Source organism: Culex pipiens, chromosome 3, assembly GCF_016801865.2.
Source record: "Culex pipiens pallens isolate TS chromosome 3, TS_CPP_V2, whole genome shotgun sequence".
Lineage (NCBI taxonomy): Eukaryota > Metazoa > Arthropoda > Insecta > Diptera > Culicidae > Culex > Culex pipiens.
Window position 1 is genome coordinate 34,328,543 of NC_068939.1, and position 72,089 is coordinate 34,400,631.

Below are 72,089 nucleotides of genomic sequence, written 5' to 3' on the forward strand. Positions count from 1 at the left end.
TTAATCAACTTATTCTATCAACCAAATATCAGTAGGAATTATTTTTCCATGACCAAGTTGTTTTGATTTTCAACCAATATCAAAACATAACCAATTGTGCTTTGATAACATAAACTGCTTTTAAACTGTTATTCAAAAATGAATTTCCATAACATTTTCTGTTATTTTGACAGTATTTGTTATTGAAATGGCATGAATTTTTAAATTAAAGTCTGTCCGGGAAGGGCACAGTTTGGGCTATTTATTTAACCCTGATCAGGCTGGTATCAAATATAATATTTTTTAACACTGGATAAACAAATTTTCACTTAAACAAATTTGGACAATAAAAATTTAGGTTGATAAATAGTTCTTTATCATTTTGCACGCAGAAAATTAAGGCATATTTGAGCAATTCTCTACGAAATCGGTCTTTTTTCTTCAATTTTAATTTTTGTATTTTTTAATCCGGCTGAAACTTTTTTGGTGCCTTCGGTATGCCCAAAGAAGCCATTTTGCATCATTAGTTTGTCCATATAATTTTCCATACAAATTCGGCAGCTGTCCATACAAAAATGATGTATGAAAATTCAAAAATCTGTATCTTTTGAAGGAATTTTTTGATCGATTTGGTGTCTTCGGCAAAGTTGTAGGTATGGATACGGACTACACTGGAAAAAATAATACACGGTAAAAAAAATTTGGTGATTTTTTTATTTAACTTTTTATCACTAAAACTTGATTTACAAAAAAACACTATTTTTAATTTTTTTTATTTTTTGATATGTTTTAGAAGACATAAAATGCCAACTTTTCAGAAATTTCCAGTTTGTGCAAAAAATCACTGACCGAGTTATGAATTTTTTAATCAATACTGATTTTTTCAAAAAATCGAAATTTTGGTCGTAAAAATTTTTCAACTTCATTTTTCGATGTAAAATCAAATTTGCAATCAAAAAGTACTTTACTAAAATTTTGATAAAGTGCACCGTTTTCAAGTTATAGCCATATTTAAGTGACTTTTTTGAAAATAGTCGCAGTTTTTCATTTTTTTAAATTAGTGCACATGTTTGCCCAGTTTTGAAAAAAATATTTTTGAAAAGCTGAGAAAATTCTCTATATTTTGCTTATTCGGACTATGTTGATACGACCTTTAGTTGCTGAGATATTGCAATGCAAAGGTTTAAAAACAGGAAAATTGATGTTTTCTAAGTTTCACCCAAACAACCCACCATTTTCTATCGTCAATATCTCAGCAACTAATGGTCCGATTTTCAATGTTAATATATGAAACAATTGTGAAATTTTCCGATCTTTTCGAAAAAAATATTTTTGGAATTTTCAAATCAAGACAAACATTTTAAAAGGGCGTAATATTGAATGTTTGGCCTTTGTGAAATGTTAGTCTTGATTTGAAAATTCCAAAAATATTTTTTTCGAAGAGATCGGAAAATTTCACAAATGTTTCATATATTAACATTGAAAATCGGACCATTAGTTGCTGAGATATTGACGATAGAAAATGGTGGGTTGTTTGGGTGAAACTTAGAAAACATCAATTTTCCTGTTTTTAAACCTTTGCATTGCAATATCTCAGCAACTAAAGGTCGTATCAACAAAGTCCAAATAAGCAAAATATAGAGAATTTTCTCAGCTTTTCAAAAATATTTTTTTCAAAACTGGGCAAACATGTGCACTAATTTAAAAAAATGAAAAACTGCGACTATTTTCAAAAAAGTCACTTAAATATGGCTATAACTTGAAAACGGTGCACTTTATCAAAATTTCAGTAAAGTACTTTTTGATTGCAAATTTGATTTTACATCGAAAAATGAAGTTGAAAAATTTTTACGACCTAAATTTCGATTTTTTGAAAAAATCAGTATTGATTAAAAAATTCATAACTCGGTCAGTGATTTTTTGCACAACCTGGAAATTTCTGAAAAGTTGGCATTTTATGCCTTCTAAAACATATCAAAAAATAAAAAAAATTAAAAATAGTGTTTTTTTGTAAATCAAGTTTTAGTGATAAAAAGTTAAATAAAAAAATCACCAAATTTTTTTTACCGTGTATTATTTTTTTCCAGTGTAGTCCGTATCCATACCTACAACTTTGCCGAAGACACCAAATCGATCAAAAAATTCCTTCAAAAGATACAGATTTTTGAATTTTCATACATCATTTTTGTATGGACAGCTGCCGAATTTGTATGGAAAATTATATGGACAAACTAATGATGCAAAATGGCTTCTTTGGGCATACCGAAGGCACCAAAAAAGTTTCAGTCGGATTAAAAAATACAAAAAAAATCGAATGACCGAAATCCTAGAGAACTGCTCATTTGAATCAACAAAACGTTTTGTTGATTTGAAAATCATGATTTTTGTTGAATCAAAACAACAAAAGACTTTTGTGGAATTGAGAAAATCAAGGTTTGTTTCAACGCAAAATCGGCATTGATTATATTCAACAAAATTTTGTTGATTCAAACCTCGTACAGGCTGATTCTACAAAACATTTTTCTGCGTGTGGTCATGTGGAACAAACCCACCTGCGGCTGTTTCTCGAAGTTCTTGTTCGGGCTGCATACCACGGACTATGCAAAGAAGTAAACAAAAATGTCGACGGCCAACGTGGGCCAGTTGAACACCTACAATGTTAAGGACACGTTGATAATGCATGGCCCAATACAAATTAATTTTTTTAACAAGTTTTTTATTTTTGAGACAGGACAATTACAATTACACATAAACTTAGATAAAAACGGATAGACCAAAGTTTTTTTTTGTAAATGAGCAATTCAATGAGATTTTAATCATTCGATTTTTTTTATGGGATTTTAAATCCGGCTGAAACTTTTATAATGCCTTCGGTATGCTCAAAAAAGCCATTTTGCATATTTAGTTTGTCCATATGACTTTCCATACAAATTTGGCAGCTGTCCATACAAAAATGACACATGAAAACTTGAAAAGCTGTATCTATTGAAGGAATTTTTTGATCGATTTGGTGTCTTCGGCAAAGTTGTAAGTATGGATAAGGACTACATCGAAAAATATGAGAAACGGTTAAACATTTTTTGGTTATTTTTTATTTCACATTTTGTCGCTTTAACATAATTTGCAAAAAAAAATATTAATTTTTTAATGTTTAAGGGGATAACAAATGCCAACTTTTCAGAAATTTCCAGGTTGTGCAAAAAATCTTTGACCGAGTGATGACTTTTTAAATCAATCGTTTTTTTTCACAAAAAATTGAAATATTGGTTGCAAAAATATTTTTGACCTCATTTTTCGATGAAAATCGATTTTCAATCAAAAAGTACTTGAATGAAATGTTGATAAAATACACCGTTTTTAAGTTAAAGCCATTTTAACTTTTTTTATGTTAGTACTCATGTCAAAATATCAAAAGGGTGTTTTATTGAATGTTTAGCCCTTTTGAAAGGTTAGTCTTTATTAAAAAAAAAATTGTTTTCGAAAAGATCGGAAAATGTCACAACCCGAGCAGACGGAAATAACTTGGGAATAACATTTTTTGATATTTGAAAATACTAGTCCAATAACATTTTATGTTATTCATAACAAGATTTGTTATTCGTCGTTTTCATTTTTTTGTTATTAAATTGTTATTGTTATAACAGAATATAAACATTAAAAGTTATTCTTCGAACAAATCTTTATTGTTATTTTTTGTTATTCTAATCCGATCATCCCAATAACAGTTCAAGGTATTCTTCCATAACAAAAAATTTTATTCCAAAGTTGTTTTTGCTATCTACCAATATCAGACAAATAACAAATTTTGTTATAATAACATAAAATGTATTTAAACCCTTATGCAAAAATGGATTTTTCAAGAAGATTCCATAACACTTTTTTTTATTTGTCCCGGGAAATGTTTCATATTTTAACATTGAAAATCGAACCATTAGTTGCTGAGATTATCGACTTTCGAAAATGGTGAGTTGTTTGGGGTGAGACTTAGAAAACATTAATTTTCCTGTTTTTTCATCTTTGCATGGTAATATCTCAGCAACTGAAGGTCGTATCAACAAAGTTCAAAAAAGAAAAATATAGAGAATTTTCTCCCGATCAGACGGAAATAACGTGGGAATAACATTTTTTGATATTTGAAAATACTAGGCCAATAACATTTTATGTTATTTATAACAAGTTTTGTTATTCGTCGTTATGATTTTTATGTTATTGGATTGATATTGTAATAACAAACTAATAACATTTTTAGTTATTCTTCGAACAAATCTTTGTTATTATTTTTTGTTATTTTAACAACTAATCCGATCATCCCAATAACAGTTGGCGGTATTCTTCCATAACAAAAATGTTATTCAAAAGTTGTTTTGGCTTTCAACCAATATCAGGCCAATAACAAATTTTGTTATGATAACGTAAATTGTTATTGAACCCTTATGCAAAAATGTATTTTTCAAGAAGATTCCATAACACTTTCTGTTATTTTAACAGTATTTGTTATTGAAATGGCATGAATTTTGTTATTACCGTCTGCCCGGGCTCAGCTTTTCAGCTTTCAGGTTTAACAAAATAAAACTGCAACTGTTTTTAAAAAGTTACCTAAAAATTGCATTAACTTGAAAACGGTACTTTTTGATTGCAAATAAGAAATTAGATCTAAAAATGAAGTTAAATTTGTTTTGCGACCAGTATTTCGATTTTTTGAAAAAAAAAATCAGTATTGATTAAAAAATCATAACTCGGTCAAAGATTTTTTTGCATTTGATGTCCCTTAAAAAAATATCAAAAAAAAAAAAATTGTGTTTTTTTATAAATCAAGTTTAAGTGACAAAAATTTAAATTAAAAATCATCAAATTTGTTTTACCGTATATCATTTTTTCAGTGTAGTCTTTATCAATACCTTCAACATTGCCGAAGATATCAAATCAATCAAAAAATTCCTGCAAAAGATACAGATTATTGAATTATCCCACATCATTTTTGTATGGACAGCTGCCAAATTTGTAAGGAAAATTATATTGACCAACTAATTATGCAAAACGGCTTCTTTGGGCTTACAAAGGCACCAACAAAGTTTCTCTTGAATTAAAAAAAAAAACAAAAAAAAATCAAATGACCAAAATCTGAGAAAATTTTTCAACAGCTTCAACAGTTGTTTTTAATCGTTTTATTTGTCCTGATTAAAAAATAATTTAAAAATAATACTTCAATATGACTATTTCTTTTCAAAATTAAAAACAAAAAATTAAATATTTTCAAAATTTTTAAAGTAGCAAGTATTTAGAAATTATTTCTAGATCTGGGCATTTTGAAGATTTGTTCACTAACTTCTATATTGGGGAAATATACCCATTTCAATCACTCTAAGCCGTTCGACCAATTCTCAGATGTATCAACAATCGAGAGTTGCTCGCTCACTTTTATTTGAGCTATTTATTTCTTTGGAACAGTCAAAAACACTTTATGAAAGCTGTAATTCATGATCAAAGTGCTGATTGGCCGATAATAGAAATAGGCTGAGAAATGTATAAAATTTCAATGGTTTTGTTCGAACGCGGATCAATTGAACACGGAACGTCGGATGAATTTGCGTTGGGTTCGTATAAGTCCAAGGAAGGTTCTTACGCTTGACACTTTGGCCACTCTGGAATCGATTCCGGAGCATCGGCAAATTGTATGGATAAAGTTACGTAAAATCAAATTTTGATCACAGGAGGCTGAATTAGCAAAAAGCTCAAAACGTCAAAATACAAAAAAGGAGACAAGACGAAGTTTGTCGGGTAAGGCTTGTATCTTCATGAATTTTTATTTAAATTTTTAATTTAATGTTACAATAAAATTTATAATGTTTGAAAAATCTAATCGATTACTAAATATTCAACTGTTCTCTACAACCACATAAAAAAATGAAAAACAATGACAACATTTTAAAAAATCCGGGATTCGGGGATTTCCAGTTTTGCAACATTCCTGGGAATTCTGTCCTGGAAAGAATGTGGGTGGACGGTACCGATTATTTGCACCAGTAATTTGAGATATTTCAGCGTTTTTGATGTTGATTAAAAGGGCTATTTTACGGTAGACTAATTTATTCATTTGCGGATCTTCCAGAATCTTGCCTCAAAGAAACTCAAACCACAACCCATGCAAACAAAATCAAATCGTACTCTTCTGCCTTGCATCCGTTTACTCTACTTTCTTCAACCCAATAACCGGAGCGCAAGACACTTTGTTTACAAACATGCATCCAGAATCCCGCAGTTCCGACCAGCCACAATCATTCACCACACAGTCGCTGCTTGATAAGACCCGCCGTATCACCGGCACAAATATAATGGCTACAATCACTTCGACTATGTATAACGACTGCCCCCCATCCGCGCCGTTGATGAATTTAACACTTTGACCGGCTCCGGACACTTAGTTGCAATTGAGCTGTCTTCCTGGTTGGTAGCGATGAACTCAAAAGTGACCGCAGTGCTCGTCTCGTTGGCGCTACAGATCGTCCTGGTCTGGCCCGCAGCGGTTCCCGGTTGTCCGGAGGAACCCTCCCCACCACCAGTGTCAGCGGACCCATCCCCCTGGACCGCCCGAAACCCGGAACAGACGATGTACGCGTACGTACGCTGCCTGAACGACTCGACGGCCAGCGTAGAGCAGAAGATCCGGTGGGTCCGCTGGCAGCCGGATGCGTCCACCGAGAGCCAGTGCTACGTCAAGTGCGTCAGTGAAGAGCTGCGACTGTTTGACGTGCGCGAGCGCCGATTCCGGCCGGAACGGTTCGTGCTGCAGGCGGAATCGTACGGTCGGGGGGACGTCAACGGCGAGTTGGACAAGCTGCGCACGAACGCGGAACCGATGCTGGCGGGATCGCTCGAGGAGGCGACCTGCGAGGCCGTGTTCAACAAGTACGCGACCTTCTACACGACGCACACGGAGACGATTCTGCGAATGTTCCACGGAGATCACCGGGATTTGGTGGAAACGTACGGGACGTTGGGCGATAAGGTGAAGCAGATTGGGGAGACGTTCGTGGCGTACTGTGAGAAGCGGTACGGAGGCAGCTGGAGCGAGGACGAGGCTTGTCCGGCGACGGCGCTGGTGGATTGTGTGCTGCGAGGGTTCCGCTGGATTACGGAGGAAGGGGATGTGAACGTGAGTGGATTTGATGTGTATCAATGTTTTGGGTTATTTCTGGATGGAAGTTACAGTTTAGTGGTTCTCTACAATTTCAATTATTTTTTTTTAAATCAAGTAGACTTTTGGAGTTCCTTTCAACTATGGTTTCTAGAGTGTTTTAAGGTCCTATAGCTTATAGGACCTTATCTAAAAATCTATTTTTTTTTACTTCGTTTATTTATTAGGGCTCAATCGATTTAACTTCACGGAGCCGAGTGGCTGTTTTACAAGTTTGGTAACTAATATGTTACAAAAGGATCTAATTGTGGAATTTTTAAAACTATGAATTCCCAGAGATGTTTCCAAAACGGCATTGCTACGTTGATCGTTTCTCTCCAATCGTCTCCGATTCCAGCCGCATCACAAATCAGCGATATCAGCTGGGAAAGAGTGAAGAATGGGGTGACCTTGGATGATGATTTCTGTTGAGGTGTTGGATGATCACAAGATTGGGTTTGTGTGGGTTTCGTTGGACCTTGTTGTTGTTGTTCTTGTCCAGTTGTGGCAGACAAGTAGTTGTTTTTTGATGTTTCTTTGTGTTGGTTTTTCAGCTTGAGGGCCATGGCCTTGAAGATTGAGCAGTCCTGGATTCGATTATGTGCAGTTTTACAGGTAGTGCACAAGGCTTCTGGAGTCCGTTCAGGGTTTCGGCATAACTTTGAAGTGTGTCCGTATTGATTAGGGTGTTTCATCCAAAACCAAAAGTTCTCAGAATCAGGCAAACCGAGGTTCCCCTAGTAGAGGATACCCATAGGGACTCTCATGCCAAATATCAGCCCATTTGGTTGAGAATTGGCCTGTCCCCAGCGGTTTAAAGTTTACATGGAAATTACTATGGGATTTTTGTGCTTTTCGTTCAATCGTTCCTACAGGTCTGGGGACAACATGGATTCACTCGGAATAAAGACAGGTGTGTAGGGGATGGTCCAATGAACACATTCCAGAAGGAATTAGGCTTGTCCATTCTGTCCCCAAGGTGCGCATTGGATCGACGTCCGGTGTCTCCAAAACCAACGATTCATCCTTCAAAAGCATCGCATTTCCTTAGTATGCTATGACGGCTAGGTGGAAACCACGACGCCCCATATGAGACGGTGAACACGTGGAGAGGCATCGATTGCATTATTAACACAAAATCATCATTTTACTTTATTTAGAATAGTTGAAATTCTTCCAGGAACATCAATAATTATAATTTTAGTACTTTAAAGAATGTTTCTGAGCCAAAACTCGAGTAGATGCTCTGCCACGTGTTCACCGTCTGACATGGGGCGTCGTAATTTTCTCCTAGCCGTCATAGCATACTAAGGACAATGCGTACATTTGAAGGGTGAATCGATGATTCTGGAGACACCGGACGTCGATCCAATGCGCACCTTGGGGACAGAATGGACAAGCCTAATTCCTTCTGGAATGTGTTCATTGGACCATCCCCTACACACCTGTCTTTATTCCGAGTGAATCCATGTTGTCCCCAGACCTGTAGGAACGATTGAACGAAAAGCACAAAAATCCCATAGTAATTTCTATGTAAACTTTAAACCGCTGGGGACAGGCCAATTCTCAACCAAATGGGCTGATATTTGGCATGAGAGTCCATATGGGTATCCTCTACTAGGGGAACCTCGGTTTGCCTGATTCTGAGAACTTTTTTGTTTGGCTGAAACACCCTAGTATTGATAGCATCTTTGGCAGTACATGACTTTCGGTATAAAGAGTCGTACTGGGATGATGACACGTTTATATTCGACGAAGTCGGGAAGAACTGTGCCGGCAAACGTAATTCGCATTCCGTTTGCAGGGATGTACTTATTTTCCAGAGCAGAAAATTTAGCCAGTTGGTTACATCGAACGATGGGTACACTTTCCATGTCAGGATTTTTGAATTTTCCTTGTCCATGCTTGAGAAGATCCTTGGGGTTGAGTCCTGGTTCATACACAATTCCATCTATCTCAACATTGTGACATGGCACATATACACGATGAGATGATGTGAATGTCGGATTGTTGGTTAGATGGTTTGCTTCGTCACGATCGGTAAGAACAATTTTCACTGTGTAACGATTTTGTTTGCTGATGTTCAGTACCGTTGGGTAATAACGGTTGATAGTATCAGCCAAGCTTACAAATTTGATCGGGATGTCGAGTTGCCGTATCAAAACGACAAAAGTGTCGTTTGCTGATTTGGGATACTGTCGCATCCAGCCAGCACGTTGAGCAGGTTTCACTTTGGCGAATTGTGGTTCTTTTGTTTCCATATTGTAACAATGATGCAAACGATAGCAAAGCAAACGATCCGAACTCGTCGGATGCTGAGGAGCGACTGATATCTAAAAATCTATGTTTACACTAAAATTCATTTTTATGTTATTGGATATTCTAACAAAAGATTTATCAAGAGAAGGAAAAAATTGAAATTTGCAAGGGTTTCCAACAAGGCCTCAGACTGGCAAGTAATAATTACATTCATTTTAGGCTGTTTATTCAGTAATTCATAATTACTTAGTAATTAATGGTTATTACCGTAATTAAAAGCAATTAATTGTTAATTCAAGAAATTTAATATTCATTAAAATTCTACGTGTTCAACGAAACTTTTTAATTTTTATTTATAATCTATTATAACCGTATTTTTTGCCTTCCTCACTGAGGAAAGCCTAGAAAATCACTCAAAATTGGTCTTTTTAAAAACACCACCTAGATATACCTTCGATATCGATAGAATCATTTTCTGAGCAAATCTCTGTGGAAATGTGTGTAGCAGGAATGGAATAATCGCAAAACAATCAATTTCGCTTGCGAACTTTCTTCACGTGCGAAAGAGAGAGGAGGCGTATCACGTAAAAGAAAATCGCTTCTGAAATTCTCCCAGAAAATCTTTCATAACTCATGTGAATTTCCTTCAGAACCACTTAAAATTATTTATGTCACTTTGTTTACACACATTGCCCATCTACAAAATGTGACAGGTCAATTTTGGACGTGTACCGCCACCGAATTATCAAGATGATGATTTTTTTTTATTCTTTTTACCGATTTTTCGTGCGCGAGAGAGGAGAGCATGCTCCCTTCTGATTTTTTCTCTTGATGAACATCAAATGATTTTCTTTGATGATGATTATTCCATCCCTGGTGTTCAGACATGACTTTTCCACAAGAATATTTTTTAGGATTAGGGTTTTAGGGTTAAGTCAATTGCATAAAAATTAGTATTTTTTCACAATTTGCAGTAATTTACAGCACTGTAATATCTCGTTTTAAATATTAATATTTTCCTGAAATAAAAACCTAATAATTATGAGACAAATATTCCAATGTTATAAATCAAAATTAGTGAAATTAAAATCGGCTTATATTCAGCTGCAGAAATTAAGATCAGCTTAAATGTCACATTTCACATTATCCGAATTTTTGGGAACATATTTTTTATATGCTTGAGAAAAAAAATAATGTCAAACCAATTTTCGAAAAAAATTAAAGGGCAGATCGAAATTCGAAATCGAAAATGACGTTTTATGAATTCAACAGTTTTCATGATGAGCTGTTGCTTATATTTTTCAAGGTTTATGTTTTACTTGAAAAATCAGGGGGTCTTTTTTTAAACTACTCAATTAATTGTAATCGCATTTGAGCTGCAATAAACTGAAATCAATTCAAAATTAATTATTTTCAAGTAAAACAGAAATGTTTCTGCTTTGGCTTGTAATTTAAAGGGTTAAATTTTACTTATTTTTCCGGAAATTGTTCAATTTCCTGGAATAAGAAAATATGAAGGAAAATTAAGCATGCATTTTTTTGAAGCTACTTTGACCATTTTTTGACTTTGTTGATCGGGCTGGTTGCAACGATTATTTTTTTTTTTTTTGGGAAAAACAATTTTTTATCACTGTCATATATTTAATTAATCCTCATTTTTCAACTCGGAGATGATTTTCAAAACATGAGACTTTTGAAAAATATTCTGCCATTATCTATGAAAATTATACTCAATAAAATTTATAATCGGGATTCACATTGACCAGAATGGTACAAAATAAAAAAAGCACAATTTAAAATTTAGCACAGAAAAATACTGTCTGTCCTTTGCATGATATTGAATGTTTTTGGAGTTTAATTTTCAATAAGTTTTGTTTTTTAAAGAGTCATCGAATGCGCTTTTTATAAATTATTTCGTCTAGATTTAGAGTGAGTAGTGCGGTGCCTGTGGGGACGTGAAGTCCTGTTTTTTCGTGTTATTTTCCGTCTCTTTTGTGTCGCTGTTCGAGTGCAGAGTGCATAATTGACAAAGGGAGCGCGTGGTCGTAAAAAATATTCGGAGTGAAAAGTGATTTTTTTTTTGTGTGTGCCTTTTGTTTCACATTTTTGTCGTGTATTGTGTGCTGCGAGGAGAAGATTACCCTCTGAAAATGCAGCGTCATCAGTGCATAATTGGCAAAGGGAGCGCGTGGTCGTAAAAAATATGCGGAGTGAAAAGTGATTTCTTTTGTGATTTTCAAAGCCCTTCCTATATCATCGTTGATCGGAAGGCACGGCGTCGGGTGGATTGTGTTTAAATTTTTCGAATAAGGTTTAATTTTTTCTGCGGTGAAAAAGCCAATTCTATGTGATGAACGAAAGACGCACTGACAATTTGGATCGTTGAGTTAATAGTGGAGCAAAATAACTGTGTGTGAGTGATTTTGTGTGTTAACCAGAAAGACCTTCCCATAGCATCGTTGCTCGGAAGGCTCGCCGACGGGTCTGTTATGAAAGTCCTCCCCATAGCATCGTAGCTCGGGAGGCATCGAAAAGCCAATACCTTATCCTACTAACCCAAAAAAATAATAATCACGTGATGCTTGAAGGAGATGCTGTGGATTCAACGGTCTCAAGCGGTATCAACAAGTATATAGCGAAAAACTTTGTGCTTGATGAGTCTGCAACTTCAACTATCGGACTAACATTCCTCCCTTTTGTTGAACTGCAGGCTTCTTGGGAGGGCGCCGGTATTGACTAATAAAGTCGGGGTCTTCAGGGGTTAAACAGTGAACGGATGGTTGGCTCCCACTGATCATTTTTGATTCATTGTTTAACTTCAGCTGATCTGTCAATAACGGAGTAGCAGCTCATTGGCAGTCAACCATGCTCATGCTCATGCTCATGCTCATTATTTCGTCTAGATTTAGAGCCATACAAAAATGTTTAAACAAATCTAATAGTAGTTTTGACTGAAGCGAAAAATAATTTTAAAGTTATGTAATCAATTATTTTTGCCCAGTTATTTGAGTAATTAATTGGCAGACTGGCAAGTAAAAAACGCTTCTGGAAATCCTTGGAAATGTGTTTTCCACGATTTCACAAAGCGACTTTTCTTTATAATTTTTGATTTATACATTTCCTATGTCAAAAGAAGCAATACAATTTTGGGGGCTTTTCATTTAAAATGGGTGTGTCAATGTTTGACATTCTGTAACATGAGAAGAAATTTTCTGACCAATTTTGAACTTTCGGAAAAAATAGGCAAATCTGATTTTTTTTATAAAATGTACCGTTTTCAATTTCCTTTTGTTTTCTTTGCATTTTTAAAATTTTCTTGACATGAATCCTTTGAAAAAAAAAATGTTTAGAATTTTTTGAAAATTTTAATTTTTTTTCTCAGAAACTTTAAAATCGAGAAATCAATATCTGAGATCCAGCCTCACAAAGAATTCAAAACGATGAATATTAGGTTTTCCAAGTGTTACCAAATTTACCTGTGATTTCAACTGACGATATCTCGGAAACCTTAAGTTTGATATTCAATGCTCTAACAATTTTTTTGTTGTAAAATACTCTGCAATTTTAATAAAATTATTTTCAAATTTTAAAAATAAGCCTTTTTTAAAGCCTGCAAAAGAATAATTTTCCTTATTTCATAGTTTTGAGCAATTTGAAAAAAAATAGAAATATTTTTTTGAAGAGTTTAGCACAATTATCATTTTTAAGCAATAAATTTTATACATTTATAAATAAAAACATAGCGGTTCCAATTACGAAAATGTTGGTCTTCTTAAAAGTAAAGGTCGTCGCTTAAATTGTCAAATTATCGCAAGTTTAGTTAAAAAGTGTTTTTTTAAACGCGTGGCGCGGCGTAAAACTCAGATTTTATTTTCAAAAAAATCATAATTCGGAATCTTCTTTATGAACTCCTCTCATTTTTGAATATGTTACGTAAATTTTTCCGGGGAATCCAATAAAAATATTTCCAGACACCGTCAAAATGACATTTTAATATTTTTTCATTTTTTTCAATATGATCTTTTCAAGTGTACCTTAGACTGAATTTTTCTAATCCTCAAACTATTTTTCCTTTCATTTGTCCTTAAGACAACTTAAATTGGTTTGTATGGCGTGGAGCTATGATTTTTTTAAAATTTGGTTTTTGCGAATACCGACGAAAATGGTCATTTTTGGGACCACAATTTTCGTTTTTTTTTTTGTATTTTTAATCAAATAGGGAACTACTAGATATCTAGCAAATTTTTGAGTTTGGAACCACATATCGGTAAAAGAAATAAAACTTCAGGAAATAATTTAATAAAAGTGTTAAATTTATGTGATATGTTTTGCTTTAATATTCAGAAATTGAGCCTAAATTTTGATTTTTTTTCTCCTCTTTGAACCTTGACCATTGCCGAGGGACAAAGATTTAAAATCAAATTTGAAACAATTTTACACGTTTGAATGAGATTTTAAAAAGAAAATAAAAAAATTCAATCTCGAACATTGTAGAAAATCAGATTTAAAAACTTTGTTCCATTTTTGCCTTTCTTACAAAAGAACGGTTTAAGGTTTGCTATTGGGAAAACACTTTTCTCAGAAATCTAAAAAAAATCGTGAGTGGCGAGGTCCCAGAAAAAATCCTATTACTAAATTGAAGGTTTATATGCGCTCTTTCGATTGAATTTTGGCCCGAAACCCGGAACTCAAAGTCTGATTTTTGAGAGCCCTTTTTTCTGAAATACTTGTGCGATGTCTGTATCCGCTCTTAAAAAATTGTTTCTTTTACATAGGAAAACCGCTCGTAAAACCTACAATTTTTATATTTCCGATTTGTAGCCATAGAGTCGGAGACGAACATTTTATATTTCGATCCACAATGTTTGACTAATAAATGTGGTCAAAGCCATTTTAAGAGGTATTTTTTGGACTATTTTACAGATAAAACTATCAAATTACAAGAATTCAGTTTCAAACAAAAAGCCATTCGAAAACATGCGCCATAAACTGTTTGGGCTCAAAATTTGAAGCTTTTCCAAAATGTATCTCCAGAGATATTGCGATTTTAGTGTTTTTCGTCTTATTTTTACCCTATTTTTTCCTATTAAATTTTTGGATTTATACAAATTCATATACTGAACATCAAATTCGAAGTCCCGGCACGTTCTCGCTCGAAAGATCGACAAGTCGTCAAGTCGAAGCATAAACGCCAGCACATTTACGCTTGCGCGTTTTACGCGAAAGTGTTCTTTTTGGCTTCTCATAATAGATCGACAAAGTGCAATATCGATACATATTTGTTTAAGTTAATCATAGACTAACATTAAAGACTGAGTACCCTTTATATTTTTCTAATAATGTCAATCCAATATGTTTTTCTTAATTAAATTTTAATACCTTGCGACCCATAATGTACCTCTGAAGTTAAAAAAAATGGTATTCGAGGTTTAGCCTAAAAATGTTCCAAGCTTTAGGTCAAACTCTCACTGGGTGGAATCATTTTGTTTCTGAAAAATTAATTGCACCAATATATGTAACGTAGTTTCATCATTTTGTAAAAAAAAGGCTTTATTTCACCTCTGGTGATATTAAATCGGGTTTTTCATGTGAGCTTAAAATTTGGCCCGCATTTCAAAAACTTTGAGCACCCCTGGTTTAAACCGATTTGAGGTTTCTTGGTCGCAAATGAAAGGTTGGGCTTCAAAGAAAACAGAAGAGTTTGATGTAAACAAAATCTAGGCAAAATATTTTAAGAAATATGCTTTTCAGACTTTGAATAATTTTTCCTTTAATACTCAAATACAAATAATTCATTTGCGTTCAAGAGAGCTCAAATCGGTAGAAACGGCTTGAAGTTACAATTTTATAATAAAAAAATGGATTTTGCAAAAATGCCGGAAATCATTTTTAAACTTCCCTAGTAAGGCGTAGGTCACCCTAGTAGGCCACACAGAAAAAAAGCCTAATTGGAGAACTTTTTTTCAGATTATGCTCAGTTCAAATGGATTTACTGTATATTCAATTAATTTGACTCAAGTTTAGCCAAGAAGATTCTCAGTTAAATTTGATGATTTGACGTAGAATCGCTATATTTGAGACATCTTTTTGCTAAGATTAACAAAAAAGCGTGCAAAATGTCAATAAGACCATCAACATTGAATCGTTTGATGCTAAATATAAATTTAAACATTTTTTTTATAGAAATGTATCATGATTGTCGATGACTAATTTGGTCTCTCATGCAATTCCGATTACACTATGACCTCACCCTGCTTCCCATTTCTACTGCCTCTCGTAGGTCAACGAAATCCGCCGTGACTACGCGGCTGCCGGGTTCGGCGATAGTGGCGAAGCCAGCTGCCAGAACGCGTCCGGTGCTCGTGAACTGTTCCACTGTCTGCGAGAGGCCAGCGCCGCCAAGCTAAACCAAGTGATAAGGGAGCGCAACCAGCGGACGGCATTCTACTTCGACGCAGCGTCCCAGGAGGAACCGTGGCGATCGGCCGTCGAGTTTGGCCAGCAACGGATGCAGCTTTAGTGACTTTTGGATTTGAGTTGCTTTCAATTCTTTTAATAAATTTGGTGTTGTAAATGTTATATATCACAAAATGTTTCTCCAAATGAGCATCAGTAACGAGAAACGCTTCTCAACCTTTCACTGACAGACATCCCCCGCCCAGATCAGGATAAAAAGTCACGCCAAATTGAATTCCGTGCAAGTTTTTCCCCGCCAATCACGTTCCAAGGCGAAACTGCCCAAAGGCCAAACTTTTGCGCCACACGTGGCGCGCTTTGTTGGCAGGTGTAAGTTCCCGCCACACGTGAAGATTTTTCCAGGAAGTGTTGCCAGAACTCGTCTGCGTGTGAGTTCGTGCGGAAATGTTCCCCGAATCAAATCGAATTGAAACTTTTGGCGCGTTGCGAAAGTTTCTTGTGATTTTAGCCCCGAAAAAGTGCGTTACTGAATCAATATTGAACTAATCGGAGCCGAAATGTGTGCATGCGCCGGACAGCTCCGCTTTTGTATCGTTAAAGTTTCGTTTGATTTGTTTCGCAAGAATTTCGCTTCGAAATTGGCGTGATCACAAAGTCAAACTTTGCCCTGGCAAAGCTTCCCGCACATAAGGGGTGGGGGTTGGGGGTCGTACGTGGGAATAACTCATTTGCCCCTATCTGGAAGTCAGACTTTTATTAGCCTAATTAGCTTCGACTAACTCTGTTAACAGTTGCTGTCATCAGGGACGTGCCATTACCCTTCGCTTCCGCGGCCTTGCCAGACCGCTCCAGCAGCTGAACGCAAATTTGACTGAAATAGTTGGCAGTATTTTTGATTAGGGTGAGTACATCAATTATCGAAACGCTGAAAAAAGTGATAAGCATTAGTAGCCATTAAACAAGAAAATTATTTCTTTTTGACCATAAAAAAAATTGGCAACCCTATAACAACCCCCGTTTCCCCTTAAAATTCTATAATTAGCTTTGATGTCATCACCGCGAAAGTGTTTGAATGTATGTGATGTGGTACCACGAGTGAGTGTATCATCGTGTCACCGTGAAGGCTGTCAGAAGTTGTCAAAATCTGCGTACGTGAAGTCATGCTGGGAGATGTGCTTTGAAACTATGATACCGCACACACTTTGTCTGGGAAGCTTTGAAGCTAATTTAATTTAGATGTCGGGAGGGTTTTTGATTAAATTTATATTCACTTTTTTGTACAACAAACTTACAACAAACTATTACATTCTTTTAAATAATTTATTTCGAAAGTTATTATGTAGAATCACTGTTTTCATATGAGTAATTCTCCGCCAACTCACACAGCAGTTGCCCCGACCCCTTTTCGATTTGCGTGAAACTTTTGTCCCTGTTCATGAATAATACATTTTTTGATATCACGTGACTAAAGGGCCCTTCAATAATTTCAAAAAACAAAAAACAAAAAACAAAAAATAAAAAAAAAACAAAAAACAAAAGACAAAAAACAAAAAACAAAAAAACAAAAAACAAAAAACAAAAAACCAAAAAACAGAAAACAAAAAACAAAAAACAAAAAACAAAAAACAAAAAACAAAAAACAGAAAACAAAAAACAAAAAACAAAAAACAAAAAACAAAAAACAAAAAACAAAAAACAAAAAACAAAAAACAAAAAACAAAAAACAAAAAACAAAAAACAAAAAACAAAAAACAAAAAACAAAAAACAAAAAACAAAAAACAAAAAACAAAAAACAAAAAACAAAAAACAAAAAACAAAAAACAAAAAACAAATAACAAAAAACAAAAAAACAAAAAACAAAAAACAAAAAACAAAAAACAAAAAAAAACAAAAAACAAAAAACAAAAAACAAAAAAAAAAACAAAAAACAAAAAACAAAAAACAAAAAACAAAAAACAAAAAACAAAAAACAAAAAACAAAAAACAAAAAACAAAAAACAAAAAACAAAAAACAAAAAACAAAAAACAAAAAACAAAAAACAAAAAACAAAAAACAAAAAACAAAAAACAAAAAACAAAAAACAAAAAACAAAAAACAAAAAACAAAAAACAAAAAACAAAAAACAAAAAACAAAAAACAAAAAACAAAAAACAAAAAACAAAAAACAAAAAACAAAAAACAAAAAACAAAAAACAAAAAACAAAAAACAAAAAACAAAAAACAAAAAAACAAAAAACAAAAAACATAAAACAAAAAACAAAAAACAAAAAACAAAAAACAAAAAACAAAAAACAAAAAACAAAAAACAAAAAACAAAAAACAAAAAACAAAAAACAAAAAACAAAAAACAAAAAACAAAAAACAAAAAACAAAAAACAAAAAACAAAAAACAAAAAACAAAAAACAAAAAACAAAAAACAAAAAACAAAAAACAAAAAACAAAAAACAAAAAACAAAAAACAAAAAACAAAAAACAAAAAACAAAAAACAAAAAACAAAAAACAAAAAACAAAAAACAAAAAAACAGAAAACAATAGACGAGTTGTCCATATTTTATAAGTAAGTAATTTATTTATTTAATTTTTAAAATAACATGATATTTTTAGTTCCACAAACACTATGAAATGTCGTTCAGCGTATCCCCAGCGTATTATTACAAAAGTCAATCGGATCGATCTAAACATGCTGTGGTCGATTCTATACGCAAAAATAGGCCAATGGCCGAAATTTGAGCAAATCCATTTAGGAACTTTTCGGCCTGCAGGCCTGCCCAACCTGGGACCCGCGGGCCGGATCCAACCCGCGAAACGTCCATACAAAAAAAAAAAACTTTTTTGTATAGAGCGTGGACAATCGCCATACCCCCCTCCCCCTCCCTCTAAAGTGTTGTAAAAAAATGAATAGTTGCAACTATTTTCAAAAAAAAGTCACCTAAAAATGGCCATAACTTGAAAATGGTCACTTTTTGATTGCAAATTTGATTTTACATCGAAGATGAAAAATGCGACAAATACTTTGATTTTTTGAAGAAAAAAAAAAAAAAAAAAAAAAAACTGTGTTGATTTAACTATTTATGACTTGGTCAAAAATATGGTGCACATGTTGAAAATTTCTGAAAAGTTGGCATTTGAAGTCCCCTAAATTATATAAAAAATAAAGTATTTTTGCAAATCTTGTTTTAGTGACAAAAAGTGAAATTAAAAATCACTATAAAAAGGTCCTATTTTGCTGCTTGAAGTGACTGATACAACCACTGATGCATTAAGGAAAATTTTGATATCAGATTTCTATACAAAAAAAAGCCTATAATACGATATTTTGTCTTCTTTTGAAAACATGTTACTTTTTATTTGAAAGTTGAGTTTTTCGAATACGATGCTTTTTTTCGCTTTAGGAGTCCATTCCAAAAATAAAAGCTTTTTATAAGCCTAATAAGATTGGCCCTCCCATTACGATTTCTAATGGTCCTCTCCTCCCCTCACCAGTGGTGACTGCCTTCGTAACATGAAAGTCATTTAACTTATCCCTTTTTTCCAGATTGTATCCAAAATAACGACCATTTATCGATATTTGAATGGGTGAAACGCACGCAACCCCCTCGGCGAACTCACCGAACCTTAGGCAACAATCGAATCGATGATGCTTGGTCCTCGTCGTCGGAAATGGCCGATTACGAGGGAGTGGGTCTTCCCGCGAAAGAGTCACAAATTGGGCAATGGTTTCACGTTTCGCGCTCTCGACGAAAATGGCTGTCGATGTTGGTAAAGTGCACTGCGGGATTCTTGTGGTGAATTTGTGTCAAATTGTTTGAGTCAATCTTGTTTTTAACCCTCTACAACCCAACCCCGCCTCTAGACGGGCTTCGATTTAAAAAATCGACAAAAATCCATTTTTCAACCAATTTTTGATCTTCAAAAAGCCTTGGAAAGAAGAACTTTTAAAATTTTGGAAAACTTTAGGGTTGGAAGTTTTACTTGTTCTATGTGACTTTGCCAATGTTTCTAAAAATGTAATTTTTTTAGGGGTCAACTTTGGCTGTGTTTTTTACTAACATTTCCTATATTTCAAGTAAAAAGAAGTATGCCGTAATTTTTCTAGTGCCCCAGTCTATGCCTCTACGCATTTATTTACAATTTAAATGATAATGGTTTCATTTTATAGCAGAAATTGTGAAAAACATGCAAAAAATTGAAAAAGTTACTGTAAAAACATGAAAAAATTAGATAGGCAAAATGTAATGATAGGAGGTGGTAGAATAGGCCAAATACTACCAAAAACAAACATAAACTAAACAAGATAAATGCAAATTAAAATACTAATAATGAAACAAGAAAAACATAAAACAAGAAAAGTAAAGTTTTTCGTAGAACAAAAGTTGTTCAAAATGACCTCCTGAACACGGGAAAAATAAAAATTTTCGAAAACAAAATTTGGGCAGTAGAGGGTTAAGCTGTTTTGGATTTTGTTTTCATTTAATGAATCAGAGGGAAGTTTTGACCACTTTTCCCACCATCCAAAACCACCGTGCGCGCCTCCAAATTTGGCAGCAATCATTAAAAACAGACATTTGCCGTACAAATCCGGTGCGTGTCTTCGTCGGGGCGGATTTGCCTGTCTCAAACGTGCGCCAATATCGTTTCGAATGTTCGATTTTTATTGTTATACAAACAACCCTCAAGCTTTTACCTCAGCGGCAGCCAAACTTGAACATTTCTGGTCCAACCGCACCCTCCCTTCTTTCCAGGACCAACGACTAGGAGCGTCTATCTTCCGCGTGATCATTATCGTTATCTTTTACTTCAATGTTGGTGATTCTTCGTGCTGAAATCTTCGTTTACTTCCTGCCAGGGCTCGATGTGTGTGCGGCTGACATTGAGCCGTTCTGTAAACATGATAATTCAATAAAGGGATCGAATTTAATGACTTCTGAAAATGACTGGGCCCGGTTCTTTTCTTCCTTCAGGGCAAGATGGATTGACTTAAAATTGAGGCGTGCCGAGCATGGTTTCATTTTTGGTGATTGTGTTTGTAGCTGAGAGAAAACGATTAAGATCATGTAAAATGATAAGATGATAAAAACGTATAGGTGGGAAGCATCATATCAATTTAATTTACATAAATGAGACTAATACAAACTTTGTTTTGAGGTTTAGTCCCTCTCTCCAACCTTTCCTTCAAAAACCCCTAAAAAATGAGAGGCCAGAAAATAATTATTACCTAAAATAGATATTTTCATTGAAAAAAAAAATAGGATAGGACTGTAGATTATTACTCTTACTTCTGTATTTTAAATCAAAAAAAAAACTTTTGAATCTTCTTACAAATGTTGAATTCAGGGAGTACATATTTGACATTGATATTTTGAAAAAAAAAATAGTTGCATTGTGTGTGGGGCATTTTGTGATACTTTTGAAAATCATTCTAGAAATTCAAAATTTAGTCTTATTAAAAACATATTTTCCAAAGGTTGATTTCCTTCATCCCGGGCAGACGGTAATAACAAAATTCATGCCATTCCAATAACAAATACTGTTAAAATAACAAAAAAAAAAAAAATTATGGAATATTCTTGCAAAATCCATTTTTTCATAAGAGTTTAATAACATTTAATGTTATCATAACAAAATTTGTTATTGGTCTGGTATTGATTGAAAGACAAAACAACTTTGGAATAACAGTTTTTGTTATGGAAAATTAACTCCAACTGTTATTGGGATGATCGGATTAGTTGTTAAAATAACAAAAAATAATAACAAAGATTTGTTCGAAATATAACTAAAAGTGATATAAGTCTGTTATTACAATAACAATTCAATTACAAAAAAAATCATAACGATGAATAACAAAACTTGTTATCAATAACAGAAAATTTTATTGGCCTAGTATTTTCAAATATCAAAAATGTTATTCTCACGTTATTTCCGTCTGCTCGGGATAATCTTATTTTTAAAACAAATATCTCAAAATAATAACCTTGAAGTGAATATGGTGTTAATGTTTTTTTTTGGATTGAAAATTTGATCAGCTTTTCTAAATATTTATTTAAAATATTTTTATCACATACAGTGTAGCAATGCCGTTGCTGCCCACTGCCAGATCGACTCGAGGCACGAGCCAAAATTGTCTTTGGGTGGAGACACCAAATCGATCAAAAAATCCCTTCTTGAGAAACAGACTTACTTACATTTTTAAACCCATTTTGTTTGACCCATCCAGTTTCTAGTTTCTAGTTTCTATAGTTTCTAGTTTCTAGTTTCTAGTTTCTAGTTTCTAGTTTCTAGTTTCTAGTTTCTAGTTTCTAGTTTCTAGTTTCTAGTTTCTAGTTTCTAGTTTCTAGTTTCTAGTTTCTAGTTTCTAGTTTCTAGTTTCTAGTTTCTAGTTTCTAGTTTCTAGTTTCTAGTTTCTAGTTTCTAGTTTCTAGTTTCTAGTTTCTAGTTTCTAGTTTCTAGTTTCTAGTTTCTAGTTTCTAGTTTCTAGTTTCTAGTTTCTAGTTTCTAGTTTCTAGTTTCTAGTTTCTAGTTTCTAGTTTCTAGTTTCTAGTTTCTAATTTCTAGTTTCTAGTTTCTAGTTTCTGATTGGTGCACTGGAAGTGGGGACGCGAAGTCGTGATTATTCAGGTTATTTTTTTGTGTGCTTTTGTGTCGCTGTTCGTATGGGGTGAGTGCATAATTTGTAAAGGGAGCATGTGGTCGTAAAAAATATTTGGAGTGAAAAGTGATTTTTTGTGTGTGCCTTTTGTCGTGAATTGTTTGTGTCGATTGCGGGCAGCGAGGCGCTTGCCTTACTGAATTATTTGTGTCTTGAGCGTCATTTTCGTTGAGTAATTGGTGTTTTTTGTGCTTTAGTAATCTTTGTTTGTGATTTTCAAAGCCCTTCCTATATCATCGTTGATCGGAAGGCACGGCGTCGGATAAATTGTGTAAATTTTTTTCGAATATGGTTTTATTTTTCATGGTGAAAAAGCCTTTTCGTTATAGTGATCGAAAGACGCACTGACATTTTGGATCGTCGAGTTGATAGTGGAGCAAAATAATTGTGTGTGATTGATTTTGTGTGTTAACCAGAAAGACCTTCCCATAGCTTCGTTGCTCGGAAGGCTCACCGACGGGTCTGTTATGAAAGTCCTCTTTATAGCATCGTAGCTCGGGAGGCATCGAAAAGCCAATACCTTATCCTACTAACCCAAAAAAATAATAATCACGTGATGCTTGAAGGAGATGCTGTGGATTCAACGGTCTCAAGCGGTATCAACAAGTATATAACGAAAAACTATGTGCTTGATGAGTCTGCAACTTCAACTATCGGACTAACATTCCTCCCTTTCGTTGAACTGCAGGCTTCTTGGGAGGGCGCCGGTATTGACTAATAAAGTCGGGGTCTTCAGGGGTTAAACAGTGAACGGATGGTTGGCTCCCACTAATCATTTTTGATTCATTGTTTAACTTCAGCTGATCCGTCAATAACGGAGTAGCAGCTCATTGGCAGTCAACCATGCTCATGCTCATGCTCATGCTCTAGTTTCTAGTTTCTAGTTTCTAATGTCTGGTTTCTAGTTCCTAGTGTCTGGTTTCTAGTAGTTTTTTTTTGTTTTTTGTTTTTTTTTTTTGTTTTTGGTTTTTGTTTTTTGTTTTTTGTTTTTTTTGTTTTTTGTTTTTTGTTTTTTGTTTTTTGTTTTTTGTTTTTTGTTTTTTGTTTTTTGTTTTTGTTTTTTGTTTTTTGTTTTTTGTTTTTTGTTTTTTGTTTTTTGTTTTTTGTTTTTTGTTTTTTGTTTTTTGTTTTTTGTTTTTTGTTTTTTGTTTTTTGTTTTTTGTTTTTTGTTTTTTGTTTTTTGTTTTTTGTTTTTTGTTTTTTGTTTTTTGTTTTTTGTTTTTTGTTTTTTGTTTTTTGTTTTTTGTTTTTTGTTTTTTTGTTTTTTGTTTTTTGTTTTTTGTTTTTTGTTTTTTTGTTTTTTGTTTTTTGTTTTTTGTTTTTTGTTTTTTGTTTTTTGTTTTTTGTTTTTTGTTTTTTGTTTTTTGTTTTTTGTTTTTTGTTTTTTGTTTTTTGTTTTTTGTTTTTTGTTTTTTGTTTTTTGTTTTTTGTTTTTTGTTTTTTGTTTTTTGTTTTTTGTTTTTTGTTTTTTGTTTTTTGTTTTTTGTTTTTTGTTTTTTGTTTTTTGTTTTTTGTTTTTTGTTTTTTGTTTTTTGTTTTTTGTTTTTTGTTTTTTGTTTTTTGTTTTTTGTTTTTTGTTTTTTGTTTTTTGTTTTTTGTTTTTTGTTTTTTTGTTTTTTGTTTTTTGTTTTTTGTTTTTTGTTTTTTGTTTTTTGTTTTTTGTTTTTTGTTTTTGTTTCTTGTTTTTTGTTTTTTGTTTTTTGTTTTTTGTTTTTTGTTTTTTGTTTTTTGTTTTTTGTTTTTTGTTTTTTGTTTTTTGTCTTTTGTTTTTTGTTTTTTGTTTTTTGTTTTTTGTTTTTTGTTTTTTGTTTTTTTGGTAGTTCTTTCGGTCGATTCTTTTCAGATTTTTAAACTCTAGTTCACTCTCTTATTGCTCAGATTGCGTTACTATAACGGTGATTAGGCTCATTGTTTTTCGTTCAATTTAATAAAGCACAAGTACCATAATAAAAAGAGCGCATCAAAATAGCACAGTACGAGCACCACCGCCCCAGTTTGGTTTAATTTTCCGGACCATCACCGACTTCATCCCGCGCTCGACAGCAGGGACTCAATTACTGTGAATAATCGCAAACCGTCTTTCCAACTCAGCCTGACTGCCCTCCGATTGGACCTTAAAGCTTCACGCGAAGAGCTTTTTAATGGAATTAATATTGACAAATTTTACTGCGCGAACACACCTGGCCTTTTTTTTGGGGGGGAACCCGGGGAAACTTCACTGGCGGGCATGCTTTCAGTGTCGTTAAACAAAGTTACAACCGGGAATTAATTAAACGGGCACACTTTTTTTTCTCTTTTTCCACTGGCAAGGGAAAATGATGTCCCACGTGTTGAGCTGAGACGACTGATTGCCAAACGATCAATCATTTGCGTGGAATTTTATGGAAAAACGGTGAAAGCGGTGTGCAAATATTAATTACCAAAGAGTAAATATTTCTCTTTTTAATGCGGGGAGAAATGATTGTATTTGGGACACGCAAATGAATACAAAATTATTTAAATTTATAAATTGTATGAAATTTTTTATAAATATTGATTGGAAATTGTTGTATGTTTGTTTGTGATTTTTTTTAGTTCAATTAAGTGAGTTTTCAAACGTTTTGAACCATGAGGTACCATCCACAAATGCACGCACCTTCCCACTTTATTGCATTTTTTTATTTTTTAATTATTATATGTTTTTTACTTATTTTATAATTCTCTCTTGATAATTCTCTTCGTGTGTGAAACAACAAATTGGTTTATTCTGATGCTACAACTTTTGCATGCTCTCAATAACATACCAAAAAACTTGACTGCTTCTATTTCTAACCTCATCCCATGCAGGCTCATCCTTTTCTTTTTGAACCCCCCGAAGGCTAGGCAATAAACTTTTATTATTATTTTATTCCTGCCCCATATCGACTTTCAACCCGGTTTGTCATTCCGCAAAAAATGTGGTCGATTTTTTTTTTCTCATCCTGACATGAAAACACATTTTTATACATAACTTTTGAACTACTTATCAAAACTTCAATCTGTATAAAACTCGATCTATGGGACCCTAAACCAAGTCGAATGCAATAATTTCGGGTCAAATCGGTTCAGCCAGTGCCGAGAAACATGAGCTAGTTTGATGGTCACATACATACACCCACACATACACACAGACATTTGTTCAGTTTTCGATTCTGAGTCGATATGTATACATGAAGGTGGGTCTATGACGTTTTTATTCAAAGTTCATTTTTAGAGCAGGATTATAGCATTACCTCAGTGAGGAAGGCAAATCGTTTAACGAAATGCATGGAATATCAAAACACAAAGATTTTTACCGAGACACAATTCGTTTTTAATGTTTATTTGAAACTTTGAAACCCACCGCGGCACCCATGTCATTCGATCTCAATTGAATGTGACTGATTTGAGTGAAATCGAGGGCAACGTGCTGCGCAGGGAAAGGACGATACAGTGCAGCCACCCTGACCGAACCAGAAAAAAAACTGCATCACACCGTCTCCCCGTTGATCGAGCGCTCTCTTACGTGCCCTTTCCGAACCTCAAAGTGGACGCAACGTAAAATTGAGCAAACAAAAAAGCTTGTTGGACCGCGTCCCGGCGGTCAAAGGCAGGCAAAAGGGGTTGACTTGGCTAAAGTTTTGATGAAATAACTCAATCAGAGTGTATTTGTTTGCTTGCGGATCCTGACAGAAATCCAATTCCGTGACCTTGCTGCGGAAAGTTTCTTAAGGGGAGGAGGAATCCCGAATCCGGACGACGTAATCAATCTTTCATTCAGCGGAAGGGCCATGTTTTGGGACAAATCGTGTCCGCAGACGAAGGTGAAGATTTGCTTTATTAGTTATGGGTTGACACTTTCTACTGAAGTTTGCTGGCGAAGAAGTTGAATACTTGCTTGACGAGTAATATGATTTTCGAGAGAAGGTCGTCTTGGTTCAGGCCCAAGAAGTCAGCGAAGGGTCTGAGACGGATGCCCACGACCGGTGAGTCAAGGTGACATTGAGGATTCCCAAATTCGATGACGCCAAGCAGGGCACCGTCCAGGACGATTGGGGCTCCAGCGAATCCCTGGAATGTTGTGTGTTTGATTAAATTTGTGCTTGAATAGTGGGGCAAAACTTTACCAGACAGATAGTTTCGGTCCCTTTGGGCTTCAAGCAAAGGTGCTGCGAAGGGAGAAACAGATTTCCAACTTGTCTAGCACATCGAGCTGGTGGAAGAAGGTACATCTCAACGATTTTTAATGCGTAGGTCATGTTCCTGGAAGATTCGCGAGCAATGTCTCCCCAGCCGTATACTTGTACGACACGGTTGAATCCAAGATCTTCGTTGAGTCTCATAGGAGGAAATATTTCTTGGAATACCTTAGAGTCGGAAACCTCCAGAATCGCCAAATCGTTCTTGAACGTTCCACTGTACCCCGGATGAACCATCAGGTTGGTCACGTTTACAAAACTCCCGTACAGATTCTTACCAACGTCGTACGTGAAAAGTCCCTTCAACAAATAATCCAACTCGTCCCTGTCAAACTTGTTCGAGAATACCTCGTTGGAGAACTTGTTGTCAAATTTCTCTCCCCCTCGTGTCCTCAGCTTGTCCGCGATCCGTCTACGGGCAGGTTTCCCGGAACGCATTCCCACGAACCGCTCAATATCGGTCGCGTTCAGCGCTACGTGAAAGTCCTCCGGAGCGCCCAACCGTTGCGTTCCGTTGTTTATGAACACCACACAGTTGGCCGTGGTCAGTAGACGGCCTTTCGCGAGCACTACGGCGTTGCAGATGAAGTTGTTCCGAGGACCAAAGAGGGCCGTTACCTGAGGGGTTGGAGGTTTTGGTGGGATCGCGGAAATTAAAAGGATCAAGTTGAACAGGAGTGGAAGTTGGAACATTTTTAATACTACTTGTTGCTTTGAAAGTTGGATTCTATATGATAGGAATTGTAGGTTGCACTCTGGAACTAGTTTGCTTTATTGCAAATGTCTACCACTTGTGTCAATATTTGTTATAAGAATAAATGTATCATTGAGGAATTCGATGCTTGAAATGATTATTGAATTTATTTTTTATTCACCTTGTAAAGCAAGACTTGGCAAGACTTGGCAATACACAATTATTCAATCTACACCGCGGCCAACTATTCAGAAATTTCCAGAATGTGCAAAAATTCGATATCGCAGCAGTTAATGGTCCAATTTTCAATATTAAAATATGAAACATTCGTGAAATTTTAAGATCTTTTCGAAAAAAATGTCTTCGTTTTTTTAAATCAAGACTAACATTTCAAAAGTGCCAAATATCTATTTTTTATTATAAATCTAAACTTGATTCAAAAAATATGAAAGTTTTTTTTTTCGAGAAGATCAGTAAATGTCACGAATCTTTAAAACTTTTACATTGAAAATCGAACCACTATTTGCTGAGAAATTGACATTAGGAAATGATGGGTTGTTTGGGTGAGACTTAGAAAACATTAATTTTCCTGTTTTTAAATATTTGCATGGCAATATCTCAGAAACTAAAGGTCGTATCAACAAAGAACAAAACAGAAAAATGTAGAGAATTTTCTCAGTTTTTCAAAAATATTTTTTTCAAAGGTGGGCAAGCATGGGCACTAATGTAAAAAAATAATAACTGCGACTATTTTTAAAACAGTAACTTAAAAATGTGTTTAACTTGAAAACGGTGCACATTATCAAAATTTGACTAAAGTATTATTCGATTGCAAATTCGATTTTAAATCTAAAACTGAAATTTAAAAAAAATTCAATTGATATTTCGATTTTTTTCAATCAGTAATGTTTCAAAAATTCATAACTCGGTCAATGATTTTTTGCTCATGCTGAAAATTTCTGAAAAGTTGACATTCCCCTTAAGCATATCAGAAAATAAAAAAAATAATATAGTGTTTTTTTTGCCACTCAACTTTTAGTGACCAAATCTAAAATAAAAAATCACCAAAAAAAATTTTACCGTGTATCATATTTTTTCAGTGTAGTCCGTATCTATGCCTACAACTTTGCCGAAGACACCAATTTGATCAAAAAACTGTTTCAAAAGATACAGTTTTTGAATTTTTATACATAATTTTTGTATGGACAGATGCCAATTTTGTATGGAAAATTATATGGACAAGCTAATCATGGCTTCTTTGGGCATACCAGAGGCACCGAAAAAGTTTCAGACGGATTAAAAAATACAAAAATTAAAATTAAGAAAAATATACCGATTCCGTAGAGAATTGCTCATGTACCGTAAACTGGGGTCAATCGGAACACATGGGGCGAATTGGGACAGCAGTTTTAACAATGTTGGAGCACAATATTTTGATTTTTCTGGTTGGTTTCGGTTAGAATAGACTCAGGCCAACAAAATGTGTACATCCATTTCTAAATTTAAAAGCTGTAAGTGCTCTGAAAACTGCTGTCCCTATTCAGACTGTAGTCCCGATTCACCCCAGATTACGGTACGTTTGTCAAACGCGTTTTGACCTAAAATCTCTTTGGCCAGTTGCCGCTCTTACTGCAATTTTTGGGGTGTGCCAAGATAGCTCACCAACATTGCAACTTCTTTCAAATGAAGAGTGACAACAATGCATGGAGATTTTTCCGGGTTTTGTTGAATATCTCAGGATTGTAATCGTATTTTAGAGATCTGTAAAGGTCATAAGGTGAGACATTTAAAAAAAAAGCTAAGAAACTTCTCTTTATTTTGCTTTTTTGATACGACCTTAAGTTGCTTAGATACTGCCACGCATAGATTAAAACCAGGAAAATTTACGTTTTCTAAGTCACATTAAAACAACCCATCTTTTTTTTAAATTCGAAATCTCAGCAACTAATGGTCCGATTTTCAATGTTCAAAAATGAAACATTCATAAAACAATATTTTCATTTTTTTTCAAATCAAGCCTAACATTTCAAAAAGACCAAATATTCAATATTACGCCCTTTCGAAATGTTATACTTGATTCTTAAAAAAATGAAAAATCATGCAAATATAAAAAATTATAGTGTTTTGGGATTGGGTTGTTGTCAGCTATTCATTGCACTCATAGTTACATGAAAATTTTTCACAAAAATACGTATTTTTGCAGTATTTTGAAAATGTAGTGTTTCACGATAAAAATCTAAATTTATTGCTTTTGCAATATGGTTATCAAATGACCTCAATTTTTTCATGCATTTCGAATGTGATGACAACATTTTTGAAAATACTCAAATTTTTTGATTTTTCACAATATGGGTATCCAATGATCGGAATTTTTCATCCTTTTCTGATGTAAAAACCACATGTTTTGAAAATACTCAACATTTTCATAAAACTACGTACTTTCAAAAAATACTCATAACATCAGTTGTTTTACAATATGAGTATTAAACGACCGATAATTTTTTTTATTTATTTCGAAAGCTGTAACGCAATTTTTTGAAAATACTTATTTTTTTCACAAAACTACCTTTATTCTAAAAAACCCAAAAAAAAAAATCTTTTCGGGATTTTTCATACATTTTGAAAGTTATACCATTTTTTTGAAAATGTTCAAAATTTCCACAAAACTACTTATTTTTGAAAGAAAAAAACTCCAAGTTTCCAGTTTTTTACAATATGGGTATTAAATGTACGGGATTTTTTCATACTTTTTGAATGTTACAGAGGACTCTCTGGCTGTCGATCTTTTCGATATCAATATTTCTCCAGCTGTCAATAAATTTTTCACTCCCTTCATGTAGATTGCTTTGATTTTTAGTCGATAATTTGATAACTCCCGCTCTCGACGGTCCCTTCAATATCGACAACGACAGAGTCCTATGTATAACAAATTTTTTTGGAAATATTAAAAAAATTCACAAAACTATGTATTTTTGAAAAAAAAAATACTCAAAATTCCAGTTTTTGACAATATTTTTAAACGATCGGACTTTTTCATAAATTTCGAATGTAATAACAACTTTTTATAAGTACTCAAACTTTCCAAAAATTACGTATTTTCGAAAAAATACTCTTAATTTCATAATTTGCTACATTCAAAAGGTCAGAAAAAATCCGATCATTTGAGACCCATGTTGTGAAAAACATAAATTTGGGTTTTTTTTTTCAAAAATACATAGTTTTGTAATAAAATTTAGTATTTTCAAAAATGTGAATTATAACCGATCGTTTGATGCCCATATTGTAAAAAAACTTAAATTTTGAGTATTCTTTTCGAAAATGCCTAGTTTTATCAAAATGCACAAAAAAATTCTGATCATTTGATACCCATATTGTGAAAAACTAAAATTTTGAGTATTTTGTCGAAAATACGTCGTTTTATGTTTTTTTTTGTAATTTAAGAGCGAGTCCACGGACAGGGCATACCCCTTTGTATTGGACGTCGTTTGGACCTCACCAATCTGTTAACATTTTCAGGGGTTGTTTGTACATATAAAACTAGCATCTGGCCAAAATATGAGCACTCTAGGTCAACGGGAAGTGGGGCAAATCGGGACACAAAGTTTGAAGGTTCAAAAACGTCAAAAATCTTAAAAAGGATATAACTTAGGCAAAATTCAATCAATTTTTTAAAATTCAAAATGCATCTGAAAGGGCTTAAAAAATGCAACAAAATGCAGGGAGAAGCATCCCAATTGGTAGTTATTGGTATTTTAGTGAAAAAATAGCATAATTTTCAAACTCGAATAAAAAAGTGATCCATCCACATATCAACTCAATTCGACCCGTAGCTTGTAGGGGACATCTGGGACTACCATCTGAGACTAAGAACGCTTAGAGTAAGGCAGTTTAACACATTAAATAGACACCTTTACCCACTTCCCATAAACCTAGAGTGCTCATATTTTGGCCAGACGCTAGTTTTATATATACAAACAACCCCTCCAACCATTTGCTTCAAATGTTGTGACATACAAAAGTTCTTGTAGTTAATTGGGAGACACTAGTGGTTGGTATTAGCTCTGATAATTCAAGAAATCTGCTTTAAAATGTTTTTTTTATGGTTGAACTGGACTTCCCAAAACTACGTTTATTGTTGGGGAATCCCAACACGCATAACAGTTATCACCGCAAAACAGGTTCTTCTGGCTTATTTTCCCGCGCGCGCGCGCTGATAAGTGAAGAAGCACCGAATCCAAGCTAGTCTCGTCGCTAGTCTTGCAGCGTGATGAACCTGTTTTCGCTTGGTTTGCTGCTGTGCTGTTCGGTCGCCGTCTTGGCCGACGACACGCGATTCAGCGACACGAACGCCCGGTTCCGGTGCGGTATTAGGAAGAAATCTGGCGTTCAACTGATCCATCAGGGTCGTACGGCCGAGCTGGGCCAGTGGCCGTGGCACGTGGCGCTGTTTTACGGCGCGGACTACAAGTGTGGGGGAACGCTGATCGACCAGCTTCACGTGCTGACCTCGGCGCACTGCGTCATTGGGCCGAATAAGAGGGCGAAGAGGCCGGACACGATTACGATTCAGGTGGGGAAGAATGTGTTGGACGAGAATCCGGATCGGGTACAGATCGTGCGGGTGCGAGAGATTCACGTGCATCCTGACTTTATGAGGAATCGGAACGATATTGCCCTGCTGGTGCTGTCCCAGTCGGTTCAGTACTCGGAGTTTGTGATTCCGATCTGCATCGAGGGCATTCAGGCGGCGAAGGGAGAGGATCTGGTCGGACAGCGGGGCTGGGTGGCCGGATTTGGTGAGACTGAGACTGAGAAGTTTTCGAGACAGCTGAAAACCGCTTCGATGCCGGTGGTGAATAATACGGAGTGCGTCCAGAGCGATCCGGAGCTGTTTGGGCGGTTTGTTTCGCCGGCTGTGTTCTGCGGCAGCGATAAGAATGGTGAGTTGTGAATGGTGCTTCAGCACAACAGAATGTCTAGTTATAGATCAAGCAATGTTTGACAGATCCGAATTAGCAGCCCGAGCAGACGGAAATAACTTGGGAATAACATTTTTTGATATTTGAAAATACTAGGCCAATAACATTTTACGTTATTTATAACAAGATTTGTTATTCGTCGTTATGATTTTTTTGTTATTGGAATGTTATTGTAATAACAGACTAATAACATTTTTAGTTATTCTTCGAACAAATCTTTGTTATTAATTTTTGTTATTTTAACAACTAATCCGATCATCCCAATAACAGTTGGAGTTATTCTTCCATAACAAAAAATGTTATTCCAAAGTTGTTTTGGCTTTCAACCAATATCAGACCAATAACAAATTTTGTTATGATAACATAAACCGTTATTAAACCATTATGCAGAAATGGATTTTTCAGGAAGATTCCATAACACTTTTTGTTATTTTAACAGAATTTGTTATTGAAATGGTATGAATTTTGTTATTACCGTCTGCCCGGGAGGGCACCTAACGTCTTTTAAGCACATAAAAAATAATGTTAAATAATGTTAAATTAAGTTAAATCAAGGGGTTACAAACATGTAGAAAAACACAAAAAAATATTTAGCGGAAATTTGTTAAATCAACTTAAAAAAAAACAATTTAAGCTGAAAATTTTGCCATGCGCAAAGCGAACTGTCACATTTTGCGAGCGTTTTTCTCTGAACATCGAGTTTTTTTACGGGTGCCACCATATCTCGAGATGGGATAGACCAAATTGGCTGAAATTTGGAGTGAAGACTCGCAAGTCATATTCCGTGTGCATGACAAAACCAATAAACCAATTCCGTGTTGCAATAAAAAAAAACCATAAACTGACGATTTTTATAATGAAAAAACAAAAATATTTTTTTTCAACTATTTCAAACATATTTTTTTTAAAACGGCCATCGTCATGCACACGAAACAGATTTAATGAGTCTTCACCAACATTTTGAGCCGATTTGTTCAAGGCAGTGTTGAGATATCGAGGCACCCGTTTTTTTGAAAATGCTAATTTCATATAGCTGTATCTCGGCAATGATACGACCAAATGTCTTTTAATTTATTTCCCGAGCAGACGGAAATAACTTGGGAATAACATTTTTTGTTATTTGAAAATACTAGGCCAATAACATTTTATGTTATTTATAACAAGATTTGTTATTCGTCGTTATGATTTTTTTTGTTATTGAGTCGTTATTGTGATAACAGACAAATAACATTTTTAGTTATTTTTCGAACAAATCTTTGTTATTATTTTTTGTTATTTTAACAACTAATCCGATCATTCAAATAACAGTTGGAGGTATTCTTCCATAACAAAAAATGTTATTCCAAAGTTGTTTTGGCTCTCAACCAATATCAGACCAATAACAAATTTTGTTATGATAACATACACTGTTATCAAACTCTTATGCAAAAATAGATTTTGCAGGAAAATTCCAAAACATTTTTTGTTATTTTAACAGTATTTGTTATTGAAATGGCATGAATTTTGTTATTACCGTCTGCCCGGGTTTGATGAAAGTTGAAAATGTATATTTTAATGTCCTGATTACTGATTTTAAAAAAACGCGCTCAAACCAACCTTTGACATTTTTGCCGATTTACATGTATGTAACCCCTTAAGTTTAATTGAATTAAATTAAGTTAAACTATGTCAAATTGAGTTAAGTTGAAATAGATAAATCAAATTTATTTAAGCAAAATAAAGAAAAATAAAATTAAATAAAGTTAAATATGGTTGAATAAAGAAAAAAAAATTTGGACTGAATTTCAGTTAATTTGATAAATTTGGCAAAATTTTGTCAAAATTTAAATAATTAATGAAAAAATTGATAAAATTTCGTCGATTTCTGAAAAAAAAATTTAAAACTTAGTAACATTCATCTTACTATAATAAAATTTAGTTAAATAAAATTCATTTTTTTCATTAATTGCCTTAATTTTGTTGAATTTAATTATATTAAGTAAGACCGTTGCAAACAATTTTTGAAGTTAATGTCCCTCAACTCTGACAAAAGTCGAGAGGGGGGAAAAAGTGTTTTAAAATGCATTAAACATCTGTCCAGTTGTTTTGTAATCATAAGTTTCCAAAATTGTCAAAAGTTTTATTTCATTTCCATTTCCATTAAAATTTTATGTTTTTTGAAAAAAAAAAAGAATATATTTATGCCTCCTGATTTTTTGGACCAATTTTGAAGGGTGAACCACATAAACTTTGAAATACATTTGCAACGACTTTATATGAAGTTAAACTTAGTTTAATTAAGTGAATTTAAGTAAAATTAAATTGAAACTAAGTTAAATTTAGTAACAATATGTTAAATTAAGTAAAATAACGTTTAATTAAGTTAAGTTTAATTCAATTGAATTTTTAAAATTAAGATAAATTAAACAAAGTTAATTGTGGTTATATTAAGTCAAAATTAGTTGAATTTTGTTCAATTTAGGTATAATTATTTAAATTCTGTTAAATTTTGCAAAATTTATTAAATTTAATTCAATTTGGTTAAATTCAGTTATCTTTAATGAGGTTAAATTAAATCAATTTAAATTATGATAAATTTTGTTGAATTAAGTTAAACAAACATAAATTTAGTTAAATTAAGATAAATTAGAATAAATTAAGTTAAATTAAGTTCTGGTAAGTTAAATTAAATTAAATTAAGTTAATCTAATTTAAATTAAGTTCAATTAAGATAAATTAAGGTAAATAAAGTTGCATTAAGTTTATTCAAGTTAATTCAAGTTAAATAAAGTTAAGTTTGGTTCAATTGAATTAAGTAAAATTAAGACAAATTATACTTATTAAAGTTGAATTGAGTTAAATTACAATTAATTAAGTTAAATTAAGATCAATGAAGCTAAATTAAAATAAATTTAGCTAATTAAAGTTAAATAAGATTATATATAGTTAAATACGTAAGATTTTAGTTCATTTAAATTTAATTAAGTTAAAGTAAGTTTAAATATGTCAAATTTGCTTCAGTTTTATTGAAGTAAGTTTAAATAATTTATTATAAAATAATTTTAGTGAAATTCGTTCAACTTTTTTAAAACTAGTTAAATTCAGTCTAATTTAATAAAATTTAATAAATCTAGTTAAATTTAGTTGAATTTAGTTCAATGGAAAAACATGCTACACCAGCAAAAAGTTTTGAAATTGTTTCCAAAAAAGTTGTTGAAAAAGTCTTTCTTTTAGATTTCTTTTAGGATTTTAACTGAAATAAGGTGTAACAACTAGTTTTTTTTTGGATTTTTAACTAAATTTTAGTAAGATTCACAATAAACCTTCTTTCCGTACAGGGACGAGCGTGTGTCGAGGGGACAGCGGCGGCGGGATGTACATTCTCGCTGGTGATCACTGGGAACTTCGCGGGATTACCTCCTTTTCTGGACTGTCGGAAACCGGTACCTGTGACGTGAAAAAGTATGTGGTGTTTACGAACGTAGCGTTCTACTACGAGTGGATCAAACAGAAAACCGGTGGGACTGCTGTGGTTATCCCGAAGCGGATTAGTGAGGCGAGTAAGTGACATGAGGTATTTTAGGGTCCTTCGAAGGACGTTAAACGGTCATTTGTTTGGTTTCAGAGTGCCGCGAGTATTCGAGATTCGCTGCCAAGCGTCAAAACGGCGTTTGCTACAACTCGCGATCCCCGCACACAGTCGCAATCATTGACCTAAACCAGCGGCACATCTCGAGTGGAAGCATCATCAGCGAGAGGTTTGTCCTGACCAAAGCTCCAAGCCTGTTTGAGTGAGTATTCTTTGCTACTTGTGAATCTAAAACCAGTTTAGCATGGTGTTCAAATTTCAGCATCTTCGTATCGGATGTCGTCTGGGACGATCTGTGGGTGCGCTTGGGCAATCAACCGGACAAGAAGGTCATTCGGGAGATCTCCCATCCGGACTATGACCCGGAGACGCTTCGCCACCACATCATGCTGCTGGAGATGGACTCGCCGTTGGCGTTCTCGAACCGACTAGTTCCGGTATGTTTAGCCAACTTGGGAACGGAGAATCTCTACGACACACTGCTTCTGAACGGGTACAGCGGACAAAGTGCCAATACCAACGAATTTTACGAAAGCGTCGAGAATCGGATCATCTCGAACGAAAAATGCAACGAAACGGTGAAGATTGCCCACGCAAAGTACACCGTCAACGAGGAGGAACTGTGCGCCATGGATCGGTACGAGGGCTTCTTCTTCTGGGGTGGTATCGTGGGAGGTCCACTGCAGACGGTCAACACCCGTAGCTGTATGTTTACGCAGGTTGGGGTCACCAAGTTTCTGATTCCGCACAATATGAACCGCGAGGTGACCAAAACGGTTCGCTTCACCAACGTGTACTCCCGGGTGACGGCCTACCTGGACTGGATAGAAGCGGAAGTTTGGGGCAACGAAACGCTGCCGGAGGACAGTGAGTTTGCCGATAACGGAGGAGAAGCGCCCACGATTGTTGATAACGACGTGGAAGGAGACCAGGAGGTTGCGACTGCAGCACGGTTGCGAGGCAGCACTACAAGTGGCGATGTAATTCATTTCCCTAAAGACTAGATCAACTTAAGATTGAAATTGCTTTAAAAAAATCAATAAATTGTGATGTTATTGATATTAACACACTTAGTTTTTTTTTAAGAATTCGGTAAAGTTTACCGAACTTTCAACTGCTAAACAGTTAGGGAAACTGAAAATTTCCGAATTCGGTTATTATTATAAATCAAAATAAATTCGGTAAAATGTTGTTCACTTTGATAGATGGTAAACCAATCTAAACTTTACGGATTTTTTAAATACCGAATTCGGTAAAAAATCTTAATGTGGAGTTTCAAGTAAGTGAATGAATCAGAACAAATCAAATATTACTAGGTAATTCTCTACCAACACACATGAATTTGGGAAAAGTTGTCCCGACCCCTCTTCGGTTTGCGTGAAACATTGTTCTAAGGGGTATCTTTTGTCCCTGATCACGAATCCGAGGTCCGATTTTTATCTCGTGACGGAGGGGCGGTACGACCCCTTCCATTTTTGAACATGCGAAAAAAGAGGTGTTTTTCAATAATTAGCAGCCTGAAACGGTGATGAGATGGAAATTTGGTGTCAAAGGAACTTTTATGTAAAATTAAACGCCCGATTTGATGGCGTACTCAAAATTACGAAAAAAAAGTATTTTTCATCGAAAAAAAACACTTAAAAAACACTTTAAAATTCTCCCATTTTCCGTTACTTTACTGTGAACATTTTTGGAACATGTCATTTTAAGGGAAATTTAATGTACTTTTCGAATATACATTGACCCAGAAGGGTAATTTTTTCATTTAGAACAAAACATTTCATTTTAAAATTTTGTTATTTTTCTAACTTTGAGGGGTTATTTTTTAGAGTGTAACAATTTTCTACAAAAATGTAAAGCAGACAATTACGAAAAATTGATAAAACTGCATAAGGAGGTTGCTCATAAACATCACGAGTAAGGCCGTTGCAAATATTTTTCAAAGTTTATGTCACCCCAAACCCCCCCCCCCCCCTCCCCATTCAAAGTTGGCCTGAATAATCAGGGGGCAAAAAAAATGTTTTTCGAAAAACTCCAAAATTTTAATAAAAATTTAAGTAAAATCAACTGAAAACTAGTTACAATGCATTTTCCCGCGTTTATAATCATATTCAGCATAATAGAACTCCTGTGAAAACATTTAAAATTTTCCCAAAATGTACACTACACGTCACACGGAAAGTTTTTTTTTTGCGAAAAAAAAAATCCGTCAATACCTCGATATTTTCAAAACTAATGATTGGAAACCATTTGCACGCCTGTAAGGCTGGATTTTCATGGATCATGTAACGACATCGTAAGCACGAGCATCGAAATTTTTACGATGCTCTTGGATGGCGTTATGACTTAGCTATGACTCAAACCTAAATAACGGGCAGACCGCCATTTTGCCCGTAAGCGTTTCAAGAAGGAACGGTAGAAAATGGGAGAGAAACGCTCGGGGAAACGTCAACACAAAGCAACACGTGCACGGAAAAAACCAAAGATAAAAATTTTAGACAAATGCAGGGGAACTTTAATTTAGAACCATTCAAAATTTATTTCCGGATAGCACAAAATAATATTAATATTAATAATGTTTGGCAGCATTTAGTAGAGCACGACAAAATAGACCAAAATAAGACCGGCGAGAACGGGAAGTATCTAATTATAGATCGAAAAATCAAAGTATGCTATTTGAAGGGACTGAAAAATAATTGATAGATGGAGCCATATTGATATTGAGAAAATTGACAGCCAGAGAGTCAACTGTACAAACATGGGGTGAATTGAAATTCTGAAATTCAGAAATTCAGAAATTCAGAAATTCAGAAATTCAGAAATTCAGAAATTCAGAAATTCAGAAATTCAGAAATTTAGAAATTTAGAAATTCAAAAATTCGGAAATTCAGAAATTCAGAAATTCAGAAATTCTGAAATTCTGAAATTCAGAAATTTAGAAATTCAGAAATTCAGAAATTCAGAAATTCAAAAATTCAGAAATTCAGATATTCAAAAAATCAGAAATTCTGAAATTCTGAAATTCTGAAATTCCGAAATTCTGAAATTCTGAAATTCTGAAATTCTGAAATTCTAAAATTCTGAAATTCTGAAATTCTGAAATTCTGAAATTCTGAAATTCTGAAATTCTGAAATTCTGAAATTCTGAAATTCTGAAATTCTGAAATTCTGAAATTCTGAAATTCTGAAATTCTGAAATTCTGAAATTCTGAAATTCTGAAATTCTGAAATTCTGAAATTCTGAAATTCTGAAATTCTGATATTCTGAAATTCTGAAATTCTAAAATTTTGAAATTCTGAAATTCTGAAATTCTGAAATTCTAAAATTTTGAAATTCTGAAATTCTGAAATTCTGAAATTCTGAAATTCTGAAATTCTGAAATTCTGAAATTCTAAAATTCTGAAATTCTGAAATTCTGAAATTCTGAAATTCTGAAATTCTGAAATTCTGAAATTCAGAAATTCAGAAATTCAGAAATTCAGAAATTCTGAAATTTTGAAATTAAGAAATTTTGAAATTATGAACTTACGAAATTTAGATATTAAGAAATTTAGATATTAAGAAATTTCTTAATTTCTTAATTTCTTAATTTCTTAATTTCTTAATTTCTTAATTTCCTAATTTCCTAATTTCTTAACTTCTTAATTTCTTAATTTCTTAATTTCTTAATTTCTTAATTTCTTAATTTCTTAATTTCTTAATTTCTTAATTTCTTAATTTCTTAATTTCTTAATTTCTTAATTTCTTAATTTCTTAATTTCTTAATTTCTTAATTTCCTAATTTCTAAATTTCTTAATTTCTTAATTTCTTAATTTCTTAATTTCTTAATTTCTTAATTTCTTAATTTCTTAATTTCTTAATTTCTTAATTTCTTAATTTCTTAATTTCTTAATTTCTTAATTTCTTAATTTCTTAATTTCTTAATTTCTTAATTTCTTAATTTCTTAATTTCTTAATTTCTTAATTTCTTAATTTCTTAATTTCTTAATTTCTTAATTTCTTAATTTCTTAATTTCTTAATTTCTTAATTTCTTAATTTCTTAATTTCTTAATTTCTTAATTTCTTAATTTCTTAATTTCTTAATTTCTTAATTTCTTAATTTCTTAATTTCTTAATTTCTTAATTTCTTAATTTCTAAATTTCCTTATTTCTTAATTTTTTAATGTCTTAATTTCTCAGTTTCTTAATTTCTAAATTTCTTAATTTCTAAATTTCCTTATTTCTTAATTTCTTAATTTTTTACTTTCTTAATTTCTTAATTTCTTGATTCCTAATTTCTTAATTTCTTAATTTCTTAATTTCTTAATTTCTTAATTTCTTAATTTCTTAATTTCTTAATTTCTTAATTTCTTAATTTCTTAATTTCTTAATTTCTTAATTTCTTAATTTCTTAATTTCTTAATTTCTTAATTTCTTAATTTCTTAATTTCTTAATTTCTTAATTTCTTAATTTCTTAATTTCTTAATTTCTTAATTTCTTAATTTCTTAATTTCTTAATTTCTTAATTTCTTAATTTCTTAATTTCTTAATTTCTTAATTTCTTAATTTCTTAATTTCTTAATTTCTTAATTTCTTAATTTCTTAATTTCTTAATTTCTTAATTTCTTAATTTCATAATTTCTTAATTTCTTAATTTCTTAATTTCTTAATTTCTTAATTTCTTAATTTCTTAATTTCTTAATTTCTTAATTTCTTAATTTCTTAATTTCTTAATTTCTTAATTTCTTAATTTCTTAATTTCTTAATTTCTTAATTTCTTAATTTCTTAATTTCTTAATTTCTTAATTTCTTAATTTCTTAATTTCTTAATTTCTTAATTTGTTAATTTCTTAATTCCTTAATTTCTTAATTTCTTAATTTCTTAATTTCCTAATTTCCTAATTTCTTAACTTCTTAATTTCTTAATTTCTTAATTTCTTAATTTCTTAATTTCTTAATTTCTTAATTTCTTAATTTCTTAATTTCTTAATTTCTTAATTTCTTAATTTCTTAATTTCTGAATTTCTTAATTTCTTAATTTCTTAATTTCTTAATTTCTTAATTTCTTAATTTCTTAATTTCTTAATTTCTTAATTTCTTAATTTCTGAATTTCTTAATTTCTTAATTTCTTAATTTCTTAATTTCTTAATTTCTTAATTTCTTAATTTCTTAATTTCTTAATTTCTTAATTTCTTAATTTCTAAATTTCCTTATTTCTTAATTTTTTAATGTCTTAATTTCTCAGTTTCTTAATTTCTAAATTTCTTAATTTCTAAATTTCCTTATTTCTTAATTTCTTAATTTTTTACTTTCTTAATTTCTTAATTTCTTGATTCCTAATTTCCTAATTTCTTAATTTCTTAATTTCTTAATTTCTTAATTTCTTAATTTCTTAATTTCTTAATTTCTTAATTTCTTAATTTCTTAATTTCTTAATTTCTTAATTTCTTAATTTCTTAATTTCTTAATTTCTTAATTTCTTAATTTCTTAATTTCTTAATTTCTTAATTTCTTAATTTCTTAATTTCTTAATTTCTTAATTTCTTAATTTCTTAATTTCTTAATTTCTTAATTTCTTAATTTCTTAATTTCTTAATTTCTTAATTTCTTAATTTCTTAATTTCTTAATTTCTTAATTTCTTAATTTCTTAATTTCTTAATTTCTTAATTTCTTAATTTCTTAATTTCTTAATTTCTTATATTCTTATATTCTTTATTTCATAATTTCTTAATTTCTTCATTTCTTCATTTCTTCATTTCTTCATTTCTTCATTTCTTAATTTCTTAATTTCTTAATTTCTTAATTTCTTAATTTCTTAATTTCTTAATTTCTTAATTTCTTAATTTCTTAATTTCTTAATTTCTTAATTTCTTAATTTCTTAATTTCTTAATTTCTTAATTTCTTAATTTCTTAATTTCTTAATTTCTGAATTTCTGAATTTCTTAATTTCTTAATTTCTGAATTTCTGAATTTCTGAATTTCTTAATTTCTTAATTTCTTAATTTCTTAATTTCTTTATTTCTTTATTTCTTAATTTCTCAATTTCTTAATTTCTTAATTTCTAAATTTCCTTATTTCTTAATTTCTTAATTTCTTAATTTCTTAATTTTTCCCGACCCCTCTTCGGTTTGCGTGAAACATTGTTCTAAGGGGTATCTTTTGTCCCTGATCACGAATCCGAGGTCCGATTTTTATCTCGTGACGGAGGGGCGGTACGACCCCTTCCATTTTTGAACATGCGAAAAAAGAGGTGTTTTTCAATAATTAGCAGCCTGAAACGGTGATGAGATGGAAATTTGGTGTCAAAGGAACTTTTATGTAAAATTAAACGCCCGATTTGATGGCGTACTCAAAATTACGAAAAAAAAGTATTTTTCATCGAAAAAAAACACTTAAAAAACACTTTAAAATTCTCCCATTTTCCGTTACTTTACTGTGAACATTTTTGGAACATGTCATTTTAAGGGAAATTTAATGTACTTTTCGAATATACATTGACCCAGAAGGGTAATTTTTTCATTTAGAACAAAACATTTCATTTTAAAATTTTGTTATTTTTCTAACTTTGAGGGGTTATTTTTTAGAGTGTAACAATTTTCTACAAAAATGTAAAGCAGACAATTACGAAAAATTGATAAAACTGCATAAGGAGGTTGCTCATAAACATCACGAGTAAGGCCGTTGCAAATATTTTTCAAAGTTTATGTCACCCCAAACCCCCCCCCCCCCCTCCCCATTCAAAGTTGGCCTGAATAATCAGGGGGCAAAAAAAATGTTTTTCGAAAAACTCCAAAATTTTAATAAAAATTTAAGTAAAATCAACTGAAAACTAGTTACAATGCATTTTCCCGCGTTTATAATCATATTCAGCATAATAGAACTCCTGTGAAAACATTTAAAATTTTCCCAAAATGTACACTACACGTCACACGGAAAGTTTTTTTTTTGCGAAAAAAAAAATCCGTCAATACCTCGATATTTTCAAAACTAATGATTGGAAACCATTTGCACGCCTGTAAGGCTGGATTTTCATGGATCATGTAACGACATCGTAAGCACGAGCATCGAAATTTTTACGATGCTCTTGGATGGCGTTATGACTTAGCTATGACTCAAACCTAAATAACGGGCAGACCGCCATTTTGCCCGTAAGCGTTTCAAGAAGGAACGGTAGAAAATGGGAGAGAAACGCTCGGGGAAACGTCAACACAAAGCAACACGTGCACGGAAAAAACCAAAGATAAAAATTTTAGACAAATGCAGGGGAACTTTAATTTAGAACCATTCAAAATTTATTTCCGGATAGCACAAAATAATATTAATATTAATAATGTTTGGCAGCATTTAGTAGAGCACGACAAAATAGACCAAAATAAGACCGGCGAGAACGGGAAGTATCTAATTATAGATCGAAAAATCAAAGTATGCTATTTGAAGGGACTGAAAAATAATTGATAGATGGAGCCATATTGATATTGAGAAAATTGACAGCCAGAGAGTCAACTGTACAAACATGGGGTGAATTGAAATTCTGAAATTCAGAAATTCAGAAATTCAGAAATTCAGAAATTCAGAAATTCAGAAATTCAGAAATTCAGAAATTCAGAAATTTAGAAATTTAGAAATTCAAAAATTCGGAAATTCAGAAATTCAGAAATTCAGAAATTCTGAAATTCTGAAATTCAGAAATTTAGAAATTCAGAAATTCAGAAATTCAGAAATTCAAAAATTCAGAAATTCAGATATTCAAAAAATCAGAAATTCTGAAATTCTGAAATTCTGAAATTCCGAAATTCTGAAATTCTGAAATTCTGAAATTCTGACATTCTAAAATTCTGAAATTCTGAAATTCTGAAATTCTGAAATTCTGAAATTCTGAAATTCTGAAATTCTGAAATTCTGAAATTCTGAAATTCTGAAATTCTGAAATTCTGAAATTCTGAAATTCTGAAATTCTGAAATTCTGAAATTCTGAAATTCTGAAATTCTGAAATTCTGAAATTCTGAAATTCTGATATTCTGAAATTCTGAAATTCTAAAATTTTGAAATTCTGAAATTCTGAAATTCTGAAATTCTAAAATTTTGAAATTCTGAAATTCTGAAATTCTGAAATTCTGAAATTCTGAAATTCTGAAATTCTGAAATTCTAAAATTCTGAAATTCTGAAATTCTGAAATTCTGAAATTCTGAAATTCTGAAATTCTGAAATTCAGAAATTCAGAAATTCAGAAATTCAGAAATTCTGAAATTTTGAAATTAAGAAATTTTGAAATTATGAACTTACGAAATTTAGATATTAAGAAATTTAGATATTAAGAAATTTCTTAATTTCTTAATTTCTTAATTTCTTAATTTCTTAATTTCTTAATTTCCTAATTTCTTAATTTCTTAATTTCTTAATTTCTTAATTTCTTAATTTCTTAATTTCTTAATTTCTTAATTTCTTAATTTCTTAATTTCTTAATTTCTTAATTTCTTAATTTCTTAATTTCTTAATTTCTTAATTTCTTAATTTCTTAATTTCCTAATTTCTTAATTTCTTAATTTCTTAATTTCTTAATTTCTTAATTTCTTAATTTCTTAATTTCTTAATTTCTTAATTTCTTAATTTCTTAATTTCTTAATTTCTTAATTTCTTAATTTCTTAATTTCTTAATTTCTTAATTTCTTAATTTCTTAATTTCTTAATTTCTTAATTTCTTAATTTCTTAATTTCTTAATTTCTTAATTTCTTAATTTCTTAATTTCTTAATTTCTTAATTTCTTAATTTCTTAATTTCTTAATTTCTTAATTTCTTAATTTCTTAATTTCTTAATTTCTTAATTTCTTAATTTCTTAATTTCTTAATTTCTAAATTTCCTTATTTCTTAATTTTTTAATGTCTTAATTTCTCAGTTTCTTAATTTCTAAATTTCTTAATTTCTAAATTTCCTTATTTCTTAATTTCTTAATTTTTTACTTTCTTAATTTCTTAATTTCTTGATTCCTAATTTCTTAATTTCTTAATTTCTTAATTTCTTAATTTCTTAATTTCTTAATTTCTTAATTTCTTAATTTCTTAATTTCTTAATTTCTTAATTTCTTAATTTCTTAATTTCTTAATTTCTTAATTTCTTAATTTCTTAATTTCTTAATTTCTTAATTTCTTAATTTCTTAATTTCTTAATTTCTTAATTTCTTAATTTCTTAATTTCTTAATTTCTTAATTTCTTAATTTCTTAATTTCTTAATTTCTTAATTTCTTAATTTCTTAATTTCTTAATTTCTTAATTTCTTAATTTCTTAATTTCTTAATTTCTTAATTTCTTAATTTCATAATTTCTTAATTTCTTAATTTCTTAATTTCTTAATTTCTTAATTTCTTAATTTCTTAATTTCTTAATTTCTTAATTTCTTAATTTCTTAATTTCTTAATTTCTTAATTTCTTAATTTCTTAATTTCTTAATTTCTTAATTTCTTAATTTCTTAATTTCTTAATTTCTTAATTTCTTAATTTCTTAATTTCTTAATTTGTTAATTTCTTAATTTCTTAATTTCTTAATTTCTTAATTTCTTAATTTCCTAATTTCCTAATTTCTTAACTTCTTAATTTCTTAATTTCTTAATTTCTTAATTTCTTAATTTCTTAATTTCTTAATTTCTTAATTTCTTAATTTCTTAATTTCTTAATTTCTTAATTTCTTAATTTCTGAATTTCTTAATTTCTTAATTTCTTAATTTCTTAATTTCTTAATTTCTTAATTTCTTAATTTCTTAATTTCTTAATTTCTTAATTTCTGAATTTCTTAATTTCTTAATTTCTTAATTTCTTAATTTCTTAATTTCTTAATTTCTTAATTTCTTAATTTCTTAATTTCTTAATTTCTTAATTTCTAAATTTCCTTATTTCTTAATTTTTTAATGTCTTAATTTCTCAGTTTCTTAATTTCTAAATTTCTTAATTTCTAAATTTCCTTATTTCTTAATTTCTTAATTTTTTACTTTCTTAATTTCTTAATTTCTTGATTCCTAATTTCCTAATTTCTTAATTTCTTAATTTCTTAATTTCTTAATTTCTTAATTTCTTAATTTCTTAATTTCTTAATTTCTTAATTTCTTAATTTCTTAATTTCTTAATTTCTTAATTTCTTAATTTCTTAATTTCTTAATTTCTTAATTTCTTAATTTCTTAATTTCTTAATTTCTTAATTTCTTAATTTCTTAATTTCTTAATTTCTTAATTTCTTAATTTCTTAATTTCTTAATTTCTTAATTTCTTAATTTCTTAATTTCTTAATTTCTTAATTTCTTAATTTCTTAATTTCTTAATTTCTTAATTTCTTAATTTCTTAATTTCTTAATTTCTTAATTTCTTAATTTCTTATATTCTTATATTCTTTATTTCATAATTTCTTAATTTCTTCATTTCTTCATTTCTTCATTTCTTCATTTCTTCATTTCTTAATTTCTTAATTTCTTAATTTCTTAATTTCTTAATTTCTTAATTTCTTAATTTCTTAATTTCTTAATTTCTTAATTTCTTAATTTCTTAATTTCTTAATTTCTTAATTTCTTAATTTCTTAATTTCTTAATTTCTTAATTTCTTAATTTCTGAATTTCTGAATTTCTTAATTTCTTAATTTCTGAATTTCTGAATTTCTGAATTTCTTAATTTCTTAATTTCTTAATTTCTTAATTTCTTTATTTCTTTATTTCTTAATTTCTCAATTTCTTAATTTCTTAATTTCTAAATTTCCTTATTTCTTAATTTCTTAATTTCTTAATTTCTTAATTTTTTTATTACTTTTTTCTTTATTTCTTTATTTCTTTATTTCTTTATTTCTTTATTTCTTCATTTCTTCATTTCTTTATTTCTTTATTTCTTTATTTCTTTATTTCTTTATTTGTTTATTTGTTTATTTGTTTATTTGTTTGAATTTGTTTTCTTCTTCTTCTCTCTCTCTCTCTCATATGTCTTCCAAAAATGAGGTGGGGGGGGAGGAGGGGGCTTCCACCCGAATGTACCTGCCCTGGTTTGGGGGCTGTCCAAAATATGTCAACTACCACTTCGGTTTTTAAGAATTTGACGGTTTTAGCTACAACTCTAGCTACGAAAATCACCCGACTCCAATAACTCCAATCACGACTACACATTCCTGCTTTCATAAATAACATCAATTCCATTCCATTACTTGCTTTTCTTCTTAATTTCTCCCACCCTTCTAACCTTCAGCCAGAACTATGATGCAATTATTAAATCTTTATTCCATAAAAATAAATATGAAAAAAAATCTAATTTTTTCCATGTTTTCAACTTTCCGTGCATGGTAAACCGTACACACTTTGATCTAGCGTACTGTTTAAAAATGTTCTATGTTTATGGGAAACACTCGTATCATAGGTGGCAATCAACATTTTCCTTGAATTACATACATTTCATGCTGTGAAATAAAATCAAAATTCTTTGTTATTATTTGAAAACGTAAAAACCCACTTTAAAATAATTTGAGGTAGCATATCGCCTCTTTTCAAAACTTTGTCGACATCAACATCAGCCGATTCCATTGTTGCCATTTTGGCATCGGAAAAATCTCATGTGTTTGCCACAAAACGCTTGAAACGCTTGCCTGCTTGAAATATTCACGGAAATATTTCACAGCGTTATTTGGTTTGTGTCCATGGTGTCGCGGCAGCAATATGGCTGACAGGACAGGCATCGAACTACGATGCACTGACATTTTAGCAAAGCATGGTAGTGACTATGCTTTCGATGTCGGTCATCTTACGATGCTCGTGCATCGAAAATCAAAAGTCGGAAAATCACATTTTCGGGGCTTTCCGGCAATTAGTATTTGTTTTTATTGTTCGTACTGCCATGAACAATCAATCTAAACTATTTTACCACTTAACTTGGTCGAAAAATATGAGTTTTCGACCAAATTTAACCACGAGCATCGAAAGCCGCTTTCGATGTCGGTCATCGAAAAATCCATGAAAATCCACCCTAAAATGCATTTTAAAACACTTTTTTCATCCAAATGATGAAACCTAGGCTTGTAATTTCAATTTTTATATGTTTTGCCCCCCCCCCCCCCCCCCTCGACTTTGATCAGAGCCGAGGGACATAAAGGCATTATCACGATTTTACAAAAAAAACGTTACTTAATCCACCTTTAGGTGGTTGGTGCCTTCCTCGCATTCATAAAGTTAATACATTCAGTCAAAATAGGATCATACCTCCTTAACATGTTTAACAAGTCAACTTTATTACTCATTTCTTTTGTTAGGGTTTTCAGACCTTCAATATATCTGGCCCATCGGCAAGGTCTGATAAAAAACTTGTCCAATAACACTTAAGTGCTAATAACATTTGATAGGGTAGTCAGAGCTACAATGTTTTGAACTCGTTAGAAAGGTCTTTTCAATGGCCCGCCTAAGAAAAATGCACCAAAAACCATAGAAAAACATACAAATTTATTAATTCAGTGTAGTAGGCTTATGCTTTGGGATGTTCCCTTCAATGTTGTATACTTGGTTGATGAAAATTTTTAGCTTAAAACTATTTTTTATGCAATTAAAAAAAAATGTTTTTCGACTACTTTTCCAGGGTGCGGGGCAGAATGGACCCTGCGGGGCAGAATGGGCCACCTTAGAAAACAAGCCATTTTGCCAGATAAAACGTTGAAGGGTGATAATAAATGACTTAGGGGACCTTTCTAACATAGTTTCCATGAAGTTAAACCACTTTTATAAAAATAGTCACTTACCAAAACAAACATTTTTGAAAATAGTTTTAATATGTTAAAATAAGACACTATTTTTACAAATAAGCATCAAAACAACTAAAAAATCAACAAATGTTGCATTAAACGTGATTTGTGAACCTACCAGGAGCGACATAGTCCATTTAACCAAATTTCATAACTTTTGATTGTTTTTATAAGGCAGGAAAACGGTGATCCTTTCTGCCCCCAAGTGGATTTCAATTTAACACTTCCGCCTAGCCTCTAAATCAGGGGTGCTCAAAGTTTTTGGAGGCCGGGCCAAATTTGAAGCTCAAATGAGCTTGCGGGCCAAATTTTCAAAAAAGGTTTTAAAAAAATAAATTGCGCTATTTTAATTCAAAAGATTTAATTTCTGTTTTTTTAAAAAAAGTCAATTCAAAATAATAGAAACCACAAAATAACGGTTTTCTATCGGTATTGTTTATTTTATTGTTTGAGGTATTTGAAAAAAAAAAGTTTTTAGCCGAAATTTAAAAAAAAAAGTTTTCTTTTTATGTAACGAAAATGGTTACATTACATGTTGAACAATTCTTCTAACGGCGTAATTATATCTATAAGTAAAGTGTGGCTAATGAAAAATCTTTGAGAGACAGAATTTCAACATTTCAATGAAAAAAATTGTAAGAAAATGATTTTAGCTTCCGTATAGTTAAACTGCAATCATTTAAAAAAAATAAGATTCGACAAAATAAACCAATCTAGCGAAAAAACATTCATTTATTTTATCGAAAATTCACTAAAATTCAAATTATTTTTAGTAAACCCCAACATGCTCGAATGCAAAGGAATGCATATTTAATAAATTTCAGCTGATTGCATTTAAGTTTAATTTTTTAAAGTTTTTTGAAAATATTTTTTTGCTCCGAAAGCTTTGTAAAATATTTGCAACAAACTTGATCGTCCGTTTGTCTGCCTGAATCAGTTGGTAGTGAATCAGATTCGTTATCTACGTTCGAATCCTGAAGTGCAATGTAAATTTGAGGGTCAGTTCATAAAAGGGTCATTATGGCTTGCAAATTAATGAAGAAAACTTATATTTTTGCAACCATTACAGAATTCTAAGTCAAACTTGAACGTTTTTTTTTAATATTTCCAAAAATGTTTGATGAACATTTTGACGATATTTACTAGTTCCACGTACATTGAAACGTGTGAAATTGTTTTAATTATAAAATTTTTTGAACAAATTATTTGTATCCTAAAGTGGGGATCACAATATAAATAATAGGTTTTTTTAATTAACAAAAAATAAAAAAAGCATATAAAAGTTTCAAATAAACCTTATTTTTGAAAAAGTATAAAATCACTTTACAAGTGGTCTACGGGCCATTTTAAATGATCATTCAAAATGGGTCCGCGGGCCACAAAATATCACCTCGCGGGCCACGTTTGGCCCGCGGGCCGTACTTTGGTCACCCCTGCTCTAAATGATTTGAAGGTTCCGTTGTTGTTTCATTACCTTCGTAATAGCTCCTGGTAACATTATAAACATTTAACAAACTTTTTCAAACAATGTAACTTTCGAGAAAGCTTATTTAAGAACTTCGAAATAAACAACATTTTCGTGATTTTGTCAACAAATTTATATTTTTGCTAATAATTCGAAAAATACAATGAATTCAAACGTCGTTTTCGGTGTGGTGATGTTATTTGACGTCCTTTATAAGACCCTTGCCTTACATTTGGTCTAAATCCATTCTAAAGCCCAAAACCAAGGGTGTCCCATTCTGCCCCCCTGCCCCTATGTATACGTGAAAGAGGGTGGTCAAATTACGATTTTAATTTTTCGAGTGATTTTTTAGCCTTTCCTCAGTAAGGTGAGGAAGGCAAAAACCAGCTAGAAGTTGCCAGAAAAAAAACTTTTGCTAGAAAGAGATAGGAAATATTATGCAAACAAACGTCCAGGTATATCTCTCACCAAAAATGATCAACAATTTCTTCAGTTAATTCTGTTCAATAATGATTTTAAATTAAGTAACATAAACAAAATCTCTGGCATCAGCAGTGCCTGTTTACATAGCCCTGTCAAATAAAAGATTACATCTGGAGTTTTTTTTAAAGGTCAAATAAACCAAATTTTAAGTTTTTGCTTTTTGGGGTTTTTTAAATACCTCTAACTCAAGGCGGTTTAAAAAACACCCCAAAGGCAAAAACTGGAAATAAGGTTTTTTGGACCTTTTAAAAAAAAAAAAACACCAGACATGAACCTTGCGACGGAAGAAAGCATCATCAAAAAGACGCCATGTAGATTTGCCGACGAAAAGCTAATCATATCAAAACTTCCCCTCCACTTGCAAAAGACGCCATGTACATTCGGCGAATAAAAACGAATCATAACAAAGCTTCCCCTCCAATGACTGCAGTGTTTTTCTAAAATATAATGACGGAGATAATGTTTTATTGAATATGAATGGTAATCAATAAAAGAAACGTTTTTCATCATTTGTTAATATATCTTCTTTTGCTTTTATATTAAAATGGGAATTGAAAAATGATGCTCAACATTCAAATGCGTTTTTCTCGAAACGCACGGTTTGTACATGATGCTTTTTGGAATGTTAGCGTTGAATTTTAAATCAAAGTCAACCCGATTTTAGGTTGATTTGGTTCTTTGCTCTTAACAGTGTAGCGGCTCATGCACGCTTACCAGGCGATCGCAATTTTTGAGATGAACGTCGCAAAAAGTAGTTCGCTTCAGTCAACTCAATTTTTGCGATCAGTTTGTTTTGTTTACATTCGCAATTTTGAGTTGGAGAATGTGAACTCAATTTTGCGATGACACTTAGCTGTTTTTGGCATTCTTGTGGTGACGAAATGCTTGGACTTAGCAAAATTTTCATTTCTGTTTTGACAGGTGAGTAGTGCAAACGAGCTAACAACAAAGAAGTTCCCGGAGAAGATCAAATCGGGAAAACCGTGGATGTAAGGAAAAGGGTGGTTCGAGTGGACAATGAACTCAACAAGTTCTCTATCCGACCTATCCTCATCTACGGTTCTCTTTCCGTAACGATCTTCTCCGGTGCAAAGCGAAAAAAACTTAAAAGTGGTCCACCTTCTTGTTTTTTTCAGTGACGGAGTGCAGCTCCCGGTAACGCTGATCATCGACCAGCTGGAGGAAAACGGCATCTGCCGAGCGGTGGCGACGGCTTCCAGCGGCGAGTCCACCCGTCTCCTAGGGCCAGCTCATCCGGCAGCGGGGCGTGTTCTTCTGGGTGGCAAAGGGCCGGATCAATTTGCGGTGTCTGGACAAGACTTGGAGGAATCTTGATGCCGTTTTCACGGTCAACCGCGGGTGCTTCTAATCGACGTCGAAGCCGGAGCCGGAATAGATGCTAGAGGAGGGAACGGCACTGTTGTTCATTTGGTGACTGGTCAAAGTACCACAACAATGTAAGTACTCGTCGGGCGGAACTGGACCGCAACTCGCAGATGTCGGACAAAACTTCAGCGCAATCGTTCCCAAACCAACAGTGCTAAGAACTTGAAATCCAAACCATTCCAGTAACGGCAATACGGTGCACGTTCCGGGTAGGAAAACTCAAGTTCTAATCACGTCTTATTCCGCAGGTTCCGGTGAAACGAGGGATCCGGCCGTATTAAAGGAGAAGGCTGCTGAAGAACTCAAGTCTGCGGCATCGCTCTGGTGAGGAGACCACCAACACTCCGGAAGCTGTCCCAATTGAGAAGGACGACCTGCTGGAGCGTCTGGAGAAGATCGACACCTCGTCACCCTCGACAAAGACAGCCAGCGCCACCACCACCAAGGAAACCGGCGACGGCAGTTCGGCGGCCACAAACGACGTTGACATGGAAAACGACGATCTGATCCAGCGGCTGGAGGCCATCGAAAATGGGGAAGCGGAAGAATCAGCGAAAACGACTTTTCTTCCAAGAAAGATGAGGACAAGAAGAAAGATGATCTTTCTCCGGCGGAGACAAACCACCAGCACGGGTTGGACAAACCTGACGAGGACGAATAGCTGGAGGAAAAGATGGAATTTGACGGTGCAGTAGCAGTGGAGGACAAGAAGGAAGAATCTAGCGTGTCGGAAAAGACGACGAACGGCAAGTTCGGCCAAACGGCGCCATTCCGAGGACGAAGAGCTTGAGCCGTCGAGCAAGAAGGTTCACGTCGAAGACGACACCAAAAAGCCGGAAACAGTGACCGCCGAAAAGAAGAATGTAGGCGATGCCGGATTCTGTGCCGGAGGAGAAATCCGAATCTGAAACTGTTGTAGAGGAAAGAAGATAAGCCAGCTGTCGAAGAAAGCGTCAACGCAGAGGAAGAACCGCAAAAGGAGCCGGAAACCGTGGATGAACCGCCTAAAGAGGAAGAGAAAGTGCCGGAAAAGGAGACTGTTGTTGACAGTGCTAAGGAGCCTGTTGCCGAATCGAAGGAGGATGAAAAGACCGCGCCCGAAGAGAAGCCTTTAGAAGTGTCTGCACCTCCACCAGAACCCGATCCTGTTGAAGAGCCAGATTCCAAAGTGGAAGAATTGCCAGCTGTTGAAACTCCAGCCCTCGAAACTGCTCCTGAAGAGAAGAAAAAAGAGAAGCCTGAGGAAGTGGATTCTGTCCCGGATAAGAAGGATGAGCCGGTGCCGGAGCCCGCTGTCGATGAGAAGAAGCTGGAAGAGCCCAAGGAAGACACAAAGCCGAGCCGAGGTCAGCGTATGGTTCGACGGAACGGAGTTGCAGTTTTTGTCGGTGGAGAAGGTGATCGAGAACAAGCTGGCAGCGCCCGGTTTGGCCGGGTCCACCCAAGATCTGACCGGAATTGACTCGTCAAAGCAGTCCTCCAACGGTAGCGTGGGAAGTCTTGGCCCGTTCCAGCTGCTTTAAGCGCAACGGACAGTTCGGGGACAATCTCAGGCCAGTCGAAGGCACCACTATTCAAGGTTAAGCACACCGTCCGAGGGGCCAAGGCGCTGGCATCGTTGATGATCGAGGAATTCACCAAGAACAAGCGAGTGCTCAGCAAGGATGATGAGCTCTCGGACGCGGATCTGGACCAAAGCAGTTCCAACGCAAAGACGTCCAAAACAACCACCAAAAAGGGTGGTCGAGGAAATAAGCGAAACCGCACCGAGTCCGAAGTCGAAGCAAGCCTCCTCGAAGAGCGCCAAGAAGCAGAAACCGGACACACCCGTACCTGCCGAGCCGGAACCGCCAGTGAACCAGGGCGGTTGTGCTGTATGGCGCGGTGGTCCAACCGAAAGTACTACGCAGGCAAGGTCACAAGGGAGACAACAACTACATGGTGCTGTTCGAGGACGGTGACTCGAAGGCCCTCTCCAAGGACGTCATCGTGATCGGCGACAAGGACACGCTCCCGATCGTCGGCCACGCCGTAAACGCGTTCACCGGAGGCGACACCGGTTTCGTCGACGAGGTCAAGCGGAACGAAACCACCAACGAAGTGTCGTACGTGGTCAGGATCGGCGAGGGCACCGTCGAGGTGATCGCCTCCAACCTGTATCTGAACGAGGAGCAAATAATCAACTGGACATGCAAGGCCACTGAAGGGGGCGCGGACGATCCGATGCAGTCGCCGTCGGCCAGCGCGACAAACACGTCGATCCTACAGACGCCGGACGAAGCGTCCGCCGCGGGTGGTGGCGAAAAGAATTCGCGGTCGACGCAGAGCAAACGCAGCAACAAAATCCAGGTGCGGGATATCCCACGCTAAACCAACCGCACGGACCTCCGACCACGTCGATCTCGACCAGTGCCTCGACATCGTCCAATAAAAACCACCGGAGCGCCGACCTACACACCGGCTCCAGGACAAACCTCTTCTCCAAGTCCAGCAGCGAATGATCCAATTTCCAACGCGACCCACATTCTTCCGACCACGTCGACCCACATTCTTCCGACCACGTCGACCGGATATGCTGTAGAGCGTAGGTCCAAGCGCCCCCGGTGCTCCTCCAGCACAAACGATGTTTTTATTTTATGTTTTTTTTTTCTCTACCGTTTCCAGCTCGTTCTCCCGGCAGTGTTTGGTGTGCTTTCCAGCCAGCCCGTGTTCGGCAACTCGTCTGTATTCCGGAAGGTCATCCTCCCAGCAGTGGTTAGTTCACGTCCCAGCAGTGGCCCGCGTTCTGAAGAGTCGTCCTCCCGGCAGTGGTTTGTTCGCGTCCCAGCAGCAGCCCGCGTTTCCGCAACTCGACCGTGTTGAGGAGGGCCGTCCTCTCGGCAGTAGACTTGCTTATTTTTTCACGTAAAATGGTACAAAAACGCTTAAAATAAAAAGTAAACTTTTCAATCTAACAAATTTTCATTTATTTCACTTAATTCGATCAGACATAGTCCTCCCGGAACCGATTTTCACCCTACCCAACCCATCTCAATTTTGAGATCGCCTTCTGGATCTCAAAATTGAGATCAAGTTGCTCATCTCAACGTTGAGTGGTTTCACTTTTAGCCGGTTTGCGACATCCATCTCAAAATTGAGATCGCCTGGTTAGCGTGTGCGCTTATATATCGAACGTCAGCAATGTTTGAATATTTAATATTGAAGGAGCATTTCTGGCTCTAAAAATCCCTAATTATGGCCATAAATAGCCGAAACTTGCCCCTCCAGTCTGGAAACCAGGAAAAAAGAAACAAATTTGTGCATTGGTCATGGTAAGAGCATGTTAGGTTTGCAAAAAAAACAACGAAATGCTTATTTTTTTTTTGTTTTGCCCTTTTTTTTAGGTTGTTTGACTGGGTTAAAAATCCAGAATGCTTCGCGGCAAGAACTCTTCCGGCACCCTTTGGCCCTGACGGCTGACGATTACGATTCCTGAAACTCATCCCGAAAGATTGCTACAGAAGTGGTACTTTGGAACCGTTTTAGCTGGTCTATTTTAAAAAGGTTAATCCTTGCAAGCATATGACCGTCGGTTGGATCGGAAACGGGACGGTCTACAACACGCAGCTGGCTGACTAAAAAAAATAGCCGGTGGGGCGAGTACGTCAAGATGGAATAAACCAGAAGCAAACAAGTTCTCGTCAGATTGCTCGGAACGAAAATAAAGGAATGTACAAAGAAGAACATAGTTTTTGAAAATTCATTTTTGTATGTGCATCTTGAAGTGTGAAGTGTGAAACTAATAAAACTGTATGAAAAAGACAAAAAAAATCCTATGCCAAAACCGCATTTAATATGAACTTTACGTAAGCCAAATTTCCTATAACTGTATAAAATGCTGAATCCGGGCATTGTTTTCATAACACTTGAGTGCTTATAACTCTTGATAGGGTTGTCAGATCTTCAATGTTTTGGACTCATCGGAAAGGTCTTTTGATTACCCATCTAACGAAGGGTCGCATGATAGATCCGGATAACGTTTTAATCTAAATACAGTAGTTGTTCGGTAACTGGGCGTTGTTTAACTGGGGGCTCGATGACTGGGCCCAGTTTAAAAGCAGAAGAATGTCAAAAAACCAAAACAAACCAAAATGACCGAAGGGTTAATGGATGCAAAAATCATATTCAATAAATAAAAAAACTTTTTTCAAGCTTTTGTTTAATTTCAAGTTACAATAAAAAAATATCAAAAGTAAGATTTGTAAATAAATTTGAGTAACTTTTGATTTTATGTTTCATCTGGAAAATATTATTCATCGGTGGTCCCCTCGCTATTTTTTGTTCAGCCCAGTTAACGAGCAACATTCGGTGACTGGGCTACGTTCTCAGCCCAGTTACCGAACAACTACTGTATATGAGATCCGGCCTCAAAAAAGCGGGTAAATAACACTTAAGTGCTTATAACTCTTGATAGGGTTGTCAGATCTTCAATGTTTTGGGCTCGTTGGAAAGGTCTTTTGATTACCCATCTAACGATGGGTCGCATGATAGATCCGGACAACGTTTTCATCAAAATATATGAGATCCGGAATCAAAAAAAAGGGTATATAACACTTAAGTGCTTATAACTCTTGATAGGGTTGTCAGATCTTAAATGTTTTGGGCTCGTTGGAAAGGTCTTTTGATTACCCATCTAACGAAGGGTCGCAGGATAGTTCCGGATAACGATTTCATCAAAATATATGAGATCCGGCCTCAAAAAAGCGGGTAAATAACACTTAAGTGCTTATAACTCTTGATAGGGTTGTCAGATCTTCAATGTTTTGGGCTCGTTGGAAAGGTCTTTTGATTACCCATCTAACAATGGGTCGCATGATAGATCCGGACAACGTTTTCATCAAAATATATGAGATCCGGAATCAAAAAAAAGGGTATATAACACTTAAGTGCTTATAACTCTTGATAGGGTTGTCAGATCTTAAATGTTTTGGGCTCGTTGGAAAGGTCTTTTGATTACCCATCTAACGAAGGGTCGCATGATAGTTCCGGATAACGATTTCATCAAAATATATGAGATCCGGCCTCAAAAAAGCGGGTAAATAACACTTAAGTGCTTATAACTCTTGATAGGGTTGTCAGATCTTCAATGTTTTGGGCTCGTTGGAAAGGTCTTTTGATTACCCATCTAACGATGGGTCGCATGGTAGATCCGGACAACGTTTTCATTAAAATATATGAGATCCGGCCTACAAAAAGCGGGTAAATAACACTTAATTGCCAATAACTTTTGATAGGGTTGTCAGATCTACAATGTTTTGGGCTCGTTGGAAAGGTCTTTTTAATACCTTTCTAAAAATGTATAGCATGACGAGTTTTCTTACAAAAACCACCCTTTTTACAATCTCTCGAAGTTTAGCTAAAATCGTTTTTTAAGCATAACTTTTGAAGTACTTTTCTAAACTTCATAATATTAACTAGGGTCTTGTGGGACCCCAAGACGGATCGAATGAGACCAAAACGGTCCAAATCGGTTCAGCCAGTCCGGAGATAATCGAGTGCATATTTTTTGGGTGCACGGACTCACATCCAGACACACACACAGACATTTGTTCAGAATTTGATTCTGAGTCGATAGGTATACGTGAAGGTAGGTCTACGAGGTCGAATAAAGAAGTTCATTTTTCGAGTGATTTTATAGCCTTTCCTCATTGAGGTGAGGAAGGCAAAAAGTTTTGAAAAAAATACTTTTTGTGTTTATCTTTGAGCAGCTCTCCACGAAATAGGTTTTTTTTCTTCAATTTTAATTTTTGTATTTTTTAATCCAACTAACACTTTTTTGGTGCCTCCAGTTGCCCAAAGAAGCCATTTTGCATCATTAGTTTGTCCATATAATTTTCCATACAAATTTCGCAGCTGTCCATACAAAAATGATGTATGAAAATTCAAAAATCTGTATCTTTTGAACGAATTTTTTGATCGATTTGATGCCTTCAGCAAAGTTGTAGGTATGGATGCGGACTACACTGAAAAAAATGATACACGATAAAAAAACTTGTTTTGCAAAAAAAACCCTTTTTTTTAATTTTATTTATTTTTCGATATGTTTTAGAGGAAATAAAATGCCAACTTTTCAGAAGTTTCCAGGATGTGCAAAAAATCTTTGACCGAGTTATGAAATTTTCAATCAATACTGATTTAACAAAAAAAAAACGTTACTTAATCCACCTTTAGGTGGTTGGTGCCTTCCTCACATTCATAAAGTCAATACATTCAGTAAAAATAGCAACATTCCCTTAACATGTTTAACCAACTTTATTACTCATTTCTTTTGATAGGGTTCGATGACCTTCAATTTTTCTGGCTCATCGGCAAGTCTGATAAAAAAAAACCTATCCAACGATAGTTCACATGGAAGATTCAGACAATATTTTTATCACAATATCTGAGATCCGGCCTCCAAAAAGTGTATTAATAACACTTAAGTGCTAATAACTTTTGATAGGGTTTCTTGCAAAAACCACAATTTTTACAATCTTCCGGACATACGCCAAAATCGTTTTTTTAGCATAACTTTTGAAGTACTTAACAAAACTTGCTGATTTTAAATAGAGACCTATGGGACCCCAAGACGGATCGAATGAGACTAATACAGTCAAAATCAAAAGGTGGGTCTACGAGGTCAAATTAAGAAGTTCATTTTACGATTGATTTTATAGCCTTTCCTCAGTAAGGTGAGGAAGGCAAAAATCGAAATATTGGTCGCAAAAATTTTTCAACTTCATTTTTCGATTTAAAATCAAATTTGCAATCAAAAAATACTGTACTTCTTTGAAAAAATCAGCAGTTTTTATTTATTTTTTTAATTAGTGCACATGTTTGCCTACATTCTGAAAAAAAAACGTTTAAAAGCTGAAAAAGTTCTCTATATTTTGCTTTTTTAAACATTGATGATACGACCCTTAGTTGCTGAGATATTGCCATGCAATGGTTTGAAAACAGGAAAATTTATGTTTTCTAAGTCTCACCCAAACAAATCCCAAATTTCTAATGTCGATATCTCAGCAAATAAAGGTCCGATTTTCAATGTTTAAATATGAAACATTCGTGAAATTTTCTGATCTTTTCGAAAAAATATTTTCAATTTCAATTTTTTAAACCAAGACTAACATTTTAAAAGGGCGTAGTACTAAATGTTTGGTCAATTTGAAATGTTAGTCTTGATTTAAAAATTGTTTTCAAAAAGATCGGAAAATTTCACAAATGTTTCATGTATTAACATTGTAAATCGGATCATAAGTTGCTGAGATATCGACGTTAGAAAATGGTGGGTTGTTTGGGTGAGACTTGGAAAACATCATTTTTCTAGTTTGTAAACCTTTGGCAATATCTCAGCAATTAAGGGTCGTATCAACAAAGTACAAAATTTAGAGAATTTTCTCAGCTTTTCAAAAATATTTTTTTTCAAAAGTGTGCAAACATGTGCCCTAATTTAAAAAAAAATGAAAAACTTTGACTAACCAACAAAATTACCTAAAAATGGCTTTAACTTGAAAACGATTGTACTTTATCAAAATTTCACTAAAGTACTTTTTGATTGCAAATTTGATATTACATCGAAAAATGAAGTTGAAACATTTTTGCGACCAATATTTCCATTTTTTGAAAAAAATGAGTATCGATTAAAAATTCATAACTCGGTCAAAGATTTGTTGCACAACCTGGAAATTTCTGAAAAGTTGGCATTTGATGTCCTCTAAAACATATCAGAAATTGAAAAAAATGTAGTGTTTTTTGCAAATCAAGTTTAATTGACAAAAAGTTTAATAAAAAATCTACAAATTTTGTTTTACCATGTATCATTTTTTTCCAGTGTAAACCGTATCCAATTCCTTCAAAAGATACAGATTTTTGAATTTTCATACATCATTTTTGTATGGACAGCTGCCAAATTTGTATGGAAAATTATATGGACAAACTAATGATGCAAAATGGCTTCTTTGGGCATACCGAAGGCACCAAAAAAGTTTCAGTCGGATTAAAGAATTCAAAAAAAATCGAATGACCGAAATCTGAGAGAACTACTCCTTTATTTCGTCGTCCGTGTCTGTCGCGGGTGACGATGAACGGCCATGATTGACGACGACCAACATTTTCAAAAAAAAAAAAAAATCTTTAACTCGCGATAAATCCTGATGTTTATAAGCAAACCCCTCATGTTTATGTATCAATTTTTTTGTAATTGTCTGATCCACAACATTGTAGAAAATTATTCAGTAAAAATTCGGTAAAAAATCCAATTCTGGCACAGAAGATCAGCACCTCCCAAAGGCACTCCCCGAGATTCCCTGAAATCTAATGACAGCTCGTAAGATGAAGCATTTCCCGGAAACCAAATTTGGCCCCGTGGTAAATTGAATCAAAGTTTTTCTCCCTCACCTCAACGAATGTGTGACCCATCCTGCGTTCGCTCCCTGGAGAGTGATTGATGAGAGATCAGGCCCTTGGTTCGGGGAACGAAAGAAAGCAAGCAAAAAGAAGAAAAAAAGTGCCACTGCGTCGGATATTGACATCGCACGTCTTTTCCGGTGGCGGACTCTTCTGTGGTCGTTGGCCTATCCGGCGTGGCTGCTGGGTTGGGGGTAGATCGATGTGACAAATTTGCGTAATGGTATGGATTGGGCCTTTTTCTTTCGGGGAACTATGGCACTCCGATATTGGATTTGTCCCCTGTGGTACACGGAACCCGAAAGGTCAGGTTTGTGTGGATTTAGGACTTTATTTGTTTTCGTTGGACGTGGTGGAGGATGGTGAATTTTCTGTATGGAATTGTTTTGGAAAATTTGACTTTGGACAGGATATCGTCCAAAGATGATGAAGAAATTGAAATAAGTTAACAAGTGAGTTATTAAAATGCCCTCAAATTACCAAATAATTAAAGGCTCCATCGCGAAAATCAATGTATCGATCAAATGAAGCACGTGAATAGCTTAGCATTACCCATCCCACACATAAAATTGGCTTAATACCGCAGAACCAGTGCCGCGCGACAAAGTTGACAGAGTCACCACATCTGCTTTGTGGTGGGTCCGGGGGTTAAAAGCGCCCGGCTTGTGGTTTGTGCATAGAAAACCACCAAATCAACCCCAAAAGATGGTGTGCGAGTGTGTGGCCGAATGAGCAAAATTTAATGCGGGAATGTGGTCTTTGATGTTTTTGAAGGCACGATTTAGTTGAAATTTGTGCCTATGAGCAATTCCCCACCGTAATCGAAAGTGGATTTTAATTATATTTTTTGATTTGGCTCAAACTTTGAGGGGGCTTTTCCTATGACCAAAGAAGCTGTTTTGTGTCATTAGTTTTCTTATAAAAGTCTCCATACAATTTTGGCAGCTGTTCATACAAAAATGGTACGTAAATATTCGAAAATCTGTAACTTTTCAAGGATTTTTTGATTGATTTGGTGTCTTCGGCAAAGTTGTAGGTATTGATGAGGACTATTCAGATTTTTTTTTTCAAATTTTTTTAATATTTTTTTTTACAAAAAATCCATTTTCAAACCCCTATTTTATATTTGTGATTTTTTCATATGTTTTAGGGGACAAAACCCGCATCTTTTATGGACCAAAATTTCGCCGACAATCTATGATTTTTTTCAAATTATTTTTTCAAAAAGATCGGAAAATTTCACAAATGTTTCATTTTTTGCTGAGATATTGTCATTAGAAAATGGAAGGGTTTTGGGTGAGACTTAAAAAAGTAAATTGTCCTGTTTCTTTTTCTTTTATTTGTTGTGTCTCAGCAACCAGTAGTCCAATCTTCAATGTTTCTTAGGCGAAATTGTAGGACACTGAACTACAGTCGACTCTCTGGCTGTCGATCTTCTCGATATCAATAATTCTCCATCTATCGATGAATTCTTCAGTCCCTTCAATCTGCATATTTCAATTATCTTCATTCCTCGATATTTTCCCTTGCTTGAAGGATCTCTTCCTCGACGATCCCTTGGATTCTGTTTGCTTTAAAAATCTCTTCTGGTTGTTAATAATTTCACTTTCTCATGGCTTGCATAGACATTTTTCTTGGCGAAACGAAGCTTTGAAGGGTGTTTGACATTAGTTTGTTTTTGTTTGATGGACGTTGCCATGATTCTCTCCCATAGCTGGGTATCAAGAAAAAATATTTTCAATCGAGTCTTCATTTTGCATCGTTCTGTAAACTGATGATTCTCTTCTTCGACGGTCCCTTGGATATTGACAACCAGAGAGTCGACTGTATTTGGAAAAAATATTTTCATCAATCGACAATCATGAACACTATTTAAAAAAATCAAAAGCCGAAATTTGAGCATGAGCATGAGCATGAGCATGGTTGACTGCCAATGAGCTGCTACTCCGTTATTGACAGATCAGCTGAAGTTAAACAATGAATCAAAAATGATCAGTGGGAGCCAACCATCCGTTCACTGTTTAACCTCTGAAGATCCCTACTTTATTAGTCAATACCGGCGCCCTCCCAAGAAGCCTGCAGTTCAACGAAAGGGAGGAATGTTAGTCCGATAGTTGAAGTTGCAGACTCATCAAGCACACAGTTTTTCGCTATATACTTGTTGATACCGCTTGAGACCGTTGAATCCACAGCATCTCCTTCAAGCATCACGTGATTATTATTTTTTTGGGTTAGTAGGATAAGGTATTGGCTTTTCGATGCCTCCCGAGCTACGATGCTATGGGGAGGACTTTCATAACAGACCCGTCGGCGAGCCTTCCGAGCAACGATGCTATGGGAAGGTCTTTTTGGTTAACACACAAAGTCACTCACACACAATTATTTCACTCCACTATTAATTAATCCAAAATGTCAGTGCGTCTTTCGATCATTATATAGAAATGGCTTTTTCACCATTAGAAATAAAACCTTATTCAAAACATTATACACAATTTACCCGACGCCGTGCCTTCCGATCAACGATGATATAGGAAGGGCTTTGAAAATCACAAAACAATTAATTAAGATCTCAAAAAAAAAATTACAAGAAAAAATCACAAAAAAACACCAATTACTCAACGAAAATTACGCTCAAGATACAAATAATTCAGTAGGTCATGCTATTATTCGATCACCACAATCACTCACCCCTAACGAACAGCGACACAAAAGCACACAAAAAAAAATAACCTGCATCATCACAATTTCGCGTCCCCACTTCCAGCGCACCAATGATGCTATTATTCGATTAGCACAATCACTCATCCGATACGAACAGCGACAAAAAAGCACACAAAAAAATTAACCTGTATAATCACGACTTCGCGTCCCCACTTCCAGCGCACCAATGATGCTATTATTCGATTAGCACAATCACTCATCCGATACGAACAGCGACACAAAAGCACACAAAAAAATTAACCTGAATAATCACGACTTCGCGTCCCCACTTCCAGCGCACCAATGATGCTATTATTCGATTAGCACAATCACTCATCCGATACGAACAGCGACACAAAAGCTCACCAAAAAATTAACCTGAATAATCACGACTTCGCGTCCCCACTTCCAGCGCACCAATGATGCTATTATTCGATTAGCACAATCACTCATCCGATACGAACAGCGACACAAAAGCACACAAAAAAATTAACCTGTATAATCACGACTTCGCGTCCCCACTTCCAGCGCACCAATGATGCTATTATTCGATTAGCACAATCACTCATCCGATACGAACAGCGACACAAAAGCACACAAAAAAATTAACCTGAATAATCACGACTTCGCGTCCCCACTTCCAGCGCACCAATGATGCTATTATTCGATTAGCACAATCACTCATCCGATACGAACAGCGACAAAAAAGCACACAAAAAAATTAACCTGTATAATCACGACTTCGCGTCCCCACTTCCAGCGCACCAATGATGCTATTATTCGATTAGCACAATCACTCATCCGATACGAACAGCGACACAAAAGCACACAAAAAAATTAACCTGTATAATCACGACTTCGCGTCCCCACTTCCAGCGCACCAATGATGCTATTATTCGATTAGCACAATCACTCATCCGATACGAACAGCGACACAAAAGCTCACCAAAAAATTAACCTGAATAATCACGACTTCGCGTCCCCACTTCCAGCGCACCAATGATGCTATTATTCGATTAGCACAATCACTCATCCGATACGAACAGCGACACAAAAGCACACAAAAAAATTAACCTGAATAATCACGACTTCGCGTCCCCACTTCCAGCGCACCAATGATGCTATTATTCGATTAGCACAATCACTCATCCGATACGAACAGCGACACAAAAGCTCACCAAAAAATTAACCTGTATAATCACGACTTCGCGTCCCCACTTCCAGCGCACCAATGATGCTATTATTCGATTAGCACAATCACTCATCCGATACGAACAGCGACACAAAAGCTCACCAAAAAATTAACCTGAATAATCACGACTTCGCGTCCCCACTTCCAGCGCACCAATGATGCTATTATTCGATTAGCACAATCACTCATCCGATACGAACAGCGACAAAAAAGCACACAAAAAAATTAACCTGTATAATCACGACTTCGCGTCCCCACTTCCAGCGCACCAATGATGCTATTATTCGATTAGCACAATCACTCATCCGATACGAACAGCGACACAAAAGCACACAAAAAAATTAACCTGTATAATCACGACTTCGCGTCCCCACTTCCAGCGCACCAATGATGCTATTATTCGATTAGCACAATCACTCATCCGATACGAACAGCGACACAAAAGCTCACCAAAAAATTAACCTGAATAATCACGACTTCGCGTCCCCACTTCCAGCGCACCAATGATGCTATTATTCGATTAGCACAATCACTCATCCGATACGAACAGCGACACAAAAGCACACAAAAAAATTAACCTGTATAATCACGACTTCGCGTCCCCACTTCCAGCGCACCAATGATGCTATTATTCGATTAGCACAATCACTCATCCGATACGAACAGCGACACAAAAGCACACAAAAAAATTAACCTGAATAATCACGACTTCGCGTCCCCACTTCCAGCGCACCAATGATGCTATTATTCGATTAGCACAATCACTCATCCGATACGAACAGCGACACAAAAGCTCACCAAAAAATTAACCTGTATAATCACGACTTCGCGTCCCCACTTCCAGCGCACCAATGATGCTATTATTCGATTAGCACAATCACTCATCCGATACGAACAGCGACACAAAAGCACACAAAAAAATTAACCTGAATAATCACGACTTCGCGTCCCCACTTCCAGCGCACCAATGATGCTATTATTCGATTAGCACAATCACTCATCCGATACGAACAGCGACACAAAAGCTCACCAAAAAATTAACCTGTATAATCACGACTTCGCGTCCCCACTTCCAGCGCACCAATGATGCTATTATTCGATTAGCACAATCACTCATCCGATACGAACAGCGACACAAAAGCACACAAAAAAATTAACCTGAATAATCACGACTTCGCGTCCCCACTTCCAGCGCACCAATGATGCTATTATTCGATTAGCACAATCACTCATCCGATACGAACAGCGACACAAAAGCACACCAAAAAATTAACCTGTATAATCACGACTTCGCGTCCCCACTTCCAGCGCACCAATGATGCTATTATTCGATTAGCACAATCACTCATCCGATACGAACAGCGACACAAAAGCTCACCAAAAAATTAACCTGAATAATCACGACTTCGCGTCCCCACTTCCAGCGCACCAATGATGCTATTATTCGATTAGCACAATCACTCATCCGATACGAACAGCGACACAAAAGCACACAAAAAAATTAACCTGAATAATCACGACTTCGCGTCCCCACTTCCAGCGCACCAATGATGCTATTATTCGATTAGCACAATCACTCATCCGATACGAACAGCGACACAAAAGCACACAAAAAAATTAACCTGAATAATCACGACTTCGCGTCCCCACTTCCAGCGCACCAATGATGCTATTATTCGATTAGCACAATCACTCATCCGATACGAACAGCGACACAAAAGCACACCAAAAAATTAACCTGTATAATCACGACTTCGCGTCCCCACTTCCAGCGCACCAATGATGCTATTATTCGATTAGCACAATCACTCATCCGATACGAACAGCGACACAAAAGCACACAAAAAAATTAACCTGAATAATCACGACTTCGCGTCCCCACTTCCAGCGCACCAATGATGCTATTATTCGATTAGCACAATCACTCATCCGATACGAACAGCGACACAAAAGCACACCAAAAAATTAACCTGTATAATCACGACTTCGCGTCCCCACTTCCAGCGCACCAATGATGCTATTATTCGATTAGCACAATCACTCATCCGATACGAACAGCGACACAAAAGCACACAAAAAAATTAACCTGAATAATCACGACTTCGCGTCCCCACTTCCAGCGCACCAATGATGCTATTATTCGATTAGCACAATCACTCATCCGATACGAACAGCGACACAAAAGCACACAAAAAAATTAACCTGTATAATCACGACTTCGCGTCCCCACTTCCAGCGCACCAATGATGCTATTATTCGATTAGCACAATCACTCATCCGATACGAACAGCGACACAAAAGCTCACCAAAAAATTAACCTGAATAATCACGACTTCGCGTCCCCACTTCCAGCGCACCAATGATGCTATTATTCGATTAGCACAATCACTCATCCGATACGAACAGCGACACAAAAGCACACAAAAAAATTAACCTGTATAATCACGACTTCGCGTCCCCACTTCCAGCGCACCAATGATGCTATTATTCGATTAGCACAATCACTCATCCGATACGAACAGCGACAAAAAAGCACACAAAAAAATTAACCTGAATAATCACGACTTCGCGTCCCCACTTCCAGCGCACCAATGATGCTATTATTCGATTAGCACAATCACTCATCCGATACGAACAGCGACACAAAAGCACACAAAAAAATTAACCTGAATAATCACGACTTCGCGTCCCCACTTCCAGCGCACCAATGATGCTATTATTCGATTAGCACAATCACTCATCCGATACGAACAGCGACACAAAAGCACACCAAAAAATTAACCTGTATAATCACGACTTCGCGTCCCCACTTCCAGCGCACCAATGATGCTATTATTCGATTAGCACAATCACTCATCCGATACGAACAGCGACACAAAAGCACACAAAAAAATTAACCTGAATAATCACGACTTCGCGTCCCCACTTCCAGCGCACCAATGATGCTATTATTCGATTAGCACAATCACTCATCCGATACGAACAGCGACACAAAAGCACACCAAAAAATTAACCTGTATAATCACGACTTCGCGTCCCCACTTCCAGCGCACCAATGATGCTATTATTCGATTAGCACAATCACTCATCCGATACGAACAGCGACACAAAAGCACACAAAAAAATTAACCTGAATAATCACGACTTCGCGTCCCCACTTCCAGCGCACCAATGATGCTATTATTCGATTAGCACAATCACTCATCCGATACGAACAGCGACACAAAAGCACACAAAAAAATTAACCTGTATAATCACGACTTCGCGTCCCCACTTCCAGCGCACCAATGATGCTATTATTCGATTAGCACAATCACTCATCCGATACGAACAGCGACACAAAAGCTCACCAAAAAATTAACCTGAATAATCACGACTTCGCGTCCCCACTTCCAGCGCACCAATGATGCTATTATTCGATTAGCACAATCACTCATCCGATACGAACAGCGACACAAAAGCACACAAAAAAATTAACCTGAATAATCACGACTTCGCGTCCCCACTTCCAGCGCACCAATGATGCTATTATTCGATTAGCACAATCACTCATCCGATACGAACAGCGACACAAAAGCACACCAAAAAATTAACCTGAATAATCACGACTTCGCGTCCCCACTTCCAGCGCACCAATGATGCTATTATTCGATTAGCACAATCACTCATCCGATACGAACAGCGACAAAAAAGCACACAAAAAAATTAACCTGTATAATCACGACTTCGCGTCCCCACTTCCAGCGCACCAATGATGCTATTATTCGATTAGCACAATCACTCATCCGATACGAACAGCGACACAAAAGCACACAAAAAAATTAACCTGTATAATCACGACTTCGCGTCCCCACTTCCAGCGCACCAATGATGCTATTATTCGATTAGCACAATCACTCATCCGATACGAACAGCGACACAAAAGCACACAAAAAAATTAACCTGTATAATCACGACTTCGCGTCCCCACTTCCAGCGCACCAATGATGCTATTATTCGATTAGCACAATCACTCATCCGATACGAACAGCGACACAAAAGCACACAAAAAAATTAACCTGTATAATCACGACTTCGCGTCCCCACTTCCAGCGCACCAATGATGCTATTATTCGATTAGCACAATCACTCATCCGATACGAACAGCGACAAAAAAGCACACAAAAAAATTAACCTGAATAATCACGACTTCGCGTCCCCACTTCCAGCGCACCAATGATGCTATTATTCGATTAGCACAATCACTCATCCGATACGAACAGCGACACAAAAGCACACCAAAAAATAACCTGAATAATCACGACTTCGCGTCCCCACTTCCAGCGCACCAATGATGCTATTATTCGATTAGCACAATCACTCATCCGATACGAACAGCGACACAAAAGCACACAAAAAAATTAACCTGTATAATCACGACTTCGCGTCCCCACTTCCAGCGCACCAATGATGCTATTATTCGATTAGCACAATCACTCATCCGATACGAACAGCGACACAAAAGCACACAAAAAAATTAACCTGTATAATCACGACTTCGCGTCCCCACTTCCAGCGCACCAATGATGCTATTATTCGATTAGCACAATCACTCATCCGATACGAACAGCGACACAAAAGCACACAAAAAAATTAACCTGAATAATCACGACTTCGCGTCCCCACTTCCAGCGCACCAATGATGCTATTATTCGATTAGCACAATCACTCATCCGATACGAACAGCGACACAAAAGCACACAAAAAAATTAACCTGTATAATCACGACTTCGCGTCCCCACTTCCAGCGCACCAATGATGCTATTATTCGATTAGCACAATCACTCATCCGATACGAACAGCGACAAAAAAGCACACCAAAAAATTAACCTGAATAATCACGACTTCGCGTCCCCACTTCCAGCGCACCAATGATGCTATTATTCGATTAGCACAATCACTCATCCGATACGAACAGCGACACAAAAGCACACCAAAAAATTAACCTGAATAATCACGACTTCGCGTCCCCACTTCCAGCGCACCAATGATGCTATTATTCGATTAGCACAATCACTCATCCGATACGAACAGCGACACAAAAGCACACAAAAAAATTAACCTGTATAATCACGACTTCGCGTCCCCACTTCCAGCGCACCAATGATGCTATTATTCGATTAGCACAATCACTCATCCGATACGAACAGCGACACAAAAGCACACCAAAAAATTAACCTGAATAATCACGACTTCGCGTCCCCACTTCCAGCGCACCAATGATGCTATTATTCGATTAGCACAATCACTCATCCGATACGAACAGCGACACAAAAGCACACAAAAAAATTAACCTGAATAATCACGACTTCGCGTCCCCACTTCCAGCGCACCAATGATGCTATTATTCGATTAGCACAATCACTCATCCGATACGAACAGCGACACAAAAGCTCACCAAAAAATTAACCTGAATAATCACGACTTCGCGTCCCCACTTCCAGCGCACCAATGATGCTATTATTCGATTAGCACAATCACTCATCCGATACGAACAGCGACACAAAAGCACACAAAAAAATTAACCTGTATAATCACGACTTCGCGTCCCCACTTCCAGCGCACCAATGATGCTATTATTCGATTAGCACAATCACTCATCCGATACGAACAGCGACAAAAAAGCACACAAAAAAATTAACCTGTATAATCACGACTTCGCGTCCCCACTTCCAGCGCACCAATGATGCTATTATTCGATTAGCACAATCACTCATCCGATACGAACAGCGACACAAAAGCACACAAAAAAATTAACCTGTATAATCACGACTTCGCGTCCCCACTTCCAGCGCACCAATGATGCTATTATTCGATTAGCACAATCACTCATCCGATACGAACAGCGACACAAAAGCACACAAAAAAATTAACCTGTATAATCACGACTTCGCGTCCCCACTTCCAGCGCACCAATGATGCTATTATTCGATTAGCACAATCACTCATCCGATACGAACAGCGACAAAAAAGCACACAAAAAAATTAACCTGTATAATCACGACTTCGCGTCCCCACTTCCAGCGCACCAATGATGCTATTATTCGATTAGCACAATCACTCATCCGATACGAACAGCGACACAAAAGCACACAAAAAAATTAACCTGTATAATCACGACTTCGCGTCCCCACTTCCAGCGCACCAATGATGCTATTATTCGATTAGCACAATCACTCATCCGATACGAACAGCGACACAAAAGCACACCAAAAAATAACCTGAATAATCACGATTTCGCGTCCCCACTTCCAGCGCACCAATGATGCTATTATTCGATTAGCACAATCACTCATCCGATACGAACAGCGACACAAAAGCACACAAAAAAATTAACCTGTATAATCACGACTTCGCGTCCCCACTTCCAGCGCACCAATGATGCTATTATTCGATTAGCACAATCACTCATCCGATACGAACAGCGACACAAAAGCACACAAAAAAATTAACCTGTATAATCACGACTTCGCGTCCCCACTTCCAGCGCACCAATGATGCTATTATTCGATTAGCACAATCACTCATCCGATACGAACAGCGACACAAAAGCACACAAAAAAATTAACCTGTATAATCACGACTTCGCGTCCCCACTTCCAGCGCACCAATGATGCTATTATTCGATTAGCACAATCACTCATCCGATACGAACAGCGACAAAAAAGCACACAAAAAAATTAACCTGTATAATCACGACTTCGCGTCCCCACTTCCAGCGCACCAATGATGCTATTATTCGATTAGCACAATCACTCATCCGATACGAACAGCGACACAAAAGCACACAAAAAAATTAACCTGTATAATCACGACTTCGCGTCCCCACTTCCAGCGCACCAATGATGCTATTATTCGATTAGCACAATCACTCATCCGATACGAACAGCGACACAAAAGCTCACCAAAAAATTAACCTGAATAATCACGACTTCGCGTCCCCACTTCCAGCGCACCAATGATGCTATTATTCGATTAGCACAATCACTCATCCGATACGAACAGCGACACAAAAGCACACAAAAAAATTAACCTGAATAATCACGACTTCGCGTCCCCACTTCCAGCGCACCAATGATCTAAAAAAATCAAAAGCCGAAATTTTGAACAAAAATTTACTTAAATATATATGTAATTTTGGCAACTGTCCATACAATAATGGTACGTAAATATTCGAAAATTGGCAAAAAAAAAAAAAAGATTTTAACTGAAAAATTCCCGTTTTCGATTTTTTTTAAATAGTGCCCTATCAAATATTTCGAAATGCTCACAAAATTAAAAAAAAGCCTCATCCACACAGGTGCATTCTTAAATTTTTTGATGTTACTATCTCAGCTTTTTGATTTAAGACAAACATTTTAAATGGGCTCAATATTCAATGCTTCTTTGAGCTTTTTTTAGTGAACAATCACACAATTTATAAAAATCTAAAAACTGGAATTTTTCAGCTAAATTAAAACTTTGAAAGGGTATCTCTTGAAAATGGTGCACTATATCAAAAAATCTGTAAAGCACTTTTTGATTGCACATTAGATTTCAAACTAAAAACTGAAGACAAAAAATATGTCAAACTGCTTTTCAAAATATCATAGTTTGGCGCGAAATTTTTCCCAGACTTCTCTGTAGCTCAAAAGTTGTGGGTTTTTCCCCTGAAACATTCGAAAAATTTCAAAAAAAAAAAAAAAATCATATGGATTTTGGAAAAATGATTTTGTATAAAATAAACGTAAATTTGAAAATTGGCA

At 34.7% G+C, this 72,089-nt stretch overlaps 5 protein-coding genes across 6 annotated transcripts; 4 read left to right on the top strand and 1 right to left on the bottom strand.

Annotated features, from left to right (window-relative positions):
• The first annotated feature begins 6,380 nt into the window (after positions 1–6,380).
• LOC120430434 (37 kDa salivary gland allergen Aed a 2-like) lies at positions 6,381–15,991 on the top strand. The gene is made up of 2 exons (XM_039595549.2): positions 6,381–7,132; positions 15,693–15,991. Exons 1-2 carry the CDS (start codon positions 6,434–6,436, stop codon positions 15,930–15,932), a joined length of 939 nt encoding a protein of 312 aa, XP_039451483.1. The 5' UTR covers positions 6,381–6,433; the 3' UTR covers positions 15,933–15,991.
• A 9,831-nt stretch (positions 15,992–25,822) lies between these two features.
• On the bottom strand, positions 25,823–27,425 carry LOC120430359 (uncharacterized). Of its 2 annotated transcripts, none has more exons than XM_052710178.1 (2): positions 26,599–27,425; positions 25,823–26,547 (listed from the first exon to the last, which is right to left on the bottom strand). In XM_052710178.1, exons 1-2 carry the CDS (start codon positions 27,366–27,368, stop codon positions 26,415–26,417), a joined length of 903 nt encoding a protein of 300 aa, XP_052566138.1. In that variant the 5' UTR covers positions 27,369–27,425; the 3' UTR covers positions 25,823–26,414. The 2 variants fall into 2 exon arrangements, with proteins under 2 accessions (XP_052566138.1, XP_039451397.1); XM_039595463.2 differs by having other exon boundaries at positions 26,016–26,547; positions 26,604–27,423.
• Positions 27,426–31,460: 4,035 nt separating this feature from the next.
• On the top strand, positions 31,461–36,956 carry LOC120430525 (polyserase-2-like). Its single transcript, XM_039595642.2, has 4 exons — positions 31,461–32,309; positions 35,666–35,887; positions 35,953–36,118; positions 36,179–36,956. Exons 1-4 carry the CDS (start codon positions 31,637–31,639, stop codon positions 36,918–36,920), a joined length of 1,803 nt encoding a protein of 600 aa, XP_039451576.1. The 5' UTR covers positions 31,461–31,636; the 3' UTR covers positions 36,921–36,956.
• Positions 36,957–46,869: 9,913 nt separating this feature from the next.
• On the top strand, positions 46,870–53,846 carry LOC120430260 (E3 ubiquitin-protein ligase RNF12-B-like). Its single transcript, XM_039595349.1, has 7 exons — positions 46,870–46,874; positions 51,740–51,868; positions 52,273–52,680; positions 52,726–52,852; positions 52,909–53,341; positions 53,504–53,759; positions 53,804–53,846. The coding sequence occupies exons 1-7, from the start codon at positions 46,870–46,872 to the stop codon at positions 53,844–53,846; spliced, it is 1,401 nt and encodes a 466-aa protein (XP_039451283.1).
• Positions 53,847–53,910: 64 nt separating this feature from the next.
• On the top strand, positions 53,911–54,905 carry LOC120430413 (uncharacterized). The gene is made up of 2 exons (XM_039595517.2): positions 53,911–54,573; positions 54,654–54,905. Exon 1 carries the CDS (start codon positions 53,928–53,930, stop codon positions 54,357–54,359), a length of 432 nt encoding a protein of 143 aa, XP_039451451.1. The 5' UTR covers positions 53,911–53,927; the 3' UTR covers positions 54,360–54,573; positions 54,654–54,905.
• The last annotated feature ends 17,184 nt before the right edge of the window (positions 54,906–72,089 follow it).

Excerpts from the sequence above, each read along its gene's own strand:
- LOC120430260 (XM_039595349.1), top strand. Across the intron at positions 51,869-52,272 it reads CCAGCTCATCCGGCAGCGGG|GAGAAGGCTGCTGAAGAACT; the intron begins GCGTGTTCTTCT and ends GCCGTATTAAAG. Across the intron at positions 53,760-53,803 it reads AATAAGCGAAACCGCACCGA|AAACCGGACACACCCGTACC; the intron begins GTCCGAAGTCGA and ends GCCAAGAAGCAG.
- LOC120430525 (XM_039595642.2), top strand. The coding sequence starts at position 31,637 with ATGAACCTGTTTTCGCTTGGTTTGCTGCTGTGCTGTTCGGTCGCCGTC. Across the intron at positions 35,888-35,952 it reads GAAGCGGATTAGTGAGGCGA|AGTGCCGCGAGTATTCGAGA; the intron begins GTAAGTGACATG and ends GTTTGGTTTCAG. Across the intron at positions 36,119-36,178 it reads AAAGCTCCAAGCCTGTTTGA|CATCTTCGTATCGGATGTCG; the intron begins GTGAGTATTCTT and ends TTCAAATTTCAG.
- LOC120430434 (XM_039595549.2), top strand. The coding sequence starts at position 6,434 with ATGAACTCAAAAGTGACCGCAGTGCTCGTCTCGTTGGCGCTACAGATC. Across the intron at positions 7,133-15,692 it reads CGGAGGAAGGGGATGTGAAC|GTCAACGAAATCCGCCGTGA; the intron begins GTGAGTGGATTT and ends TGCCTCTCGTAG.
- LOC120430413 (XM_039595517.2), top strand. The coding sequence starts at position 53,928 with ATGGTGCTGTTCGAGGACGGTGACTCGAAGGCCCTCTCCAAGGACGTC.
- LOC120430359 (XM_039595463.2), bottom strand. The coding sequence starts at position 27,368 with ATGTTCCAACTTCCACTCCTGTTCAACTTGATCCTTTTAATTTCCGCG. Across the intron at positions 26,548-26,603 it reads GGACCGAAACTATCTGTCTG|GGATTCGCTGGAGCCCCAAT; the intron begins GTAAAGTTTTGC and ends ACAACATTCCAG.